The 72,089-nt window shown below is 46.1% G+C and overlaps 1 long non-coding RNA gene across 1 annotated transcript; it reads right to left on the bottom strand.

The window, feature by feature from the left end:
* Positions 1-16,128: 16,128 nt before the first annotated feature.
* Positions 16,129-42,575, bottom strand: LOC142713742 (uncharacterized). Its single transcript, XR_012870153.1, has 3 exons — positions 42,468-42,575; positions 16,458-16,559; positions 16,129-16,308 (listed from the first exon to the last, which is right to left on the bottom strand). It is a non-coding gene; the product is annotated as an uncharacterized LOC142713742 (long non-coding RNA).
* Between the last annotated feature and the right edge of the window lie 29,514 nt (positions 42,576-72,089).

Here is a 72,089-nt window from a genome sequence, read left to right as displayed (position 1 = left end):
GTGCTATCAGTGTATAGATATATGCCTGTGTACTATCAGTATATAGATATAGGCCTGTGTACTATCAGTATATAGATATATGCCTGTGTGCTATCAGTATATAGATATATGACTGTGTGCTATCAGTATATAGATATATGCCTGTGTGCTATCAGTATATAGATATATGCCTGTGTACTATCAGTATATAGATATATGCCTGTGTACTATCAGTATATAGATATATGCCTCTGTACTATCAGTGTATAGATATATGCCTGTGTACTATCTGTATATAGATATATGCCTGTGTACTATCAGTATATAGATATACGCCTGTGTACTATCAGTATATAGATATACGCCTGTGTACTATCAGTATATAGATATACGCCTGTGTACTATCAGTATATAGATATACGCCTGTGTACTATCAGTATATAGATATACGCCTGTGTACTATCAGTATATAGATATATGCCTGTGTACTATCAGTATATAGATATATGCCTGTGTGCTATCAGTATATAGATATATGGCTGTGTACTAATATATGCCTGTGTTCTATCAGTATATAGATATATGCCTGTGTACTATCAGTATATAGATATATGCCTGTGTACTATCAGTATATAGATATATGCCTGTGTACTATCAGTATATAGATATATACCTGTGTACTATCAGTATATAGATATATGCCTGTGTACTATCAGTGTATAGATATATGCCTGTGTACTATCAGTATATAGATATATGCCTGTGTACTATCAGTATATAGATATATGCCTGTGTACTATCAGTATATAGATATATGCCTGTGTACTATCAGTATATAGATATATGCCTGTGTACTATCAGTATATAGATATACGCCTGTGTACTATCAGTATATAGATATACGCCTGTGTACTATCAGTGTATAGATATATGCCTGTGTACTATCAGTATATAGATATAGGCCTGTGTACTATCAGTATATAGATATATGCCTGTGTGCTATCAGTATATAGATATATGCCTGTGTGCTATCAGTATATAGATATATGCCTGTGTGCTATCAGTGTATAGATATATGCCTGTGTACTATCAGTATATAGATATAGGCCTGTGTACTATCAGTATATAGATATATGCCTGTGTGCTATCAGTATATAGATATATGACTGTGTGCTATCAGTATATAGATATATGCCTGTGTGCTATCAGTATATAGATATATGCCTGTGTACTATCAGTATATAGATATATGCCTGTGTACTATCAGTATATAGATATATGCCTCTGTACTATCAGTGTATAGATATATGCCTGTGTACTATCTGTATATAGATATATGCCTGTGTACTATCAGTATATAGATATACGCCTGTGTACTATCAGTATATAGATATACGCCTGTGTACTATCAGTATATAGATATACGCCTGTGTACTATCAGTATATAGATATACGCCTGTGTACTATCAGTATATAGATATACGCCTGTGTACTATCAGTATATAGATATATGCCTGTGTACTATCAGTATATAGATATATGCCTGTGTGCTATCAGTATATAGATATATGGCTGTGTACTAATATATGCCTGTGTTCTATCAGTGTATAGATATATGCCTGTGTGCTATCAGTATATGGATATATGCCTGTGTGCTATCAGTATATAGATATATACCTGTGTACTATCAGTATATAGATATATGCTTGTGTACTATCAGTATATAGATATATGCCTGTGTACTATCAGTATATAGATATATGCCTGTGTACTATCAGTATATAGATATATGCCTGTGTACTATCAGTATATAGATATATGCCTGTGTATTATCAGTGTATAGATATATGCCTGTGTACTATCAGTATATAGATATATGCCTGTGTACTATCAGTATATAGATATATGCCAGTGTACTATCAGTATATAGATATATGCCTGTGTGCTATCAGTGTATAGATATATGCCTGTGTACTATCAGTATATAGATATATGCCTGTGTACTATCAGTATATAGATATATGCCTGTGTGCTATCAGTATATAGATATAGGCCTGTGTACTATCAGTGTATAGATATATGCCTGTGTGCTATCAGTGTATAGATATATGCCTGTGTGCTATCAGTATATAGATATATGCCTGTGTACTATCAGTATATAGATATATGCCTGTGTATTATCAGTGTATAGATATATGCCTGTGTACTATCAGTATATAGATATATGCCTGTGTACTATCAGTATATAGATATATGCCTGTGTATTATCAGTGTATAGATATATGCCTGTGTACTATCAGTATATAGATATATGCCTGTGTGCTATCAGTATATAGATATATGCCTGTGTGCTATCAGTATATAGATATAGGCCTGTGTACTATCAGTGTATAGATATATGCCTGTGTGCTATCAGTGTATAGATATATGCCTGTGTACTGTCAGTATATAGATATATGCCTTGTACTATCAGTATATAGATATATGCCTGTGTACTATCAGTATATAGATATATGCCTGTGCACTATCAGTATATAGATATATGCCTGTGTACTATCAGTATATAGATATATGCCTGTGTACTATCAGTATATAGATGTATGCCTGTGTGCTATCAGTATATAGATGTATGCCTGTGTACTATCTGTATATAGATATATGGCTGTGTACTATCAGTATATAGATATATGCCTGTGTGCTATCAGTATATAGATATATGCCTGTGTGCTATCAGTATATAGATATATGCCTGTGTGCTATCAGTATATAGATATATGCCTGTGTGCTATCAGTATATAGATATATGCCTGTGTACTATCAGTGTATAGATATATGCCTGTGTACTATCAGTATGTTCATATATGCCTGTGTACTATCAGTATATAGATATATGCCTGTGTACTATCAGTATATAGATATATGCCTGTGTACTATCAGTATATAGATATATGCCTGTGTACTATCAGTATATAGATATATGCCTGTGTACTATCAGTGTATAGATATATGCCTGTGTACTATCAGTATATAGATATATGCCTGTGTACTATCAGTATATAGATATATGCCTGTGTACTATCAGTATATAGATATATGCCTGTGTACTATCAGTATATAGATATATGCCTGTGTGCTATCAGTATATAGATATATGCCTGTGTGCTATCAGTATATAGATATATGCCTGTGTACTATCAGTGTATAGATATATGCCTGTGTGCTATCAGTGTATAGATATATGCCTGTGTACTATCAGTATATAGATATATGCCTGTGTACTATCAGTATATAGATATATGCCTGTGTACTATCAGTATATAGATATATGCCTGTGTACTATCAGTATATAGATATATGCCTGTGTACTATCAGTATATAGATATATGCCTGTGTACTATCAGTATATAGATATATGCCTGTGTGCTATCAGTATATAGATATATGCCTGTGTGCTATCAGTATATAGATATATGCCTGTGTACTATCAGTATATAGATATATGCCTGTGTACTATCTAGTATATAGATATATGCCTGTGTGCTATCAGTATATAGATATATGCCTGTGTACTATCAGTATATAGATATATGCCTGTGTACTATCAGTATATAGATATATGCCTGTGTACTATCAGTATATAGATATATGCCTGTGTTACTATCAGTATATAGATATATGCCTGTGTGCTATCAGTATATAGATATATGCCTGTGTACTATCAGTATATAGATATATGGCTGTGTACTATCAGTATATAGATATATGCCTGTGTACTATCAGTATATAGATATATGCCTGTGTACTATCAGTATATACATGTATGCCTGTGTACTATCAGTATATAGATATATGCCTGTGTGCTATCAGTGTATAGATATATGCCTGTGTGCTATCAGTATATAGATATATGCCTGTGTACTATCAGTATATAGATATATGCCTGTGTGCTATCAGTATATAGATATATGCCTGTGTACTATCAGTGTATAGATATACGCCTGTGTACTATCAGTATATAGATATATGCCTGTGTACTATCAGTATATAGATATATGCCTGTGTGCTATCAGTATATAGATATATGCCTGTGTGCTATCAGTATATAGATATATGCCTGTGTGCTATCAGTATATAGATATATGCCTGTGTGCTATCAGTATATAGATATATGCCTGTGTACTATCAGTATATAGATGTATGCCTGTGTACTATCAGTATATAGATATATGCCTGTGTGCTATCAGTATATAGATATATGCCTGTGTGCTATCAGTATATAGATATATGCCTGTGTGCTATCAGTATATAGATATATGCCTGTGTACTATTAGTATATAGATATATGCCTGTGTGCTATCAGTATATAGATATATGCCTATGTGCTATCAGTATATAGATATATGCCTGTGTGCTATCAGTATATAGATATATGCCTGTGTACTATCAGTATATAGATATATGCCTGTGTGCTATCAGTATATAGATATATGCCTGTGTACTATCAGTATATAGATATATGCCTGTGTACTATCAGTATATAGATATATGCCTGTGTACTATCAGTATATAGATATATGCCTGTGTACTATCAGTGTATAGATATATGCCTGTGTACTATCAGTATATAGATATATGCCTGTGTACTATCAGTATATAGATATATGCCTGTGTACTATCAGTATATAGATATATGCCTGTGTACTATCAGTATATAGATATATGCCTGTGTACTATCAGTATATAGATATAAGCCTGTGTACTATCAGTATATAGATATATGCCAGTGTGCTATCAGTATATAGATGTATGCCTGTGTACTATCAGTATATAGATATATGCCTGTGTGCTATCAGTATATAGATATATGCCTGTGTGCTATCAGTATATAGATATAGGCCTGTGTACTATCAGTGTATAGATATATGCCTGTGTGCTATCAGTGTATAGATATATGCCTGTGTACTATCAGTATATAGATATAGGCCTGTGTACTATCAGTATATAGATATATGCCTGTGTGCTATCAGTATATAGATATATGCCTGTGTGCTATCAGTATATAGATATATGCCTGTGTGCTATCAGTGTATAGATATATGCCTGTGTACTATCAGTATATAGATATAGGCCTGTGTACTATCAGTATATAGATATATGCCTGTGTGCTATCAGTATATAGATATATGACTGTGTGCTATCAGTATATAGATATATGCCTGTGTGCTATCAGTATATAGATATATGCCTGTGTACTATCAGTATATAGATATATGCCTGTGTACTATCAGTATATAGATATATGCCTCTGTACTATCAGTGTATAGATATATGCCTGTGTACTATCTGTATATAGATATATGCCTGTGTACTATCAGTATATAGATATACGCCTGTGTACTATCAGTATATAGATATACGCCTGTGTACTATCAGTATATAGATATACGCCTGTGTACTATCAGTATATAGATATACGCCTGTGTACTATCAGTATATAGATATACGCCTGTGTACTATCAGTATATAGATATATGCCTGTGTACTATCAGTATATAGATATATGCCTGTGTGCTATCAGTATATAGATATATGGCTGTGTACTAATATATGCCTGTGTTCTATCAGTATATAGATATATGCCTGTGTACTATCAGTATATAGATATATGCCTGTGTACTATCAGTATATAGATATATGCCTGTGTACTATCAGTATATAGATATATACCTGTGTACTATCAGTATATAGATATATGCCTGTGTACTATCAGTGTATAGATATATGCCTGTGTACTATCAGTATATAGATATATGCCTGTGTACTATCAGTATATAGATATATGCCTGTGTACTATCAGTATATAGATATATGCCTGTGTACTATCAGTATATAGATATATGCCTGTGTACTATCAGTATATAGATATACGCCTGTGTACTATCAGTATATAGATATACGCCTGTGTACTATCAGTGTATAGATATATGCCTGTGTACTATCAGTATATAGATATAGGCCTGTGTACTATCAGTATATAGATATATGCCTGTGTGCTATCAGTATATAGATATATGCCTGTGTGCTATCAGTATATAGATATATGCCTGTGTGCTATCAGTGTATAGATATATGCCTGTGTACTATCAGTATATAGATATAGGCCTGTGTACTATCAGTATATAGATATATGCCTGTGTGCTATCAGTATATAGATATATGACTGTGTGCTATCAGTATATAGATATATGCCTGTGTGCTATCAGTATATAGATATATGCCTGTGTACTATCAGTATATAGATATATGCCTGTGTACTATCAGTATATAGATATATGCCTCTGTACTATCAGTGTATAGATATATGCCTGTGTACTATCTGTATATAGATATATGCCTGTGTACTATCAGTATATAGATATACGCCTGTGTACTATCAGTATATAGATATACGCCTGTGTACTATCAGTATATAGATATACGCCTGTGTACTATCAGTATATAGATATACGCCTGTGTACTATCAGTATATAGATATACGCCTGTGTACTATCAGTATATAGATATATGCCTGTGTACTATCAGTATATAGATATATGCCTGTGTGCTATCAGTATATAGATATATGGCTGTGTACTAATATATGCCTGTGTTCTATCAGTGTATAGATATATGCCTGTGTGCTATCAGTATATGGATATATGCCTGTGTGCTATCAGTATATAGATATATACCTGTGTACTATCAGTATATAGATATATGCTTGTGTACTATCAGTATATAGATATATGCCTGTGTACTATCAGTATATAGATATATGCCTGTGTACTATCAGTATATAGATATATGCCTGTGTACTATCAGTATATAGATATATGCCTGTGTATTATCAGTGTATAGATATATGCCTGTGTACTATCAGTATATAGATATATGCCTGTGTACTATCAGTATATAGATATATGCCAGTGTACTATCAGTATATAGATATATGCCTGTGTGCTATCAGTGTATAGATATATGCCTGTGTACTATCAGTATATAGATATATGCCTGTGTACTATCAGTATATAGATATATGCCTGTGTGCTATCAGTATATAGATATAGGCCTGTGTACTATCAGTGTATAGATATATGCCTGTGTGCTATCAGTGTATAGATATATGCCTGTGTGCTATCAGTATATAGATATATGCCTGTGTACTATCAGTATATAGATATATGCCTGTGTATTATCAGTGTATAGATATATGCCTGTGTACTATCAGTATATAGATATATGCCTGTGTACTATCAGTATATAGATATATGCCTGTGTATTATCAGTGTATAGATATATGCCTGTGTACTATCAGTATATAGATATATGCCTGTGTGCTATCAGTATATAGATATATGCCTGTGTGCTATCAGTATATAGATATAGGCCTGTGTACTATCAGTGTATAGATATATGCCTGTGTGCTATCAGTGTATAGATATATGCCTGTGTACTGTCAGTATATAGATATATGCCTTGTACTATCAGTATATAGATATATGCCTGTGTACTATCAGTATATAGATATATGCCTGTGCACTATCAGTATATAGATATATGCCTGTGTACTATCAGTATATAGATATATGCCTGTGTACTATCAGTATATAGATGTATGCCTGTGTGCTATCAGTATATAGATGTATGCCTGTGTACTATCTGTATATAGATATATGGCTGTGTACTATCAGTATATAGATATATGCCTGTGTGCTATCAGTATATAGATATATGCCTGTGTGCTATCAGTATATAGATATATGCCTGTGTGCTATCAGTATATAGATATATGCCTGTGTGCTATCAGTATATAGATATATGCCTGTGTGCTATCAGTATATAGATATATGCCTGTGTACTATCAGTATATAGATATATGCCTGTGTACTATCAGTATATAGATATATGCCTGTGTACTATCAGTATATAGATATATGCCTCTGTACTATCAGTATATAGATATATGCCTGTGTACTATCAGTATATAGATATATGCCTGTGTACTATCAGTGTATAGATATATGCCTGTGTACTATCAGTATATAGATATATGCCTGTGTACTATCAGTATATAGATATATGGCTGTGTACTATCAGTATATAGATATATGCCTGTGTACTATCAGTATATAGATATATGCCTGTGTACTATCAGTATATACATGTATGCCTGTGTACTATCAGTATATAGATATATGCCTGTGTGCTATCAGTGTATAGATATATGCCTGTGTGCTATCAGTATATAGATATATGCCTGTGTACTATCAGTATATAGATATATGCCTGTGTGCTATCAGTATATAGATATATGCCTGTGTACTATCAGTGTATAGATATACGCCTGTGTGCTATCAGTATATAGATATATGCCTGTGTACTATCAGTATATAGATATATGCCTGTGTGCTATCAGTATATAGATATATGCCTGTGTGCTATCAGTATATAGATATATGCCTGTGTACTATCAGTATATAGATATATGCCTGTGTACTATCAGTATATAGATATATGCCTGTGTACTATCAGTATATAGATATATGCCTGTGTGCTATCAGTATATAGATATATGCCTGTGTGCTATCAGTATATAGATATATGCCTGTGTACTATCAGTATATAGATATATGCCTGTGTACTATCAGTATATAGATATATGCCTGTGTGCTATCAGTATATAGATATATGCCTGTGTACTATCAGTATATAGATATATGCCTGTGTACTATCAGTATATAGATATATGCCTGTGTACTATCAGTATATAGATATATGCCTGTGTACTATCAGTGTATAGATATATGCCTGTGTGCTATCAGTATATAGATATATGCCTGTGTGCTATCAGTATATAGATATATGCCTGTGTGCTATCAGTATATAGATATATGCCTGTGTACTATCAGTATATAGATATATGCCTGTGTACTATCAGTATATAGATATATGCCTGTGTGCTATCAGTATATAGATATATGCCTGTGTGCTATCAGTATATAGATATATGCCTGTGTACTATCAGTATATAGATATATGCCTGTGTACTATCAGTGTATAGATATATGCCTGTGTACTATCAGTATATAGATATATGCCTGTGTACTATCAGTATATAGATATATGCCTGTGTGCTATCAGTATATAGATATATGCCTGTGTGCTATCAGTATATAGATATATGCCTGTGTACTATCAGTATATAGATATATGCCTGTGTACTATCAGTGTATAGATATATGCCTGTGTACTATCAGTATATAGATATATGCCTGTGTACTATCAGTATATAGATATATGCCTGTGTACTATCAGTATATAGATATATGCCTGTGTGCTATCAGTATATAGATATATGCCTGTGTACTATCAGTATATAGATATATGCCTGTGTACTATCAGTATATAGATATATGCCTGTGTACTATCAGTATATAGATATATGCCTGTGTACTATCAGTATATAGATATATGCCTGTGTACTATCAGTATATAGATATATGCCTGTGTACTATCAGTGTATAGATATACGCCTGTGTACTATCAGTATATAGATATATGGCTGTGTACTATCAGTATATAGATATATGCCTGTGTGCTATCAGTATATAGATATATGCCTGTGTACTATCAGTATATAGATATATGCCTGTGTGCTATCAGTATATAGATATATGCCTGTGTACTATCAGTATATAGATATATGCCTGTGTACTATCAGTATATAGATATATGCCTGTGTGCTATCAGTATATAGATATATGCCTGTGTGCTATCAGTATATAGATATATGCCTGTGTACTATCAGTATATAGATATATGCCTGTGTACTATCAGTGTATAGATATATGCCTGTGTACTATCAGTATATAGATATATGCCTGTGTACTATCAGTATATAGATATATGCCTGTGTGCTATCAGTATATAGATATATGCCTGTGTGCTATCAGTATATAGATATATGCCTGTGTACTATCAGTATATAGATATATGCCTGTGTACTATCTGTGTATAGATATATGCCTGTGTACTATCAGTATATAGATATATGCCTGTGTACTATCAGTATATAGATATATGCCTGTGTACTATCAGTATATAGATATATGCCTGTGTGCTATCAGTATATAGATATATGCCTGTTTGCTATCAGTATATAGATATATGCCTGTGTACTATCAGTATATAGATATATATGCCTGTGTACTATCAGTATATAGATATATGCCTGTGTACTATCAGTATATAGATATATGCCTGTGTGCTATCAGTATATAGATATATGCCTGTGTACTATCAGTATATAGATATATGCCTGTGTACTATCAGTATATAGATATATGCCTGTGTACTATCAGTATATAGATATATGCCTGTGTACTATCAGTATATAGATATATGCCTGTGTACTATCAGTATATAGATATATGCCTGTGTACTATCAGTATATAGATATATGCCTGTGTACTATCAGTATATAGATATATGCCTGTGTGCTATCAGTATATAGATATATGCCTGTGTACTATCAGTATATAGATATATGCCTGTGTACTATCAGTATATAGATATATGCCTGTGTGCTATCAGTATATAGATATATGCCTGTGTACTATCAGTATATAGATATATGCCTGTGTGCTATCAGTATATAGATATATGCCTGTGTGCTATCAGTATATAGATATATGGCTGTGTACTATCAGTATATAGATATATGCCTGTGTACTATCAGTATATAGATATATGCCTGTGTACTATCAGTATATAGATATATGCCTGTGTACTATCAGTATATAGATATATGGCTGTGTGCTATCAGTATATAGATATATGCCTGTGTGCTATCAGTATATAGATATATGCCTGTGTACTATCAGTATATAGATATATGCCTGTGTACTATCAGTATATAGATATATGCCTGTGTACTATCAGTATATAGATATATGCCTGTGTGCTATCAGTATATAGATATATCCCTGTGTGCTATCAGTATATAAATATATGCCTGTGTACTATCAGTATATAGATATATGCCTGTGTACTATTAGTATATAGATATATGCCTGTGTACTATCAGTATATAGATATATGCCTGTGTGCTATCAGTATATATATGCCTGTGTGCTATCAGTATATAGATATATGCCTGTGTACTATCAGTATATAGATATATGCCTGTGTGCTATCAGTATATATATGCCTGTGTACTATCAGTATATAGATATATGCCTGTGTACTATCAGTATATAGATATATGCCTGTGTATTATCAGTATATAGATATATGCCTGTGTGCTATCAGTATATAGATATATGCCTGTGTACTATCAGTATATAGATATATGCCTGTGTACTATCAGTATATAGATATATGCCTGTGTACTATCAGTATATAGATATATGCCTGTGTACTATCAGTGTATAGATATATGCCTGTGTACTATCAGTATATAGATATATGCCTGTGTGCTATCAGTATATAGATATATGCCTGTGTGCTATCAGTATATAGATATATGCCTGTGTACTATCAGTGTATAGATATATGCCTGTGTATTATCAGTATATAGATATATGCCTGTGTACTATCAGTATATAGATATATGCCTGTGTATTATCAGTATATAGATATATGCCTGTGTACTATCAGTATATAGATATATGGCTGTGTGCTATCAGTATATAGATATATGCCTGTGTACTATCAGTGTATAGATGTATGCCTGTGTACTATCAGTATATAGATGTATGCCTGTGTACTATCAGTATATAGATATATGCCTGTGTACTATCAGTATATAGATATATGCCTGTGTGCTATCAGTATATAGATATATGCCTGTGTGCTATCAGTATATAGATATATGCCTGTGTACTATCAGTGTATAGATATATGCCTGTGTATTATCAGTATATAGATATATGCCTGTGTACTATCAGTATATAGATATATGCCTGTGTACTATCAGTATATAGATATATGCCTGTGTGCTATCAGTGTATAGATATATGCCTGTGTACTATCAGTGTATAGATATATGCCTGTGTACTATCAGTATATAGATATATGCCTGTGTACTATCAGTATATAGATATATGCCTGTGTACTATCAGTGTATAGATATATGCCTGTGTACTATCAGTATATAGATATATGCCTGTGTGCTATCAGTATATAGATATATGCCTGTGTGCTATCAGTATATAGATATATGCCTGTGTACTATCAGTGTATAGATATATGCCTGTGTACTATCAGTATATAGATATATGCCTGTGTACTATCAGTATATAGATATATGCCTGTGTACTATCAGTATATAGATATATGCCTGTGTGCTATCAGTATATAGATATATGCCTGTGTACTATCAGTATATAGATATATGCCTGTGTGCTATCAGTATATAGATATATGCCTGTGTGCTATCAGTATATAGATATATGCCTGTGTACTATCAGTATATAGATGTATGCCTGTGTACTATCAGTATATAGATATATGCCTGTGTACTATCAGTATATAGATATATGCCTGTGTACTATCAGTATATAGATATATGCCTGTGTACTATCAGTATATAGATATATGCCTGTGTACTATCAGTATATAGATATATGCCTGTGTATTATCAGTGTATAGATATATGCCTGTGTACTATCAGTGTATAGATATATGCCTGTGTACTATCAGTATATAGATGTATGCCTGTGTGCTATCAGTATATAGATATATGCCTGTGTGCTATCAGTATATAGATATATGCCTGTGTGCTATCAGTATATAGATATATTGCTGTGTACTATCAGTATATATTTCTGTCACTTATTATTGTGGGGCACGAGGCGTGATGATGAATTTAACCTCCATGTACCTCAGTAATAGTAATTAACCCCATCATGTACCTCACACATTAACCCATTATGACTGAGAAACATGATGGGGTTAATTACTATTAATGAGGTACATGGAGGTTACATTCATCATCACGCCTCGCGTCTCACATCAGAAAACGGAAGAACTTTTTTATTATTTTTTATTACTGCTGGTAAAGTATCGTTTTGATATCGAAATCGCAATACTACACGAAGTATCGGTATCGGAGTCCAAATTCTGGTATCGTGACATCCCTAATGACTGCAGGACCGAAAAGCTCCGCACCCCCCTATATAGATCTGGTATACGGCTCAGCTTCATCTACCTGATGATTCTCTGGGACATTGGGATTTTCCTCTGGACAGTCCTGGGAATACAGAGGACTGGGACATCTCTCTGGTGGATTTCTCCTACTGGATCCATCTGTAGGAAACACACAGGGACTGAATACATGACTACTGTATATCTGTCTATATATCACACACTTCTCTCTACACTTCTATGTGTACTGATCAGAGCCGGAATTACAATGTTGAGGTCCTCACTACCGGTGTCGATGTTCCTGCACCTTGTAAGCCGCCGGCCTAAAGGAGACTGTGCCCTACCAGAGCGAACGGCGGGGCGTAACTGGCTCCCTGCTCCACCATAGTATTTACCTGTATCTGCCCTCTGTGGACGCGGATACACATGAAAGTGGCGGGACACAGGACGCCTCTATTTAGTTACCTGCAACCAAAAATGGTCTGGGTGTCACTTGCTTATTAGCCTCTTAAAGGCTGTGTACACCTCTGTAGGCAATATTTTCTATACATATTAATTAACCCCTTCACGACATGGCTATATACTTTCCAACTCCTGATGCCCTGGGCAGGTGTCACATAAATAAATATTGGCAGAATGGAACAGGGTTGTACTTTCCTGTCCGCCGGCTCTCTCCACAAGTGCCGGCACATCTCCCCCTTAGTTTAATCAAACTTATGCCAAACCCCTGCAGATAGCACCTCATCCCCTGTAGATAGCGCCACTGAAGCTCCCTCTAGGAGCGGAATCATTTGCCAGAGCGTTGCCGTCAACTTGGCTGGAAATTGTGCTTCTAGAGGGAGCCCCTGACGTCTCTGTCCATATATGGACAGTGATGTCAGGGACTCCTCTGGGAGTGGAATCCATGGCCTATTTTTGACCTGTTTAAGAGAACCATTTCTCAAATCTGACGTGTCACTTTAAGGGTATGTGCACACGGGGCTGATAAGATGCAGATTTTCTGCAAAGTATTTAATTGCGAGAAAATCTGCAGCGTATTACAGTAGTAGCAATGAGGATGAGATTTTAACAAATCTCATCTACACGTCGCGCCAAAAATGAGTTTTGGACGTTCCGCCGTGTTTACGCCATGTGGAGACGTATCAGAAGTGGGAATAAGATTTTACTTATCCAAGACATTGTGAGATTGTTTTTTCGGAACACGTTGTACTTTATATTCGTGGTAAATTTAGCTCCATACATTCTGTGTTACAGTTACTAAGGATGAAGAAAGACACAAGTCCATCAAGACCAACCTATAATCCGACCGTGTTGATCCAGAGGAAGATAAACCCCCATGAGGTGGATGACAATTGTCTAATTAGAGGAAAACTCCTCCCCGACTCCAAATCTGGAAATCAGAATAAATCCCTGGATCAGCGTCCCATCTCCAGAATCTAGTGCCCAGAACTTGTAATATTAAAGAGAACCTCCGATTATACTGACATTATATAGGAAACTATTATACTGCCGGAGTGTGCCGATAATCGTCTTTCTACATGACTTGTATTACCAGGTTTACTTCTGACTACAGCACGACTGCCCATAGTCCTCGCTGCCGGCTGCCCATAACTCTGCATTAGGAGACAGCGCGTCCTGCCCGTCTTCATGGCTCCTGTATCCTTAACGGCCGCCAGCGCTGTACAATGTAATGTGACCTGTAATGCAGAGTTATGAGCAGCCGGCAGCACGAAACACAGGGATCTAATGTGATGTAAAAGGAGCCGAAATTGTGGAGCTCCTACATTACATGTCATTGTACACACGTGTATATGTACTGCACATGACGGTATTAAGGCCTCAACAAGCAGAGGAAGAGAACACGGCAGGTATAAATGGACAGGGGGCGGAGCTAACTCCGACTGACCAGGCCGCGATAGGCTCTCCCACTCCTGAGCCTGCCACCCTGGTTGGTGGGAGCCGGTGTCAGTCTAAGAGGTCTGGCCTCAGGTGTCGACTGATTAATCCCGGGAGTATACACAGACGTAGTACCTGGCAGATCCTTTACAGATAGTCATCACCGAGACACCTCCAGTGCGGTTACTGTCGAATTTCCCAGCATTCCCAGCAGTGTCACCTCTCCAGTCAGCAGCTCCGTCATCTTGTAGATCAGTTCTAAGATCTTCTTCTCATGTATCCGGGAGTGAGGGGGAGGCTCTGTGATGGGGCTCCGACTACTGCTCCATCCTCCTGACTCATGGATGATGGGAGTCGTACAGTCACCCGATGTCTTCTTCACTATGGTGTACTCCTGTGTATGGAGAGAGACACTTAGAGAACTGAACACAGTATTCCCCCCTCAGTAGAAAGAGGGAGATTGTGACCCCGCTGTATAGACCTCTAGTGACCCCACATCTGTAATACTGGAGACCTCACCTACAAAAAGACATTGAGAAAATAGAACGAGGCCAAAACTAAAAAGGAAATAATATTGGGGGGACTAGATGGACCATGTGCTCTCCTCCTGCCGTCATCTCCTATGTTTCTATATAGATGTCATCCTGATCCTCCTGGTTCCTGGTCATTCTCATTGCTCTACAACATTACTATTGCTGCATTGGTGACATGACACATAACTGACCATATCGGTGGCTGACCTTCAGCTTCTTGACGTCACTTGGAAGATCTGGACGTTGTTATACAGGACACTGGATTATTCCTATTATGTATTGTCCCTTCCCTATGTGGGACTTGTTCTATAATGTAGAAAAGTTTACCTCTCCGCTCAACAGGTAGATGATCTCCAAGGTGAAGTCTAATATTCTTCTGCTCATCTCATTCCTGTGCTTGTCCATCCTTGGTGGGTCATTCAGGAGAAGGAGCGTTGTGGAGGAGAAGATGAGAAAACTGGAGGAACTGGAGGATCTAGTACTGCAGACGTCTTTATGAAGAAAGGAGAAGATGGAGATCATACAGGGGACATCATCATGTGTGACATACAGAACCTCACTTATTCATCATTGAGAGAAACATCTTCTCAGAGCCGTCACCACATGGAATAAAGGGGTATTCCCAACACGGACAACTCTCCCCAGGATATGCCAGAAATGTCTGATAGATGCGGCTCCACCTCTGGGTGGCCTTGTTAGGCGGTTTCCGTAGCTCCTATAGAAGTGAATGGAGAGACACAATCTGCTCAGTTCCCCCTGCTATATAATCTGCTGCCAACAGATCAGACTGGTGGTCAGTGTGACAGATGCCCTTTATGAATGAATACACCCCTAATATAAGTTTTTACAGATATTAGAAGTTACCTCAGAGATCCTGGATCTTCAGAGACATCTAAAATTCTTAATTATTATAGTATTCCCCTTTTCCTTGTAGATTATTTTACCGGATAGTAACTTTATTCACATCTGAAAGACAGATACTAACCATGGTTAATGGGAACCAGCGGTCACGTGTCAATGTGCAGAAGGTCCCGCCAGTCCTGCGAGCATGTGCGGAAGGTCCCGCCAGTCCTGCGAGCATGTGCGGAAGGTCCCGCCAGACCAGTGGGCAGGAGCGGAAGGTCCCGCCAGACCAGTGGGCAGGCGCGGAAGGTCCCGCCAGACCAGTGGGCAGGCGCGGAAGGTCCCGCCAGACCAGTGCGCAGGCGCGGAAGGTCCCGCCAGACCAGTGCGCAGGCGCGGAAGGTCCCGCCAGACCAGTGTGCATGCGCAGTACGTCCCACCAATACAGTGTGTATGTCCTGGTAGTTTAGTGTGAGGTAGCAGCATGTATTGTGCTGGGTGTGCAGGATCTCTGCATCATCTTATCACTTAGCAGTCACATCTTACACACAGACTTCTGTAAAGCGTGACCTGTCCTCCATCGTCCACATTACTTGGTGCTTTTCCTTTTAAACCTGTTCCCCCACTTCTTCATTATTCTGTGCTCCTTCTAGACCTGTCCTCTGCTTCTACATTACTCTGTGCTCCTCCTTCTAGACCTGTCCTCTGTTTCTACATTACTCTGTGCTCCTCCTTCTAGACCTGTCCTCTGCTTCTACATTACTCTGTGCTCCTCCTTCTAGACCTGTCCTCTGCTTCTACATTACTCTGTGCTCCTCCTTCTAGACCGATCCTCTGCTTCTACATTACTCTGTGCTCCTCCTTCTAGACCTGTCCTCTGCTTCTACATTACTCTGTGCTCCTCCTTCTAGACCTGTCCTCTGCTTCTACATTACTCTGTGCTCCTCCTTCTAGACCTGTCCTCTGCTTCTACATTACTCTGTGCCTCTCCTTCTAGACCTGTCCTCTGCTTCTACATTACTCTGTGCTCCTCCTTCTAGACCTGTCCTCTGCTTCTACATTACTCTGTGCTCCTCCTTCTAGACCTGTCCTCTGCTTCTACATTACTCTGTGCTCCTCCTTCTAGACCTGTCCTCTGCTTCTACATTACTCTGTGCTCCTGCTTCTAGACCTGTCCTCTGTTTCTACATTACTCTGTGCTCCTCCTTCTTCTAGACCTGTCCTCTGCTTCTACATTACTCTGTGCTCCTCCTTCTTCTAGACCTGTCCTCTGCTTCTACATTACTCTGTGCTCCTCCTTCTAGACCTGTCCTCTGCTTCTACATTACTCTGTGCTCCTCCTTCTAGACCTGTCCTCTGCTTCTACATTACTCTCCTTCTAGACCTGTCCTCTGCTTCTACATTACTCTGTGCTCCTCCTTCTTCTAGACCTGTCCTCTGCTTCTACATTGCTCTGTGCTCCTCCTTCTAGACCTGTCCTCTGCTTCTACATTACCCTGTGCTTCTCCTTCTAGACCTGTCCTCTGCTTCTACATTGCTCTGTGCTCCTCCTTCTAGACCTGTCCTCTGCTTCTACATTACTCTGTGCTCCTCCTTCTTCTAGATCTGTCCTCTGCTTCTACATTACTCTGTGCTCCTCCTTCTAGACCTGTCCTCTGCTTCTACATTGCTCTGTGCTCCTCCTTCTAGACCTGTCCTCTGCTTCTACATTACTCTGTGCTCCTCCTTCTAGACCTGTCCTCTGCTTCTACATTACTCTGTGCCTCTCCTTCTAGACCTGTCCTCTGCTTCTACATTACTCTGTGCTCCTCCTTCTTCTAGACCTGTCCTCTGCTTCTACATTACTCTGTGCTCCTCCTTCTAGACCTGTCCTCTGCTTCTACATTACTCTGTGCTCCTCCTTCTAGACCTGTCCACCACCTTCGGCACAGTCGATCACACCCTCCTGATACAAATTCTCTAGTCCCTTGACATCACAGACTTGGCCCTCTCCTGGATCTCCTCATACCTTACCAACTAAAGATTTACTATCGCTCCCTCATGGGTCTCAGTGTTCTGGATCCCTTACTTTTCTCCATCTAAATCTTTGGTCAAATTTACCTCTGGTCAGGGGCGTAGCTAGAGGCTCATGGGCCCCGATGCAAAAATTCTTACTGGGCCCCCCCCCCCCCGCAAACTTCTCATGGCCGACGGTCCGCTTTCAGCTGCATCGCTGGGTCTCCTAAGTGACCCAACAATGCAGCACTAGCAGCCGGGGCGTCACTAAGGCTGGGTTCACACACACTATTTACGGACGTAATTCGGGCGTTTTAGCATTGAATTACGTCCGAAAATGCGTCTCAAAAGCGTCGGCAAACATCTGCCCACTCATTTGAATGGGTCTTACGATGTTCTGTGCCGACGGTCATTTTTTTTTACGCGCCGCTGTCAAAAGGCGGCGCGTAAAAAAGTGCCTGTCACTTCTTCAGACGTAAATGGAGCCGTTTTCCATGGACTCTATGGAAAACCAGCTTCAATTACTTCCGTAACGGACGCAGCAAAAGACGCCTGCACATGCCATTACGGCTGAAATTACGGTGCTGTTTTCTCCTGAAAACAGCACAGTAATTTCAGCCGTAACGGACGCTGCCGTGTGAACATACCCTCAGGGCTTAAAATGTCCGGGAAATAGCCCCAATACATATGTGTCCGCCCCAAAAAAAAGTGTGTATATGAGACAGCATAGCATATCTATAGCACTACGACCCTATAAACTATGGATAGGATTAGATACAGTGGCTGAGCAGACAGTATCACACATGATAGGATTAGATACAGTGGCTCAGAAGGCAGTATCACACATGATAGGATTAGATACACAGCTCAGCAGACAGTATCACACATGATAGGATTAGATACAGTGGCCCAGCAGACAGTATCACACATGATAGGATTAGATACAGTGGGTCAGCAGACAGTACCACACATGATAGGATTAGATACAGTGGCTCAGCAGACAGTATCACACATGATAGGATTAGATACAGTGGCTCAGCAGACAGTACCACACATGATAGGATTAGATACAGTGGCTCAGCAGACAGTATCACACATGATAGGATTAGATACAGTGGCTCAGCAGACAGTATCACACATGATCGGATTAGATATAGGGCCCAGCAGACAGTATCATACATGATTGGATTAGATACACAGCTCAGCAGACTGTATCACACATGATAGGATTAGATACAGGGCCCAGCTCGCTGACATTGCGGCTCCAGCGCTGGACCCAGGATAGGTAAGAATAATAATTTTGTTTCTTTATGTGTTACTGATTATTTTTGTGTGTTTGTGTTTTTTTTTACAGGTTCGGTTGTTGGACTTCGGATACGAGGACTTCAATGACGGCGTTTCTTTTATTCTCAATAAAATGGTTAATGAGGGTTGTTTTTTTATTTCAATAAAATATTTTTTCTATGTGCTTGTATCTTTTTAAACTTTATTATCACCGCCTTAGTAATGGCCGCTGGCTGATTGACAATCTCCATTACTAAGGCGAGGCTTAATGTTAGCCGGTGCAGAGGCTACACTAACCTCCATTATTACCCCGGTACCCACCGCCACCAGGGGTACTGGGAAGAGCCGGGTACAAACCAGTACCCGACCATCTGTAGTGACGGGCAGGCACCGGGGTGGCCGCAGGCTGGTAGTATTAGGCTGGGGAAGGCCAAAAACAGTGGCCCTTCCCACCCTTGTAATGCTGCCTGCTGCTGCTGTGTTGTATCTGGCTGGTTATGAAAATTGGGGGGGACCCGACATCGTTCTTTCCAATAATTTTTTTTAATTTATTTTTTTAAATTACGTGGGGTCCCCCCCATTTTCATAACCAGCCAGATACAATAAAGCAGCAGCAGGCAGCATTACCAGGATGGGAAGGGCCACTGTTTTTGGCCTTTCCCCTCCTGGTAATACCAGCCTGCGGCCACCCCGGTGGCCGACCATCACTACAGATGGTCAGGTACTGGATCGTACCCGGCTCTTCCCAGCACCCCTGGTGGCGGTGGGTACCGGGGTAATAAAGGGGGTTAGTGTTAGCCTCTGCAGCAGCTAACACTAAGTCCCGCCTTAGCAATGGACGCTGTCAATCAGCCGGCGGCCATTACTAAGGCGGTAGTAATATAGTTTAAAAAAAAACCACAAAGACATAGAAAAAATATTTTATTGAAATAAAAAAAAAAACACACACAACCCTCATTAACCATTTTATTAATAAATAAAAAAGATGTCATCGAAGTAGTCCTGGAATCCGCCGTAGTCCAACGACCGAACCGGTAAGAAAACACACAAAAAATGATTAGTAACACATGTGTTAGGGTATGTGCACACACACTAATTACGTCCGTAATTGACGGACGTATTTCGGCCGGAAGTACCGGACCGAACACAGTGCAGGGAGCCGGGCTCCTAGCGTCGTACTTATGTACGACGCTAGGAGTCCCTGCCTCGCTGCCGGACAACTGTCCCGTACTGAAAACATGTTTACAGTATGGGACAGTTGTCCTGCAGCGAGCCAGGGACTCCTAGCGTCGTACATAACTATAATGCTAGGAGCCCGGCTCACTGCACTGTGTTCGGTACTTGCGGCCGAAATACGTCCGTCAATTACGGACGTAATTAGTGTCTGTGCACATACCCTAAGGCTTAGATACAGGGCCCATGTGTGATACTGTCTGTGGGACCCTGTATCTAAGCCTACCACAAGGTAGGCTTAGTTACAGGGTCCAGCAGACAGTAATCTTATACAGTATAAGATTACTGTGTGCTGGGGCCCTGCATCTAAACCTACAGTGTGGTAGGCTTAGATACAGGGCCCAGCAGACAGGATCACGCATGGGCCATGTATCTAAGCCTACCATGTGATTGGCTTAGATACAGGGCCCAGCAGACAGGATCACACAATCTGTGATCCTGTCTCATGGGCCCCCTAAGCCTGCTACATCGTAGGCTTAGGGGTTGTGCAGTCCCTAAACATTGATGGCCTATCCACAGGATAGGCCATCAATAGCTGATGTGTCTCCCGGGTCCCGCCAATCATCTGTTTTGAAGGGGCCGCAGCACTCGTACGAGAGCTGCTTCCCCTTCATTTCACTACTCGCCCACACTGTGAATCGCCGACACCGTTTCACAGTGTGACCGGAATGAAGTGACAGGAATGAAGGGGAGCAGCTCTCGTACGAGTGCTGCGGCCCCTTCAAAACAGCTGATTGGCGGGTCCCGGGAGTCAGACCCCGCCAGTCAGGGCTAACCTTACCTTCCTCTTCGGCCGCGGCGGGAGTTCTGTAGTCTCGATGCTGTGCGCGGCGGCATAGCGCTGTGACGTCATGCGCTGCGCACAGCGCTTGACGTCAGGACCTCCGCTGCGATCCGGAACCAGGAAGGTAAGTAAAGTATGTTACTATAGTAACAGGGGCCCGCGGCCCGAGTTACTATAGTAACTTTTTATTGATGTGGTGCGGGGGCCGTGGGCCCCCCTGGCTTCGGGGCCCGGTCGCAATTGCGACCGCTGCGACCCCTATAGCTACGCCAGTGCCTCTGGTCTTGATGTTACCTCCCTGCTATCTAGAATGTCTAACAGTTATCTCCTCTTTCACCTCCCACTTCCTTAAGATTAACATGGAGAAAACGGAATCATCTTTACCCCATTTCACTCAACCCCCTTACCAGAACTATCAAATCACAGTTAATGGCTCCACACGTTTCCCGGTCTCACAGGTCCGCTGCATTGGGATAACCCTTAATTTCAAATAGCACAGCCAAGCGCTTACCACTTCTTGCTGTCTCCACCTCAAAAACCTCTTGAAGTCAGTCTTTCCTCGAACAGACAAACATGCCAGTATATATGCCCTCATCATCTACTGTCTAGACTACTCCAACACCCTTCTCTGTGGCTTCCCATCTAACACTATTGCACCCCTCCTACCCATTCTCAACTCAGCTGCAAGGATAAATCTACCTTGTCCCCTCATTCCACCTCTGCGGTCACTGGCCACCCATTGCCTACTAAATTAAGTTATACATATTAAAAATGACATGCAAGGATGTCAACAAACCATCCCCTCCATACATCTCTGCCCTAATCTCCTGATACCTCCCCACACATAATCTCCGGTCCTCACAAGACCTTCTTTGTTCTAATTTTATCTGTTCCTCACATCATCATCTAGATTTCTCCCGTGCTTCCCCCACATTCTGACCTCTTTAGCCCAACTCATCAGATCTCTCCCACTATCCAAACCTTCACTAGTAACCTGAACACCCCCTCTTCAGAAAAGCTTACACCCTAAAATAACCGGCTGCCACTACTCCACCGGATGACCAGCTTCTACCCTCACCTACTGTCTCCTCTTGTAGTGTCTATGCGGGCAGGGTCTCTCCTATTGTAGAGTGCAGTCTATGTGGGCAAGGTCTCTCCTTCTCTTGTAGAGTGTAGTCTATGTGGGCAGGTTCTCTCCTTCTCTTGTAGAGTGCAGTCTACGCGGGCAGGGTCTCTCCTCTTGTATAGTGCAGTCTATGTGGGAAGGTTCTCTCCTTCTCTTGTAGAGTGCAGTCTATGTGGGCAGGGTCTCTCCTCTTGTAGAGTGCAGTCTACACGGGCAGGATCTCTCCTTCTCTTGTAGAGTGCAGTCTACACGGGCAGGATCTCTCCTTCTCTTGTAGAGTGCAGTCTATGTGGGCAGGGTCTCTCCTTCTCTTGTAGAGTGTAGTCTATGTGGGCAGGATCTCTCCTTCTCTTGTAGAGTGCAGTCTACACGGGCAGGATCTCTCCTTCTCTTGTAGAGTGCAGTCTATGTGGGCAGGGTCTCTCCTTCTCTTGTAGAGTGTAGTCTATGTGGGCAGGATCTCTCCTTCTCTTGTAGAGTGCAGTCTACACGGGCAGGGTCTCTCCTTCTCTTGTAGAGTGCAGTCTACACGGGCAGGGTCTCTCCTTCTCTTGTAGAGTGTAGTCTATGTGGGCAGGATCTCTCCTTCTCTTGTAGAGTGCAGTCTATGTGGGCAGGGTCTCTCCTTCTCTTGTAGAGTGCAGTCTACGCGGGCAGGGTCTCTCCTCTTGTAAAGTGCAGTCTATGTGGGCAGGGTCTCTCCTTCTCTTGTAGAGTGCAGTCTACGCGGGCAAGGTCTCTCTCCTATTGTAAAGTACAGTCTACGCGGGTAGGGTCTCTCCTTCTCTTGTAGAGTGCAGTCTACGCGGGCAAGGTCTCTCTCCTATTGTAAAGTACAGTCTACGCGGGTAGGGTCTCTCCTTCTCTTGTAGTGTGCAGTCTATGTGGCCAGGGTCTCTCCTTCTCTTGTAGAGTGCAGTCTACGCGGGCAGGGTCTCTCCTTCTCTTGTAGAGTGCAGTCTACGCGGGCAGGGTCTCTCCTTCTCTTGTAGAGTGCAGTATACGCGGGTAGGGTCTCTCCTTCTCTTGTAGAGTGCAGTCTATGTGGGCAGGGTCTCTCCTTCTCTTGTAGAGTGCAGGCTACGCGGGCAGGGTCTCTCCTTCTCTTGTAGAGTGCAGTCTACACGGGCAGGGTCTCTCCTTCTCTTGTAGAGTGCAGTCTATGTGGGCAGGGTCTCTCCTTCTCTTGTAGAGTGCAGGCTACGCGGGCAGGGTCTCTCCTCTTGTAGAGTGCAGTCTACACGGGCAGGGTCTCTCCTTCTCTTGTAGAGTGCAGTCTATGAGGGCAGGGTCTCTCTCCCTCTGGACCAGTCTGTCATTCATTAATGTTTGTCTCTTCTTATGTACTTAACCCCTTGGACACGCAGCCAATTCAAATTTTTCCTCCCTCCTTCCAAAAGCCAGAACTTTTTTGTTTTTCCGTTGGCATAGCCGTATGAGAACATGTCTTGTGCTGGACGTGAAGTAATTTTAAAAGGGGTTTTCCACGATCAGACAACGGATGACCTCCACTGGATAGGTCATCAGTATATGATGGTGGGGGTCCGACACCCGGACCCCGAACAGATCAGCTGCTCCGGCTGCCGGATGTTTTGAACGGTATGCAGTAGTTGGAGCCGGAAGCAAATGGCTCCGACCACTGCACAGCGGCCGTTCTGCAGAACTAAATGCTCTGCTCCTATTCACTTTAACACAGCAGCACGACCGCTCTATTCCGTGACCGGAGCATCTGCTTTCAGCATGGACTTCTGGTGCCCGGAGGCAGCTGGAGCAGATGATCGGTGCGGAGTCCGGGTGTCGGACCCCCACAGATCATATACTGATGACCTATCTGGTGAAGGTCATCAGTTGTCCGATCGTGGAAAACCCCTTTATTGTCCCCTATAATGTGCTGGGAAAGAGGAAACAATTGTGGGCTGGAATAGAGGAAAACGCAGTGAATCCTATTGATTTTTAGGTTTAGTTTTTGCGGCGTTCACCATGCGATGAAAATGACTTGTTACCTTTATTCTCCGGGTCAATACGATTACGACGACACCAAATTTTGAGATTTATCTTCGACAAGGAAAGAAAAATTTGTTCAAAAAAGAAAACCGTTTTGCGTCGCTATTTTGTGAGACAGAACGTTTTATATTTCCGGTGATTGCGCGGTGAGAGGAGTTTTATATTTCTGATGATTGCGCGGTGTGAGGAGTTTTATATTTCCGGTGATTGCGCGGTGTGAGGGGTTTTATATTTCCGGTGATTGCGCGGTGTTAGGGGTTTTATATTTCCGGTGATTGCGCGGTGTGAGGGGTTTTATATTTCCGGTGATTGTGCAGTGTGAGGAGGTTTATATTTCCTGTGATTGCGGGGTGTGAGGGGTTTATATTTCCGGTGATTGCGCGGTGTGACGGGTTTATATTTCCGGTGATTGCGCGGTGTGAGGGGTTTTATATTTCCGGTGATTGCGCGGTGAGGGGTTTATATTTCCGGTGATTGCACGTTGTGAGGAGTTTTATATTTCCGGTGATTGCGCGGTGTGAGGGGTTTATATTTCCGGTGATTGCGCGGTGTGAGGGGTTTTATATTTCCGGTGATTGCGCGGTGTAAGGGGTTTATATTTCCGGTGATTGCTCGGTGTGAGGGGTTTATATTTCCGGTGATTGCGCGGTGTGGGGGGGTTATATATTTCCGGTGATTGCGCGGTGTGGGGGGTTTTATATTTCCGGTGATTGCGCGGTGTCGGGGGTTTTATATTTCCGGTGATTGCGCGGTGTGAGGGGTGTCATATTTCCGGTGATTGCGCGGTGTGAGGGGTCATATTTCCGGTGATTGCGCTGTGTGAGGGGTTTTATATTTCCGGTGATTGCGCGGTGTGAGGGGTTTATATTTCCGGTGATTGCGCGGTGTGAGTGGTTTATAATTCCGGTGATTGCGCGGTGTGAGGGAGTTTTATATTTCCGGTGATTACGCGGTGTTGGGGAGGTTTATATTTCCGGTGATTGAGCGGTGTGAGGGGTTTATATTTCCGGTGATTGCGCGGTGTGAGGGGTTTATATTTCCGGTGATTGCGCGGTGTGAGGTGTTTTATATTTCCGGTGATTGCGCGGTGTGGGTGGTTTATATTTCCGGTGATTGCGCGGTGTGAGGAGTTTTATATTTCCGGTGATTGCGCGGTGTGGGGGGGTTTATATTTCCGGTGATTGCACGGTGTGGAGGGTTTTATATTTCCGGTGATTGCGCGGTGTGGGGGGTTTTATATTTCCGGTGATTGCGCGGTGTGAGGGGTTTATATTTCCGGTGATTGCACGGTGTGGGGGGGGTTTTATATTTCCGGTAATTGCACGGTGTGAGGGGTTTTATATTTCCGGTGATTGCGCGGTGTGAGGGGTTTATATTTCCGGTGATTGCGCGGTGTGAGTGGTTTTATATTTCCGGTGATTGCGCGGTGTGAGGAGTTTTATATTTCCAGTAATTGCGCGTTGTGAGGAGTTTTATATTTCCGGTGATTGCGCGGTGTGAGGGGTTTTATATTTCCAGTAATTGCGCGTTGTGAGGAGTTTTATATTCCCGGTGATTGCGCGGTGTGAGGTTTATATTTCCGGTGATTGCGCGGTGTGAGGGGTTTTATATTTCCGGTGATTGCGCGGTGTGAGGGGGTTTTATATTTCCGGTGATTGCGCGCTGTGAGGAGTTTTATATTTCCGGTGATTGCGCGGTGTGGGGGGTTTATATTTCCGGTGATTGCGCGGTGTGAGGGGTTTTATATTTCCAGTGATTGCGCGGTGTGAGCGGTTTTATATTTCCGGTGATTGCGCGGTGTGAGGGGTTTTATATTTCCGGTGATTGCGCGGTGTGGGGGGGTTTATATTCCCGGTGATTGCGCGGTGTGAGGGGTCATATTTCCGGTGATTGCGTGGTGTGAGGGGGTTTATATTTCCGGTGATTGTGCGGTGTGGGGGGGTTTATATTTCCGGTGATTGTGCGGTGTGGGGGGGGTTTATATTTCCGGTGATTGCGCGGTGTGAGGGGTTTTATATTTCCGGTGATTGCGCGGTGTGAGGGGTTTATATTTCCGGTGATTGCGCAGTGTGAGTGGTTTATAATTCCGGTGATTGCGCGGTGTGAGGGAGTTTTATATTTCCGGTGATTACGCGGTGTGGGGGAGGTTTATATTTCCGGTGATTGCGCGGTGTGAGGGGTTTTATATTTCCGGTGATTGAGCGGTGTGAGGGGTTTATATTTCCGGTGATTGCGCGGTGTGAGGGGTTTATATTTCCGGTGATTGCGCGGTGTGAGGTGTTTTATATTTCCGGTGATTGCGCGGTGTGGGTGGTTTATATTTCCGGTGATTGCGCGGTGTGAGGAGTTTTATATTTCCGGTGATTGAGCGGTGTGGGGGGTTTTATATTTCCGGTGATTGCACGGTGTGGAGGGTTTTATATTTCCGGTGATTGCGCGGTGTGGGGGGTTTTATATTTCCGGTGATTGCGCGGTGTGAGGGGTTTATATTTCTGGTGATTGCACGGTGTGGGGGGGTTTTATATTTCCGGTAATTGCACGGTGTGAGGGGTTTTATATTTCCGGTGATTGCGCGGTGTGAGGGGTTTATATTTCCGGTGATTGCGCGGTGTGAGGGGTTTTATATTTCCGGTGATAGCGCGTTGTGAGGAGTTTTATATTTCCAGTAATTGCGCGTTGTGAGGAGTTTTATATTTCCGGTGATTGCGCGGTGTGAGGGGTTTTATATTTCCGGTGATTGCGCGCTGTGAGGAGTTTTATATTTCCGGTGATTGCGCGGTGTAGGGGGTTTATATTTCCGGTGATTGCGCGGTGTGAGGGGTTTTATATTTCCAGTGATTGCGCGGTGTGAGCGGTTTTATATTTCCGGTGATTGCGCGGTGTGAGCGGTTTATATTTCCGGTGATTGTGCGGTGTGGGGGGGTTTATATTTCCGGTGATTGTGCGGTGTGGGGGGGGTTTATGTTTCCGGTGATTGCGCGGTGTGAGGGGTTTTATATTTCCGGTGATTGCGTGGTGTGAGGGGTTTATATTTCCGGTGATTGCGCAGTGTGAGTGGTTTATAATTCCGGTGATTGCGCGGTGTGAGGGAGTTTTATATTTCCGGTGATTACGCGGTGTGGGGGAGGTTTATATTTCCGGTGATTGCGCGGTGTGAGGGGTTTTATATTTCCGGTGATTGAGCGGTGTGAGGGGTTTATATTTCCGGTGATTGCGCGGTGTGAGGGGTTTATATTTCCGGTGATTGCGCGGTGTGAGGTGTTTTATATTTCCGGTGATTGCGCGGTGTGGGTGGTTTATATTTCCGGTGATTGCGCGGTGTGAGGAGTTTTATATTTCCGGTGATTGCGCGGTGTGGGGGGTTTTATATTTCCGGTGATTGCACGGTGTGGAGGGTTTTATATTTCCGGTGATTGCGCGGTGTGGGGGGTTTTATATTTCCGGTGATTGCGCGGTGTGAGGGGTTTATATTTCCGGTGATTGCACGGTGTGGGGGGGTTTTATATTTCCGGTAATTGCACGGTGTGAGGGGTTTTATATTTCCGGTGATTGCGCGGTGTGAGGGGTTTATATTTCCGGTGATTGCGCGGTGTGAGGGGTTTTATATTTCCGGTGATAGCGCGTTGTGAGGAGTTTTATATTTCCGGTCATTGCGCGTTGTGAGGAGTTTTATATTTCCGGTGATTGCGCGGTGTGAGGGGTTTATATTTCCGGTGATTGCGCGGTGTGAGGGGTTTTATATTTCCGGTGATTGCGCGGTGTGGGGGGTTTATATTTCCGGTGATTGCGCGGTGTGAGGGGTTTTAGATTTCCGGTGATTGCGCGGTGTGAGGGGTTTTATATTTCCGGTGATTGCGCGGTGTGAGCGGTTTTATATTTCCGGTGATTGCGCGGTGTGAGGGGTTTTATATTTCCGGTGATTGCGCGGTGTGGGGGGTTTATATTTCCAGTGATTGCGCGGTGCGAGGGGTTTTATATTTCCGGTGATTGCGCGGTGTGAGGGGTTTATATTCCCGGTGATTGTGCGGTGTGAGAGGTTTATATTTCCGGTGATTGTGCGGTGTGAGGGGTTTATATTTCCGGTGATTGCGCGGTGTGGGGGGTTTATATTTCCGGTGATTGCGGGGTGTGAGGGGTTTTATATTTCCGGTGATTGCGCGGTGTGAGGGGGTTTATATTTCAGGTGATTGTGCGGTGTGGGGGGGATTATATTTCCGGTGATTGCGCGGTGTGAGGGGTTTTATATTTCCGGTGATTGCGCGGTGTGAGGGGTTTTATATTTCCGGTGATTACGCGGTGTGAGGGGGTTATATTTCCGGTGATTGCGCGGTGTGAGGGGTGTTATATTTCTGGTGATTGCGCGGTGTGGGGGGTTTATATTTCCGGTGATTGCGCGGTGTGAGGGGTTTTATATTTCCGGTGATTGCGCGGTGTGGGGGGGTTTATATTTCCGGTGATTGCACTGTGTGAGGGGTTTATATTTCCGGTGATTGCGCGGTGTAAGGGGTTTATATTTCCAGTGATTGCGCGGTGTGAGAGGTTTTATATTTCCAGTGATTGCGCGGTGTGAGGGGTTTATATTTCCGGTGATTGCGCGGTGTGGGGGGTTTTATATTTCCGGTGATTGCGCGGTGTGAGGGGTTTATATTTCCGGTGATTGCGCGGTGTGAGGGGTTTTATATTTCCGGTGATTGCGCGGTGTGAGTGGTTTTATATTTCCGGTGATTGCGCGGTGTGAGGGGTTTTATATTTCCGGTGATTGCGCGGTGTGAGGGGTTTATATTTCCGGTGATTGCGCGGTGTGAGGGGTTTTATATTTCCGGTGATTGCGCGGTGTGAGGGGTTTATATTTCCGGTGATTGCGCGGTGTGAGGGGTTTTATATTTCCGGTGATTGCGCGGTGTGAGGGGTTTTATATTTCCGGTGATTCGCGGTGTGAGGGGCTTTATATTTCCGGTGATTACGCGGTGTGGGGGGGGGGTTATATTTCCGGTGATTGTGCGGTGTGGGGGGGTTTTATATTTCCGGTGATTGCGCGGTGTGGGGGGTTTTATATTTCCGGTGATTGCGCGGTGTGAGGGGTTTATATTTCCGGTGATTGCGCGGTGTGGGGGGGTTTATATTTCCGGTGATTGCGCGGTGTGAGGGGTTTTATATTTCCGGTGATTGCGCGGTGTGGGGGGTTTTATATTTCCGGTGATTGCGCGGTGTGAGGGGTTTTATATTTCCGGTGATTGCGCGGTGTGAGGGGTTTTATATTTCCGGTGTGAGGGGGTTTATATTTCCGGTGATTGCACGGTGTGAGGGGTTTTATATTTCTGATGATTGCGCGGTGTGAGGGGTTTTATATTTCCGGTGTGAGGGGGTTTATATTTCCGGTGATTGCGCGGTGTGAGGGGTTTATATTTCCGGTGATTGCGCGGTGTGGGGGGGTTTATATTTCCGGTGTGAGGGGGTTTATATTTCCGGTGATTGCGTGGTGTGAGGGGTTTTATATTTCCGGTGATTGCGCGGTGTGGGGGCTTTTATATTTCCAGTGATTGCGCGGTGTGAGGGGTTTTATATTTCTGATGATTGCGCGGTGTGAGGGGTTTATATTTCCGGTGATTGCACGGTGTGGGGGGTTTTATATTTCCGGTGATTGCGCGGTGTGGGGGGTTTATATTTCCAGTGATTGCGCGGTGTGAGGGGTTTATATTTCCGGTGATTGCGCGGTGTGAGGGGTTTATATTTCCAGTGATTGCGGGGTGTGAAGGGTTTTATAATTCCGGTGATTACGCGGTGTGAGGGGTTTTATATTTCCGGTGATTGCGCGGTGTGGGGGGTTTTATATTTCCGGTGATTGCGCGGTGTGAGGGGTTTATATTTCCGGTGATTGCGCGGTGTGAGGGGTTTATATTTCCGGTGATTGCGCGGTGTGGGGGGGTTTTATATTTCCGGTGATTGCGCGGTGTGAGGGGTTTATATTTCCGGTGATTGCGCGGTGTGGGGGGTTTATATTTCCGGTGATTGCGCGGTGTGGGGGGGGGGTTATATTTCCGGTGATTACGCGGTGTGAGGGGTTTATATTTCCGGTGATTGCGCGGTGTGAGGGGTTTATATTTCCGGTGATTGCGCGTTGTGAGGAGTTTTATATTTCCGGTGATTGCGCGGTGTGAGGTGTTTATATTTCCGGTGATTGCGCGGTGTAAGGGGTTTATATTTCCGGTGATTGCGCGGTGTAAGGGGTTTATATTTCCGGTGATTGCGCGGTGTGAGGGGTTTATATTTCCGGTGATTGCGCGGTGTAAGGGGTTTATATTTCCGGTGATTGCGCGTTGTGAGGAGTTTTATATTTCCGGTGATTGCGCGGTGTGAGGGGTTTATATTTCCGGTGATTGCGCGGTGTAAGGGGTTTATATTTCCGGTGATTGCGCGGTGTGAGGGGTTTATATTTCCGGTGATTGCACGGTGTGAGGGGTTTATATTTCCGGTGATTGCGCGGTGTGGGGGGGGTTTATATTTCCGGTGATTGCGCGGTGTGAGGGGATTTATATTTCCGGTGATTGCGCGGTGTGAGGGGTTTATATTTCCGGTGATTGCGCGGTGTGAGGGGATTTATATTTCCGGTGATTGCGCGGTGTGGGGGGTTTATATTTCCGGTGATTGCGCGGTGTGGGGGGGTTTATATTTCCGGTGATTGCGCGGTGTGAGGGGATTTATATTTCCGGTGATTGCGCGGTGTGAGGGGTTTATATTTCCGGTGATTGCGCTTTGTGAGGGTTTTATATTTCCGGTGATTGCGTGGTGTGGGGGGGGGTTATATTTCCGGTGATTGCGCGGTGTGAGGGGTTTATATTTCCGGTGATTGCGCGGTGTGAGGGGTTTTATATTTCCGGTGATTGCGCGGTGTGAAGGTTTTATATTTCCGGTGATTGCGCGGTGTGAGGGGTTTATATTTCCGGTGATTGCGCGGTGTGAGGGGTTTATATTTCCGGTGATTGCGCGGTGTGAGGGGTTTATATTTCCGGTGATTGCACGGTGTGGGGGGGTTTTATATTTCCGGTAATTGCACGGTGTGAGGGGTTTTATATTTCCGGTGATTGCGCGGTGTGAGGGGTTTATATTTCCGGTGATTGCGCGGTGTGAGGGGTTTTATATTTCCGGTGATAGCGCGTTGTGAGGAGTTTTATATTTCCGGTCATTGCGCGTTGTGAGGAGTTTTATATTTCCGGTGATTGCGCGGTGTGAGGGGTTTATATTTCCGGTGATTGCGCGGTGTGAGGGGTTTTATATTTCCGGTGATTGCGCGGTGTGGGGGGTTTATATTTCCGGTGATTGCGCGGTGTGAGGGGTTTTAGATTTCCGGTGATTGCGCGGTGTGAGGGGTTTTATATTTCCGGTGATTGCGCGGTGTGAGCGGTTTTATATTTCCGGTGATTGCGCGGTGTGAGGGGTTTTATATTTCCGGTGATTGCGCGGTGTGGGGGGTTTATATTTCCAGTGATTGCGCGGTGCGAGGGGTTTTATATTTCCGGTGATTGCGCGGTGTGAGGGGTTTATATTCCCGGTGATTGTGCGGTGTGAGAGGTTTATATTTCCGGTGATTGTGCGGTGTGAGGGGTTTATATTTCCGGTGATTGCGCGGTGTGGGGGGTTTATATTTCCGGTGATTGCGGGGTGTGAGGGGTTTTATATTTCCGGTGATTGCGCGGTGTGAGGGGGTTTATATTTCAGGTGATTGTGCGGTGTGGGGGGGATTATATTTCCGGTGATTGCGCGGTGTGAGGGGTTTTATATTTCCGGTGATTGCGCGGTGTGAGGGGTTTTATATTTCCGGTGATTACGCGGTGTGAGGGGGTTATATTTCCGGTGATTGCGCGGTGTGAGGGGTGTTATATTTCTGGTGATTGCGCGGTGTGGGGGGTTTATATTTCCGGTGATTGCGCGGTGTGAGGGGTTTTATATTTCCGGTGATTGCGCGGTGTGGGGGGGTTTATATTTCCGGTGATTGCACTGTGTGAGGGGTTTATATTTCCGGTGATTGCGCGGTGTAAGGGGTTTATATTTCCAGTGATTGCGCGGTGTGAGAGGTTTTATATTTCCAGTGATTGCGCGGTGTGAGGGGTTTATATTTCCGGTGATTGCGCGGTGTGGGGGGTTTTATATTTCCGGTGATTGCGCGGTGTGAGGGGTTTATATTTCCGGTGATTGCGCGGTGTGAGGGGTTTTATATTTCCGGTGATTGCGCGGTGTGAGTGGTTTTATATTTCCGGTGATTGCGCGGTGTGAGGGGTTTTATATTTCCGGTGATTGCGCGGTGTGAGGGGTTTATATTTCCGGTGATTGCGCGGTGTGAGGGGTTTTATATTTCCGGTGATTGCGCGGTGTGAGGGGTTTATATTTCCGGTGATTGCGCGGTGTGAGGGGTTTTATATTTCCGGTGATTGCGCGGTGTGAGGGGTTTTATATTTCCGGTGATTCGCGGTGTGAGGGGCTTTATATTTCCGGTGATTACGCGGTGTGGGGGGGGGGTTATATTTCCGGTGATTGTGCGGTGTGGGGGGGTTTTATATTTCCGGTGATTGCGCGGTGTGGGGGGTTTTATATTTCTGGTGATTGCGCGGTGTGAGGGGTTTATATTTCCGGTGATTGCGCGGTGTGGGGGGGTTTATATTTCCGGTGATTGCGCGGTGTGAGGGGTTTTATATTTCCGGTGATTGCGCGGTGTGGGGGGTTTTATATTTCCGGTGATTGCGCGGTGTGAGGGGTTTTATATTTCCGGTGATTGCGCGGTGTGAGGGGTTTTATATTTCCGGTGTGAGGGGGTTTATATTTCCGGTGATTGCACGGTGTGAGGGGTTTTATATTTCTGATGATTGCGCGGTGTGAGGGGTTTTATATTTCCGGTGTGAGGGGGTTTATATTTCCGGTGATTGCGCGGTGTGAGGGGTTTATATTTCCGGTGATTGCGCGGTGTGGGGGGGTTTATATTTCCGGTGTGAGGGGGTTTATATTTCCGGTGATTGCGTGGTGTGAGGGGTTTTATATTTCCGGTGATTGCGCGGTGTGGGGGCTTTTATATTTCCAGTGATTGCGCGGTGTGAGGGGTTTTATATTTCTGATGATTGCGCGGTGTGAGGGGTTTATATTTCCGGTGATTGCACGGTGTGGGGGGTTTTATATTTCCGGTGATTGCGCGGTGTGGGGGGTTTATATTTCCAGTGATTGCGCGGTGTGAGGGGTTTATATTTCCGGTGATTGCGCGGTGTGAGGGGTTTATATTTCCAGTGATTGCGGGGTGTGAAGGGTTTTATAATTCCGGTGATTACGCGGTGTGAGGGGTTTTATATTTCCGGTGATTGCGCGGTGTGGGGGGTTTTATATTTCCGGTGATTGCGCGGTGTGAGGGGTTTATATTTCCGGTGATTGCGCGGTGTGAGGGGTTTATATTTCCGGTGATTGCGCGGTGTGGGGGGGTTTTATATTTCCGGTGATTGCGCGGTGTGAGGGGTTTATATTTCCGGTGATTGCGCGGTGTGGGGGGTTTATATTTCCGGTGATTGCGCGGTGTGGGGGGGGGGTTATATTTCCGGTGATTACGCGGTGTGAGGGGTTTATATTTCCGGTGATTGCGCGGTGTGAGGGGTTTATATTTCCGGTGATTGCGCGTTGTGAGGAGTTTTATATTTCCGGTGATTGCGCGGTGTGAGGTGTTTATATTTCCGGTGATTGCGCGGTGTAAGGGGTTTATATTTCCGGTGATTGCGCGGTGTAAGGGGTTTATATTTCCGGTGATTGCGCGGTGTGAGGGGTTTATATTTCCGGTGATTGCGCGGTGTAAGGGGTTTATATTTCCGGTGATTGCGCGTTGTGAGGAGTTTTATATTTCCGGTGATTGCGCGGTGTGAGGGGTTTATATTTCCGGTGATTGCGCGGTGTAAGGGGTTTATATTTCCGGTGATTGCGCGGTGTGAGGGGTTTATATTTCCGGTGATTGCACGGTGTGAGGGGTTTATATTTCCGGTGATTGCGCGGTGTGGGGGGGGTTTATATTTCCGGTGATTGCGCGGTGTGAGGGGATTTATATTTCCGGTGATTGCGCGGTGTGAGGGGTTTATATTTCCGGTGATTGCGCGGTGTGAGGGGATTTATATTTCCGGTGATTGCGCGGTGTGGGGGGTTTATATTTCCGGTGATTGCGCGGTGTGGGGGGGTTTATATTTCCGGTGATTGCGCGGTGTGAGGGGATTTATATTTCCGGTGATTGCGCGGTGTGAGGGGTTTATATTTCCGGTGATTGCGCTTTGTGAGGGTTTTATATTTCCGGTGATTGCGTGGTGTGGGGGGGGGTTATATTTCCGGTGATTGCGCGGTGTGAGGGGTTTATATTTCCGGTGATTGCGCGGTGTGAGGGGTTTTATATTTCCGGTGATTGCGCGGTGTGAAGGTTTTATATTTCCGGTGATTGCGCGGTGTGAGGGGTTTATATTTCCGGTGATTGCGCGGTGTGAGGGGTTTATATTTCCGGTGATTGCGCGGTGTGAGGGGTTTATATTTCCGGTGATTGCACGGTGTGAGGGGTTTATAGTTCCGGTGATTGCGCGGTGTAAGGGGTTTATATTTCCGGTGATTGCGCGGTGTGAGGGGTTTATATTTCCGGTGATTGCACGGTGTGAGGGGTTTATATTTCCGGTGATTGCGCGGTGTGGGGGGGGTTTATATTTCCGGTGATTGCGCGGTGTGAGGGGATTTATATTTCCGGTGATTGCGCGGTGTGAGGGGTTTATATTTCCGGTGATTGCGCGGTGTGAGGGGATTTATATTTCCGGTGATTGCGCGGTGTGGGGGGTTTATATTTCCGGTGATTGCGCGGTGTGGGGGGGGGGTTTATATTTCCGGTGATTGCGCGGTGTGAGGGGATTTATATTTCCGGTGATTGCGCGGTGTGAGGGGTTTATATTTCCGGTGATTGCGCTGTGTGAGGGTTTTATATTTCCGGTGATTGCGTGGTGTGGGGGGGGTTATATTTCCGGTGATTGCATGGTGTGAGGGGTTTATATTTCCGGTGATTGCGCGGTGTGAGGGGTTTTATATTTCCGGTGATTGCGCGGTGTGAAGGTTTTATATTTCCGGTGATTGCGCGGTGTGAGGGGTTTATATTTCCGGTGATTGCGCGGTGTGAGGGGTTTATATTTCCGGTGATTGCGCGGTGTGAGGGGTTTATATTTCCGGTGATTGCACGGTGTGAGGGGTTTATATTTCCGGTGATTGCGCGGTGTGAGGGATTTTATATTTCCGGTGATTGCGCGGTGTGAGGGGTTTTATATTTCCGGTAATTGCGCGGTGTGAGGGGTTTTATATTTCCGGTGATTGCGCTGTGTGAGGGGGTTTTATATTTCCGGTGATTGCGCGGTGTGAGGGGTTTTATATTTCCGGTGATTGCGCGGTGTGAGGGGTTTTATATTTCCTGTGATTGCGTGGTGTGGGGGGTTTATATTTCCGGTGATTGCGCGGTGTGAGGGGTTTATATTTCCGGTGATTGCGCGGTGTGAGGGGGTTTTATATTTCCGGTGATTGCGCGGTGTGAGGGGTTTATATTTCCGGTGATTGCGCGGTGTGAGGGGTTTTATATTTCCGGTGATTGCGCGGTGTGGGGGTTTTATATTTCCGGTGATTACGCGGTGTGGGGGGATTTATATTTCCGGTGATTGCGCGGTGTGAGGGGTTTTATATTTCCGGTGATTGCGTGGTGTGAGGGGTTTATATTTCCGGTGATTGCGCGGTGTGAGGGGTTTATATTCCCGGTGATTGCGCGGTGTGGGGGGTTTATATTTCCGGTGATTGCGCGGTGTGAGGGGGTTTATATTTCCAGTGATTGCGCGGTGTGAGGGGTTTATATTTCCGGTGATTGCGCGGTGTGAGGGGTTTTATATTTCTGATGATTGCGCGGTGTGGAGGGTTTTATATTTCCGGTGATTGCGCTGTGTGGGGGGTTTTATATTTCCGGTGATTGCGCGGTGTGCGGGGTTTATATTTCCGGTGATTGCGTGGTGTGGGGGGTTTATATTTCCGGTGATTGCGCGGTGTGAGGGGTTTATATTTCCGGTGATTGCGCGGTGTGAGGGGGTTTATATTTCCGGTGATTGCGCGGTGTGAGGGGTTTTATATTTCCGGTGATTGCGCGGTGTGGGGGGTTTATATTTCCGGTGATTGCGCGGTGTGAGGGGTTTTATATTTCCGGTGATTGCGCGGTGTGGGGGGTTTATATTTCCGGTGATTGCGTGGTGTGAGGGGTTTATATTTCCGATGATTGCGCGGTGTGAGGGGTTTATATTTCCGGTGATTGCGCGGTGTGAGGGGGTTTATATTTCCGGTGATTGCGCGGTGTGAGGAGTTTTATATTTCCGGTGATTGCGCGGTGTGAGGGGTTTTATATTTCCGGTGATTGCGCGGTGTGGGGGGTTTTATATTTCCGGTGATTGCGCGGTGTGAGGGAGTTTATATTTCCGGTGATTGCGCGGTGTGAGGGTTTTATATTTCCGGTGATTGCGCGGTGTGAGGGGTTTATATTTCCGGTGATTGCGCGGTGTGAGGGGTTTATATTTCCGGTGATTGCGCGGTGTGAGGGGTTTATATTTCCGGTGATTGCGCGGTGTGAGGGGTTTTATATTTCCGGTGATTGCGCGGTGTGGGGGGTTTATATTTCCGGTGATTGCGCGGTGTGAGGGTTTTATATTTCCGGTGTTTGCGCGGTGTGAGGGGTTTATATTTCCGGGGATTGTGCGGTGTGAGGGGTTTATATTTCCGGTGATTGCGCGGTGTGGGGGGGGGTTTTATATTTCCCGTGATTGCGCGGTGTGAGGGGTTTATATTTCCGGTGATTGCGCGGTGTGAGGGGTTTATATTTCCGGTGATTGCGCGGTGTGAGGGGTTTTATATTTCCGGTGATTGCGCGGTGTGGGGGGTTTATATTTCCGGTGATGGCGCGGTGTGAGGGGTTTATATTTCCGGTGATTGCGCGGTGTGAGGGGGTTTATATTTCCAGTGATTGCGCGGTGTGAGGGGTTTATATTTCCAGTGATTGCGCGGTGTGGGGGGTTTATATTTCCAGTGATTGCGCGGTGTGAGGGGTTTATATTTCCAGTGATTGCGCGGTGTGAGGGGTTTATATTTCCAGTGATTGCGCGGTGTGAGGGGTTTATATTTCCGGTGATTGCGCGGTGTGAGGGGTTTTATATTTCCGGTGATTGCGCGGTGTGGGGGGTTTATATTTCCGGTGATGGCGCGGTGTGAGGGGTTTATATTTCCGGTGATTGCGCGGTGTGAGGGGTTTATATTTCCGGTGATTGCGCGGTGTGAGGGGTTTATATTTCCAGTGATTGCGCGGTGTGGGGGGTTTATATTTCCGGTGATGGCGCGGTGTGAGGGGTTTATATTTCCGGTGATTGCGCGGTGTGAGGGGTTTTATATTTCCGGTGATTGCGCGGTGTGGGGGGTTTATATTTCCGGTGATTGCGCGCTGTGAGGGGTTTATATTTCCGGTGATTGCGCGGTGTGAGGGGTTTATATTTCCGGTGATTGCGCGGTGTGAGGGGTTTTATATTTCCGGTGATTGTGCGGTGTGAAGGGTTTATATTTCCGGTGATTGCGCGGTGTGAGGGGTTTATATTTCCGGTGATTGCGCGGTGTGAGGGGTTTATATTTCCGGTGATTGCGCGGTGTGAGGGGTTTATATTTCCGGTGATTGCGTGGTGTGAGGGGTTTATATTTCCGGTGATTGCGCGGTGTGAGGGGGGTTTATATTTCCGGTGATTGCGCGGTGTGAGGGGTTTATATTTCTGGTGATTGCGCGGTGTGGGGGGTTTTATATTTCCGGTGATGGTGTGGGGCGTTTATATTTCCGGTGATTGCGCGGTGTGGGGGGTTTTATATTTCCGGTGATTGCGCGGTGTGAGGGTTTTATATTTCCGGTGATTGCGCGGTGTGGGGGGGGGGGTTTATAGTTCCGGTGATTGCGCGGTGTGAGGGGTTTATATTTCTGGTGATTGCGCGGTGTGAGGGGTTTATATTTCCGATGATTGCGCGGTGTGAGGGGTTTATATTTCCGGTGATTGCGCGGTGTGAGGGGGTTTATATTTCCGGTGATTGCGCGGTGTGAGGGGGTTTATATTTCCGGTGATTGCGCAGTGTGAGGGGTTTATATTTCCGGTGATTGCGCGGTGTGAGAGGTTTTATATTTCTGGTGATTGCGCGGTGTGAGGGGTTTATATTTCCGGTGATTGCGCGGTGTGAGGGGGTTTATATTTCCGGTGATTGCGCGGTGTGAGGGGTTTTATATTTCCGGTGATTGCGCGGTGTGAGGGGTTTTATATTTCCGGTGATTACGCGGTGTGGGGGGGGGGTTATATTTCCGGTGATTGCGCGGTGTGAGTGGTTTTATATTTCCGGTGATTGCGCGGTGTGAGGGGTTTTATATTTCCGGTGATTGCGCGGTGTGAGGGGTTTTATATTTCCGGTGATTACGCGGTGTGGGGGGGGGGTTATATTTCCGGTGATTGCGCGGTGTGAGTGGTTTTATATTTCCGGTGATTGCACGGTGTGAGGGGTTTATATTTCCGGTGATTGCGCGTTGTGAGGAGTTTTATATTTCCGGTGATTGCGCGGTGTGAGGGGGTTTATATTTCCGGTGATTACGCGGTGTGAGGGGTTTTATATTTCCGGTGATTGCGCGGTGTGAAGGGTTTTATATTTCCGGTGATTGCGCGGTGTGGGGGGGGGTTTATATTTCCGGTGATTGCGCGGTGGGAGGGGTTTATATTTCCGGTGATTGCGCGGTGTGAGGGGTTTTATATTTCCGGTGATTGCGCGGTGTGAGGGGTTTATATTTCCGGTGATTGCGCGGTATGATGGGTTTATATTTCCGGTGATTGCGCGGTGTGAGGGGTTTTATATTTCCGGTGATTGCGCGGTGTGTGGGTTTTATATTTCCGGTGATTGCGCGGTGTGGGGGGTTTATATTTCCGGTGATTGCGCGGTGTGGGGGGGTTTATATTTCTGGTGATTGCGCGGTATGATGGGTTTATATTTCCGGTGATTGCGCGGTGTGGGGGGTTTTATATTTCCGGTGATTGCGCGGTGTGGGGGGTGTATATTTCCGGTGACTGCGCGGTGTGAGGGGTTTTATATTTCCGGTGATTGCGCGGTGTGGGGGGGTTTATATTTCCGGTGATTGCGCGGTGTGAGGGGTTTATATTTCCGGTGATTGTGCGGTGTGAGGGGTTTTATATTTCCGGTGATTGCGCGGTGTGGGGGGTTTATATTTCCGGTGATTGCGCGGTGTGAGGGGTTTATATTTCCGGTGATTGCGCGGTGTGAGGGGTTTATATATCCGGTGATTGCGTGGTGTGGGGGGTTTATATATCCGGTGATTGCGCGGTGTGAGGGGTTTATATTTCCGGTGATTGCGCGGTGTGGGGGGGTTTATATTTCCGGTTATTGCGCGGTGTGAAGGTTTTATATTTCCGGTGATTGCGCGGTGTGAAGGTTTTATATTTCCGGTGATTGCGCGGTGGGAGGGGTTTTATATTTCAGGTGATTGCGCGGTGTGAGGGGGTTTATATTTCCGGTAATTGCGCGGTGTGAGGGGGGTTTATATTTCCGGTAATTGCGCGGTGTGAGGGGGGTTTTATATTTCCGGTGATTGCTCGGTGTGAGGGGTTTTATATTTCCGGTGATTGCGCGGTGTGAGGGGGGTTTATATTTCCAGTGATTGCGCGGTGTGGGGGGTTTATATTTCCGGTGATTGCGCGGTGTGGGGGGTTTATATTTCCAGTGATTGCGCGGTGTGGGGGGTTTATATTTCCGGTGATTGCGCGGTGTGGGGGGTTTATATTTCCAGTGATTGCGCGGTGTGAGGGGTTTATATTTCCGGAGATTGCGCGGTGTGAGGGGTTTATATTTCCGGTGATTGCGCGGTGTGAGGGGTTTTATATTTCCGGTGATTGCGCGGTGTGAGGGGGTTTATATTTCCGGTAATTGCACGGTGTGTTGTGTTTTATATTTCCGGTGACTGCGCGGTGTGAGGGGGTTTATATTTCCGGTGATTGCGCGGTGTGAGGGGGTTTATATTTCCGGTGATTGCGCGGTGTGAGGGGTTTATATTTCCGGTGATTGCGCGGTGTGAGGGTTTTATATTTCCGGTGATTGCGCGGTGTGAGGGGTTTATATTTCCGGTGATTGCGCGGTGTGAGGGGTTTTATATTTCCGGTGATTGCGCGGTGTGAGGGGTTTTATATTTCCGGTGATTGCGCGGTGTGAGGGGTTTTATATTTCCGGTGATTGCGCGGTGTGAGGGGTTTATATTTCCGGTGATTGCGTGGTGTGAGGGGTTTATATTTCCGGTGATTGCGCGGTGTGAGGGATTTATATTTCCGGTGATTGCGCGGTGTGAGGGGGTTTATATTTCCGGTGATTGCGCGGTGTGAGGGGGTTTATATTTCCGGTGATTGTGCGGTGTGAGGGGTTTTATATTTCCGGTGATTGCGCGGTGTGCGGGGTTTATATTTCCGGTGATTGCGCGGTGTGAGGGGTTTTATATTTCCGGTGATTGCGCGGTGTGAGGGGGTTTATATTTCCGGTGATTGCGCGGTGTGAGGGGTTTATATTTCCGGTGATTGCGCGGTGTGAGGGGTTTTATATTTCCGGTGATTTCGCGGTGTGAGGGGTTTTATATTTCCGGTGATTGCGCGGTGTGAGGGGGTTTTATATTTCCGGTAATTGCGCGGTGTGAGGGGTTTATATTTCCGGTGATTGCGAGGTGTGAGGGGATTTATATTTCCGGTGATTGCGCGGTGTGAGGGGTTTATATTTCCGGTGATTGCGCGGTGTGAGGGGTTTATATTTCCGGTGATTGCGCGGTGTGAGGGGTTTATATTTCTGGTGATTGCGCGGTGTGAGGGGTTTTATATTTCCGGTGATTGCGCGGTGTGAGGGGTTTATATTTCCGGTGATTGTGCGGTGTGAGGTTTATATTTCCGGTGATTGCACGGTGTCGGGGGGGGGTTTATATTTCCGGTGATTGCGCGGTGTGAGGGGGTTATATTTCCGGTGATTGCGCGGTGTGAGGGAGTTTATATTTCCGGTGATTGCGCGGTGTGGGGGGTTTATATTTCCGGTGATTGCGCGGTGTGAGGGGTTTATATTTCCGGTGATTGCGCGGTGTGAGGGGGTTATATTTCCGGTGATTGCGCGGTGTGAGGGGTTTTATATTTCCGGTGATTGCGCGGTGGGAGGGGTTTATATTTCCGGTTATTGCGCGGTGTGAGGGGGGTTTATATAACCGGTCGGCATCGCGCAGTTTCTTCGGAGGACAGAGGAAGCCGCGATCTATAACTGATGAGATGCCGCCATCGCTATTAATCACGAGGGGTTAAGCGGCCGGGATTGCGCGGTCTCTGATCTTGGCGGTTGCCCGCGGCTGTCAGTAGCCGTGTACGGTGCAGGCTCCGCTCCTTCTAGTGTGACGGCGCACGTACAGCATAATACTATAGATCTGATGTCACCAAGGGGTTAATCCCTCCTGTATTTTATATTTACACCACTTAAAATAAATAATAATAATTACCAACACTGTGCCAGACAAAAACGCACCAAAACCGGACAGAAATGACCTCATGTAACCTTACTACTGCATCATGGGAAATCTCCTGACTGATAACAGAGAGAACACTAAACAACAGCGGTGACCGGAAATCACGTACACCCGACCAGCGCTGCTCTCTACATCATACACGGCAAGAGCTGAAGGACCAGTAATGACGTCACCACCATGTGACCGGGAGAAGAGAGGCGGAGCTTATAACCGGAGAGGAGACATAGCCCCACCCCTCATGTGACGTAATCATGAACGCTTCTCAACATAGCACAGGAGACCGGACCACTCACAGAGCTCCGCCCCCCACATGTCACGGGATCAGCTTCATAGGTCTTTCCTCCACCACTTTTCTCAAATGATAAGCTCCACCCGTCCCAGTCACGTGGTGGTGATGTCATCACAGGTCCTTTTACCACAACACATTATATTTTGCAGTGTTATGACCGATCACTCCTTCATCGATCATATGATGCTCAGGACCCCTCATGTCACTTGATCATCACACAGGTCCTTCATACATCGCTCAAACGTCTAAGCTCCCCGCCCCTGATGCCGCGGTCACGTGACCTTGATATCCCAGGTCCTTCCACCTCCGCCTCTCTCCACTAATAAGCTCCGCCTTTTCCTGTCACTTGGTGGTGACGTCATCACAGGTCCTTCCGCTGTTACGTGATGAGGTAAAGAGCAGCGCTGGTCGGGTGTTCTCTCTGTTGTCAATCATTGAGTGACCCCGCCCACTGGACTCCTAGCCGGGATTTAACCCCTCCAGTGCCGGCCTCTTTGGGGTAAGTTGTTATTTCTGGTCTTTGTAGTGCTCGGATGGTTTGTGGGACAAGTCGTGTTTTGTAATGACATAATATTCGGGACATACAACTTATTCACTGACTTTTATACGTTTCTTGTTAATGTCGTTCACCGTGCGGTTTAAGGGAATGTTCACACGTAGCGAATACGACCCACAACACGCAAGGAAATCACCCGAATATTCACCCCAAATGGTGGACGTATAATCCCCCCGAATATCTACTACAGAAATACAACAAGGCCGATCCCCACCTCTCCCAGCGTTACCATAGCAACACGTCCCTGCTCTTCCGGCCGTGTCCAGGTGACCCCTATAATGACATGTGACCTCTCCGGCCTGTGATTGGCTGCAGGGGTCACATGACGCCTTCTTTTTTATATATGTGTAACCTGCAGCGTTGCTGTGAACACGCGGTGGAGCCGCAGAGGATTCTGGGAACAATGGCGGTTGTTGCAGAACTTGACTTTCCATTTCACTTAATGGGGAAATTCTGCAACAAATGCGCAGCGAATCCGCGGTATAAATGCGATATCCTGCGTGTCTATAATCCGCACCGCAGGTTAACCCCTTAACCACCAGGACGGGTTTAGTTGTTCCCTCAGATCTATTTCTTGTTTCTTTTTCTGCCGGTCCCGCGGTGCGAGGATTACATTCTGCGGGACGATACCAAATTTCTATGGTTTTTTTCATGATGTGCGATATTTACATAGAAATAACTTTTTGTTAGAAAACAATGTTATTTAGTGTCGCCATATTCTCATAGTGGCCAACAGTCCTGAATTTGCCGGGACTGTCCCAAATTTACAGAGACAGTCCCGGCAAATAACTGTCCCGGCCATTTTCAATTGTATTTGCATCCTCAGGACGCAGGTACTACTGAATACTGTGGCGGAGCAGGAAACTCTCCGCTCCCTGCTCTGCCAGTCACTCCTCCGGGAGCGGAATACCCGGCCAGAGCGTCGGCAACCCTCTGACTGGGGATTCTACACTTAGCCTGGGCTCAGTCACTTACACATTAACGTTACTGAAGTGTTTAGACAGTGAATAGACATTCCTTCCAGCCAGGACGCCATGTCTATTCACAATCCCGACACTTCGGTAACGTTTCTGTGGTACTTACAGCAGAGCAAAGTGTAATCTCGCGAGATCTCGCTGTAAATGACCGGTTACAGGGAGATTACGCTTTGCTCTGCTGTAAACGTTACCGAAGTGTCGGGATTGTGAATAGACATCGCGTCCTGGCTGGAAGGAATGTCTATTCACTGTCTAAACACTTCAGTAACGTTAATGTGTCAGTATAAGACAGCAGATCGTGAACAACGCAGTGTCACTATGCACTGACTAAATGAATGGAGAGGAGTGCATGATGCTGATTGGTCACTGATTGGTCAGCGTCATACACTCCTCTGTACAACGCCCACTTGCTCTAAAGTAAAAACACGCCCACTTGGGCATTAAGAAACTCATTAGCATAAATGTAAAATCGCTCCTAACGTGGTAAATATAGAACGTTTTTCTAAATATAAAGCATTACTGTCACCGACATTACAGCGCCGATCCCCTTATGTAGGAAATGGGGCACTTCTGCCAATTAACCCTAAGCCCAGAAAATGGCAAAAAGGCATCTAACAAGCGGACAGCGTGACCAAAAGACTCATGAGGGCTGCGCAGGAAAAGGACCTTCTCGTCAGCGTACAGGCCCACCACAGCAGACCCTCCCTCCCACTGCACACCAGTTACCATAGGGGTGGATCTCAATCTAATAGCTATAGCTTCAATGGCAATAGCAAATAAAACCGGTGAGAGGGGACATCCCTGCCGCGTACCCCGTGCCAGAGGAGAAGAATCAGAGGGGATGCCATTGACCACCACAATAGCCATAAGGGATTTATAGAGAAGTTGGATCCATGAGATAAATGTAGGAGCAAAGCTGTGAAGGCCGGCCAGAAGGAAGGAGCACTCAACAGAGTCGAACGCCTTCATAGTATCTAATGAAGCGACAGCCCAAGGCAAATGCCGCATTCTACCCATCTGCATAAGTGTCTGTACACGTGTAATGTTTATAGATGTAGATTTACCGCGCATGAATTCAGTTTGGTCAGGGTGAATAATTGTGAGAACAACTTGATTCAGTCGCTTTGCCAGGATCTTAGGTAGGATTTTATAGTCCACGTTAACTAGGGAAATTGGTCTATAAGAACCACAATCAACAGGGTCTTTATCCGGCTTCAGTAGCACAATGATAGAAGCATCATCAAATGTAGAGGGAAGTGAGTGGGTGAGTAAAGCCTGGTTAAGAGTATCTAACAACATGGGGCCCATATGTTCCCGATACCTCCTATAACCTTCAATAGGGAGCCCATCAGGACCTGGGGATTTATAGAGAGACATTTCCTGAATAGCCTCTTGAAGTTCCGCCATCATCATAGGGGAGTCAAGCAATGTAACCTGCGATGAAGAGAGAGTAGGAAAAGTCAGATCCCTCAGATAAACTACAACGTCTGCGATGGTATGATTAGAGGTGGAACTATATAAAATGGTATAGTCCTTTCTAAATCTGGTAGCAATGGCATCCCCCTCTGTTAATAGACCACCCTCATTATCCTGAATTGGAGGAGTTATTGTGTCTAATTAAGTGGGCCAATAACTGACTGGATTGATTCTCCATCTCAAAATAATATTGACGTGTAATAAAACAATTTGCGCTTAGTCTTAGGGGGGATTCACACGAGCGTGTATTCGGTCCGTGCGGGCCGCGTGGTTTTCACGCGGCACGCATGGACCAATACAAGTCTATGGGGCAGTACAGACAGTCCGTGCTTTTTGCGCAGCGTTTGTCTGCTGCGCAAAAAGCGCGACAGGTTCAATAACTCTGCGTATTTCGCGCATCACGCACCCATTGAAGTCAATGGGTGCGTGAAAATCACGCGCACCACACGGAAGCACTTCCGTGGGACGAGCGTGATTCGCGCAACAGCAGTGAAAAGGATGAATGAAAACCGAAAAGCACCACGTGCTTTTCTGTTTCCGAACATCCAAACGGAGTGTCTTTGCGATGAGCGAAGCCGGACAAGCGTACCGACCTTCACCGGGTTCGGCCAAACTCGTTTTGGCCGATCCCGGCAAAAAAATTATCGGTACGCGACGTCAGGAGATAGTCACTGTCCATGGTGCTGAAAGAGTTAAACTGTTTCAGCACCATGGACAGTGACTTGCGATCCCAAAATACATTAACCTGTAAAAAAAAAACGAAGTTCTAACTTACCGATTACTCCTGTCTCCTTCCTGCAGTCCGACCTCCCGGGATGACACTTCAGTTCAAGTGACAGCTCCAGCCAATCACAGGCCAAGCACAGGCTGCAGCCAATCACAGGCTGCAGCGGTCACTTGGACTGCTGCGTCATCCAGGGAGGTGGGGCCCGATGTCAAGAGAGGCGCGTCACCAAGGACGCGTCACCAAGGACGCGTCACCAAGGCAACGGCCGGGAAGTTCTCGGTAAGTAGGAACTTTATCTTTTTTTTTTTACAGGTTTTTCGCTGTTGTGTTCGGCATTCACTGTCGAGGGTGCTGAAAGATTTAGCTCTTTCAGCACCTTGGACAGTGACGGGCGTTGACAAGCCTCATCTCTATGATGCCGGCTGCGCGAAAATCACGCAGCCGCGCATCAGACACGCATGACACACGCAGCTGTCAAATGGTTTTTGCGCTCGCAAAACGCTGCGTTGTTTGCGCGCGCAAAAACGCAACGTTCGTGTGAATCTCCCCTTAAGGTGAAGCACATGTTTATATAAACGAGTGAAATGTAACCAACCTGACCAGTATCGCACTGTGGTCCGAAATCCCCCTGGAAGAGAGTGATATGGAGGACACATAAAGCAGGAGAACCAAAAACATAATCAATCCTGGAGAGAGCCTGTCTCCCAGGAGAATGACAAGTGTATTCCAGAACCTGTGGGTGACAATGTCTTCATAGATCAATCCTGGAGAGAGCCTGTCTCCCAGGAGAATGACAAGTGTATTCCAGAACCTGTGGGTGACAATGTCTTCATAGATCAATCCTGGAGAGAGCCTGTCTCCCGGGAGAATGACAAGTGTATTCCAGAACCTGTGGGTGACAATGTCTTCATAGATCAATCCTGGAGAGAGCCTGTCTCCCAGGAGAATGACAAGTGTATTCCAGAACCTGTGGGTGACAATGTCTTCATAGATCAATCCTGGAGAGAGCCTGTCTCCCAGGAGAATGACAAGTGTATTCCAGAACCTGTGGGTGACAATGTCTTCATAGATCAATCCTGGAGAGAGTCTGTCTCCCAGGAGAATGACAAGTGTATTCCAGAACCTGTGGGTGACAATGTCTTCATAGATCAATCCTGGAGAGAGCCTGTCTCCCAGGAGAATGACAAGTGTATTCCAGAACCTGTGGGTGACAATGTCTTCATAGATCAATCCTGGAGAGAGCCTGTCTCCCAGGAGATTGACAAGTGTATTCCAGAACCTGTGGGTGACAATGTCTTCATAGATCAATCCTGGAGAGAGTCTGTCTCCCAGGAGAATGACAAGTGTATTCCAGAACCTGTGGGTGACAATGTCTTCATAGATCAATCCTGGAGAGAGCCTGTCTCCCAGGAGAATGACAAGTGTATTCCAGAACCTGTGGGTGACAATGTCTTCATAGATCAATCCTGGAGAGAGCCTGTCTCCCAGGAGAATGACAAGTGTATTCCAGAACCTGTGGGTGACAATGTCTTCATAGATCAATCCTGGAGAGAGCCTGTCTCCCAGGAGAATGACAAGTGTATTCCAAAACCTGTGGGTGACAATGTCTTCATAGATCAATCCTGGAGAGAGCCTGTCTCCCAGGAGAATGACAAGTGTATTCCAGAACCTGTGGGTGACAATGTCTTCATAGATCAATCCTGGAGAGAGCCTGTCTCCCAGGAGAATGACAAGTGTATTCCAGAACCTGTGGGTGACAATGTCTTCATAGATCAATCCTGGAGAGAGCCTGTCTCCCAGGAGAATGACAAGTGTATTCCAGAACCTGTGGGTGACAATGTCTTCATAGATCAATCCTGGAGAGAGCCTGTCTCCCAGGAGAATGACAAGTGTATTCCAGAACCTGTGGGTGACAATGTCTACATAGATCAATCCTGGAGAGAGCCTGTCTCCCGGGAGAATGACAAGTGTATTCCAGAACCTGTGGGTGACAATGTCTTCATAGATCAATCCTGGAGAGAGTCTGTCTCCCAGGAGAATGACAAGTGTATTCCAGAACCTGTGGGTGACAATGTCTTCATAGATCAATCCTGGAGAGAGTCTGTCTCCCAGGAGAATGACAAGTGTATTCCAGAACCTGTGGGTGACAATGTCTTCATAGATCAATCCTGGAGAGAGCCTGTCTCCCAGGAGAATGACAAGTGTATTCCAGAACCTGTGGGTGACAATGTCTTCATAGATCAATCCTGGAGAGAGCCTGTCTTCATAGATCAATCCTGGAGAGAGCCTGTCTCCCAGGAGAATGACAAGTGTATTCCAGAACCTGTGGGTGACAATGTCTTCATAGATCAATCCTGGAGAGAACCTGTCTCCCAGGAGAATGACAAGTGTATTCCAGAACCTGTGGGTGACAATGTCTTCATAGATCAATCCTGGAGAGAGCCTGTCTCCCAGGAGAATGACAAGTGTATTCCAGAACCTGTGGGTGACAATGTCTTCATAGATCAATCCTGGAGAGGGCCTGTCTCCCAGGAGAATGACAAGTGTATTCCAGAACCTGTGGGTGACAATGTCTTCATAGATCAATCCTGGAGAGAGCCTGTCTCCCAGGAGAATGACAAGTGTATTCCAGAACCTGTGGGTGACAATGTCTTCATAGATCAATCCTGGAGAGAGTCTGTCTCCCAGGAGAATGACAAGTGTATTCCAGAACCTGTGGGTGACAATGTCTTCATAGATCAATCCTGGAGAGAGCCTGTCTCCCAGGAGAATGACAAGTGTATTCCAGAACCTGTGGGTGACAATGTCTTCATAGATCAATCCTGGAGAGGGCCTGTCTCCCAGGAGAATGACAAGTGTATTCCAGAACCTGTGGGTGACAATGTCTTCATAGATCAATCCTGGAGAGAGCCTGTCTCCCAGGAGAATGACAAGTGTATTCCAGAACCTGTGGGTGACAATGTCTTCATAGATCAATCCTGGAGAGAGCCTGTCTCCCAGGAGAATGACAAGTGTATTCCAGAACCTGTGGGTGACAATGTCTTCATAGATCAATCCTGGAGAGAGCCTGTCTCCCAGGAGAATGACAAGTGTATTCCAGAACCTGTGGGTGACAATGTCTTCATAGATCAATCCTGGAGAGAGCCTGTCTCCCAGGAGAATGACAAGTGTATTCCAGAACCTGTGGGTGACAATGTCTTCATAGATCAATCCAGGCCAAACCTTCTATCAGCTGACACAAAGGAGTAGTGGGTGTTAAATTATGGGCGGGATCTTGTGAGAAACGGTCTATAGCCGGAGACATTACCTAATTTGATGTACAAAAGCAATAGCTGCCTGAAGGACGGAGGTGTTAGCCTGTGGTGGATTATATATACACAGAATAACATATGGCTTCGTGTCTATTTCAGCATAAACGAAACCTCCAGCTGGGTCTCTTCGCGTCTGTATTGGATTCCATCGTACAGTGCGATGTATCAGCAGGGAAACCCCTCTAGAATAAAAAGTGTGAAAGGAGTGGCACGCCCATTGTATCCAAGGTTTCCTAAGGTAACTAGATCTTTCACTAATGAGGTGAGTCTCCTGTAAACAGATTAGGTGGGGACGGGATCGCCTAATATGAGGGAACACCGAGGCCCGTCATCAAGGATCAATTGCCAGTCCTGGGCAGTACAGCAGCATACAATGGATGAGCAGAAAAAGGTATGGACAGAGTTATCAGAGTCGGTGGCATAGACATACACATGAACAACAATCAAACATAACAAAGTAACCGAGGAAAAGAACCCAGAAATGTCCCCACCAAGAACCATAGGTAGGGCAGACATTTGGGGTAGAAAAATTAGAATGGGGAATACTCGACTACGTCTTGGTCAGGCATACATCCTGGCATCAGTAAGCATATAAGAAAAATGTTCTGGGTCTTTTTGTTTGTTTTTTACCAGTGAATCAGATGAGAACAATATATAGAAAGGAGAGAGATCCCCCTCTGGATCAACTGACCTGAATAGCCAATGGTAGATATAGCGACATAAGGTACGGTATAACATCATAAAATATACAACATATCACCCAGTAACGTTCATCATGTGAAGAATGTCAGGCTGATCAACGGAGCATTCTCGAAGGGCCCACAGGTGAATGCTGAAGAGTCACTCAAGCCACCGGAGGATGCATCTGGAGCCACTCTCTCGCCGGGCTATGCAAGAAGACCACTTTGTCATCATAGGCAATTCGGAGACGAGCAGGGTATGCCATTGAGTATGGAATGTTTCACTCCTTAAACTTTCTTTTGAGCTCCATAAAGGTGGCGCGCTGCTTCTGGAGGTCTGCACAAAAGTCAGGAAATATGGAAATAGTGGAATTGTTGAATTTGAATGGAGCTTTCAACCTGGACTGACGCAAAGACGTGTCTCGATCTCTGTAATTTAGAATCCCAACCAGGAATAGCCGAGGGGCTGCACCTTGAGGCGGCGGCTTAGCCGGAACACGATGTGCCCTCTCAACCACAAAGCAAGTGGAAAAGGCTGGCGCCTCTAAGTTACTCTTGAGCCATTGTTCAATAAACGGTTCAGGAGTTTTGCCCTCAGATTTTTCCGGTAAGCCAATTATACGTAAATTATTACGACGCAGTCTATTTTCAATGTCATCAGTTTTGGATTGACAAGCATCCGCCTTCCGTGTAGTAGCAGCCAGGGTAGTAGCAAGAGGACCAATCCTGTCCTCTACTTGAGAAAGTCGCCCCTCCATCTCTCCCATACAGCCTTTCAGGTTCTGCATGTTGTGACGGAGCAAACTGACATCAAGGTTTATCTCATCAATCTGGCCTGTTAAAGAAGTTTTGCAAGCATCAATGGCCGATAGAAGTTGCAATGAAACCTGACGTAACGTAGGTTTAGTCTCCGTGTCGGAATCCATGCCGCCACTCGGTCGGGCATCGTCCTCTTTATTTTTGAGGTGAGTAGATCTCGTTTTACGTGGAGAGGAATTATCTTCGTCCTGATCAGTACGAGCAAAATCTTTTAGCTTATCCACTGCAGACTGAGGTTTAGATTTACGCATGGTGCACAGTATAGCTGAAATAGGTAGGTCTCACCCCACCAATAGTGTAGCAGGAAAAGTAAGGCAGCAGATACAGTCTCCTTTTAACAGAGTATGGCACACTGGTATGAAGTTATATATGGTAAGTAAGCTCTATAGACAAAGGACCGGGTAGGCAGGCAGTCCCAGGATGTATAGTGAGCAGGTGAGCCAAATCAGTGACATAGATGTATAACAGGCATATATGCAAAATGGCTCCGTTAGGCCGCAACTCACCACCCAGATACTGGTAACAATGGAATCTCAGGGTCTCCCCTGAGAGAAATAAAAACTGTCGTCCCCAACTGAGCCTGAGGTCTGTACCTTCACCGGCTGTCAGGGGAGACAGATAAAGAATGTTTCACCATGCGTGCCTTGCAGACACAGACAGGCCGCCATTAACCACCAGCCGCCACGAGGAACAGAAGCCCATGCAACCAGGACCACGGAGTCTGACAGAGAGGACCAAAAGACACCTGGGAGAAGCAAGAGATGTCGGGCATAAACAGTGTACCTCCGATGCAAGTGAATGCAAGTCCTTCGTTGTCTCCTAGGCTGGGTTAATATCAAGTGGAAGTGCGTCGAGTGCAGGCTGCAGCAGAACACCAGGCCGTCGTGCACTGTTTCCGTCCGCAGGGCCGACGAAGTCACCGAAGAATGTCCCTGGGTAGCCTGCGAGGGGGAGAGGTATGCCCAGAGTTTGTCTGGTCCCAGTAAAAAGATTTACCAGCCAGGATGACAGGATAATCAGCAGGAGAAGTTACGGTCCCCGGGAGCTCAGCTCAGATACGACTATCCATGCTGCTTGCTGGCCACGCCCCAAAAATAATAATAATATTTAATAATATAATATATTATTACCCCTTTAAGGACACAGTATTTTGTCCTCTAATTGTGCCCACACAGTGTTTTGCCCCCTAAGTGCCATACACAGTAGATTTCCCCCTGTAGTGCCCTTACACAGAATAATGTCTGCTTAGTGGCCTTCACACAGTATAATGCCCCCCTCCCCTCGCTGGCACACACACAGCCCCCCTTGTAGATAGTGCCCCCTGTAGATTGTGCCATACAGCCTCCCTGTAGACTGTGCCATAATCCGCCACCCCTCCTTGTTGACAGTGTCATACAGCCCACCACCTCCCCCTTGTAGACAGTGCTGTTCATTCCCCCACCTCCCCCTTGTAGATCGTGACATACAACCCCCCACCTCCCCCATGTAGACAGTGCTATAGAGAGCCGCAACTCCCCCTTGTAGATCATGCCATATAGCCCCCCACCTCCCCCATGTAGACAGTGCCATACAGCCCCTCACCTCCCCCTTGTAGACAGTGCCATACAGCCCCCCACCTCCCGATGTAGACAGTGCCATACTCCCCCCAACCCCCCACCTGCTCCTTGTAGACAGTTCCCCAAACACAAAAAAATTGTACTCCTCTAGGCCCCGTTCCCAAGAGGAACTGAGCTGCTCCGCGACGGGATCCTTGCGTAGGCCGGCGTGATCCTGTAGCCTAGTGCAGAGTTTCCCAACCTTTTCGGACTCGAGGCACCACTGGAGAAATAAAATTTCCTCAGGGCACCCCTACCAAAAATTGTTTCGAGAAAGACAGAAAACAGCTAAAAACAAGCACTACACTGAGAATATGTTCACACAGCGTTTTTTGTAAGGCAGAAAATATCTTCCTCAAAATTCCTTCAGGAATTTTATAATGCCCCCCTCCCCTCGCTGGCACACACACAGCCCCCCTTGTAGATAGTGCCCCCTGTAGATTGTGCCATACAGCCCCTCACCTCCCCCTTGTAGACAGTGCCATACAGCCCCCCACCTCCCAATGTAGACAGTGCCATACTCCCCCCAAAATTCCTTCAGGAATTTTAAGGCAGATTTTAAATTGACAGCGTTGTTTGACTTTTTTTTTTTAAGCCGTTGAAGCTAACGGAAAAGACGTAGGCAAAGAAAGCTCCAAACGAACGCCACAGGTATTTTCTGCCTCCTATTAACTTTAATTGGAGGTCAGAGGTGAAAACCACTTGAAGACCATCAGCCCGCCACTCACAGATTCCCCTGTAGATAGTGCCACACAGCCCCATTGTAGATGATAGAATCCCCCCCCCCCCTTCCTGTACATAGCGCTACTGTAGCTCCCTGAAAGAGCGGAATCCCCCTGTGGCTGGAGATTCCGCTCCTGGACGGAGCGCTTGATGACTCTGTCTATTTATGGACAGTGACGTCAAGGGCCTCTACTGAAGTGGAATCCCCGGTCACTGCATCGGCAACGCTGTGGACCGGGATTACGCTTCAGGAGTTGCCCCTGATGTCACTGTCCATATATGGACAGAGACATCAAGCGCTTCATCCAGGAGCAGAATCCCCAGCCACACAGTGGCGCTAGCAGATTCCAGAGCTGGGAGATACCTTCCTGCTTTGCTATAGTATTTAATAGTACCTGTGTACTGATCACGCAGACACTATTGAATGTGGCGTTGCTACAGCTGTAGCAGCTGCTAGCGGTGCCGCCGGCCATGGGGGGCCGATCCCGACTGGCAGCATGGGTGTCCTCATTCCCGGTGTCGCCGCTATGGCTGCTATGGGCGGAAAGGCGGATGCTGAGTCACCGGGCCCGGGCGCTTCTGAAACAAGCAGGGGAAAGGTAGCCAGTGCAGCGCCCCCTTCCACCTGCTAGAGTGATGCACCCAGTGCAATGGCACACCGTTCTGGCCGGCCCTTTGTGGCACTATGTACAAGGGGGGTGTGGCGCTTTCTACAAGGGGATGTTTGTGGCGCTATCTACAAGGGGAGTATGTGGCGTTATCTACAAGGGGATGTGTGTGGCATTATCCACAAGGTGATGTGTGTGGCTCTCCCTACAAGGGGGCTTTGTGTGGCGCAATCTACAGGAGGGCTGTGTGTGGAGCAATCTACAAGGGGGTGTGGTGCTTTCTACAAGGGGGGGGTGTGGTGCTATCTACAGGGGGGCTGTTTGTGGCGCTATCCACAGTAGGACTGTTTGTGGCGCCATCTACAGGGGGCTGTGTGTGGCGCCATCTACAGGGGGCTGTGTGTGGTGCCATCTGCAGGGGGCAGTGTGGAGCGCCATCTACAAGGGGCACTGAGTGTGGCGCTATCTACAGGGGGGCTGTGTGTGGCACTATCTACAGGGGGGCTGTGTGTGGCGCTATCTACAGGTGGGCTGTGTGTGGCGCTATCTACAAGTAGGCTGTGTGTGTCCCTATCTACAGGGGGGCTGTATGTGGCCTTATCTACAGGGGGGCTGTATGTGGCCTTATCTACAGGGGGGCTGTATGGGGCCCTATCTACAGGGGGCTGTGTGTGGCGCTATCTACAGTAGGGTTGTTTTTGGCGCTATCTACAGGGGGGCTGTGTGTGGCGCTATCTACAGGGGGGCTGTGTGTGGCGCTATCTACAGGGGGCTGTGTGTGGCGCTATCTACAGGGGCAGTGTTGAGCGCCATCTACAAGGGGCACTGAGTGTGGCGCTATCTACAGGGGGCTGTGTGTGGCGCTATCTACAGGGGGGCTGTGTGTGGCGCTATGTACAGGTGGGCTGTGTGTGGCCCTATCTACAAGTGGGCTGTGTGTGGCCCTATCTACAGGGGGGCTGTGTGTGGCCCTATCTACAGGGAGCACTGTGTGGCACTATCTACAAGGGGCAATGTGTGGCATTCCCTACAGGGAGCAATGTGTGGCATTCCCTACAGGGAGCAGTGTGTGGCATTCCCTACAGGGAGCAGTGTGTGGCATTAGCGCCGAAACGCGCGTTGGGGTGGACCTTGGCTGCATTCATTCTGTTCATTCATTATGGGTATGTGAGACCTCATCTATTTTGTGTACTTTACTTACCTTATTACGGAATCTCTGCATGTTTGATCCCATTGCATTTATAAATGACATGTGTGTTGTTACGTTTATTGTACCATAGTACTGCTAACTTATTTTTTGACTATAGGGTGTGATTCTATTTAGTCTACAGTACTTTGCATTCACATATGCACATAGCTGACCTATTTACTTTAATAGACTATACTCTCAAAGACGCTCACACACTCATGTCATATTATTTTCCATCAAGGGATACACATGTGTCTCACTAACCGTTCATATATAGATACATGGTTTGGTTAATGCTCCAGTCAAGGATCCGTGTTTTTACTGTGGGTTTATGGATTCTTTTTACATGTCTTATTATATGTTAATAAAATATTTTTGTATTTTCATTACTTCTTTGTTTCTCAGCATTTATTTTCTCTTTTGGTCTCGCTATCTACAGGGGGCTGTGTGTGGCGCTATCTACAGGGGGCTGTGTGTGGCGCTATGTACAGGGGGGCTGTGTGTGGCCCTATCTACAGGGGGGCTGTGTGTGGCGCTATCTACAGGGGGGCTGTGTGTGGCGCTATCTACAGGGGCTGTGTGTGGCGCTATCTACAGGGGGGCTGTGTGTGGCGCTATCTACAGGGGGGCTGTGTGTGGCGCTATCTACAGGGGGGCTGTGTGTGGCGCTATCTACAGGGGGGCTGTGTGTGGCGCTATCTACAGGGGGGCTGTGTGTGGCGCTATCTACAGGGGGGCTGTGTGTGGCGCTATCTACAGGGGGGCTGTGTGTGGCGCTATCTACAGGAGGGCTGTGTGTGGAGCAATCTACAAGAGGGTGTGGTGCTTTCTACAAGGGGGGGGGTGTGGTGCTATCTACAGGGGGGCTGTTTGTGGCGCTATCCACAGCAGGACTGTTTGTGGCGCTATCTACAGGGGGCTGTGTGTGGCGCCATCTGCAGGGGGCAGTGTGGAGCGCCATCTACAAGGGGCACTGAGTGTGGCGCTATCTACAGGGGGCTGTGTGTGGCGCTATCTACAGGTGGGCTGTGTGTGGCGCTATCTACAAGTAGGCTGTTTGTGTCCCTATCTACAGGTGCGATGTGTGTGGCCATATCTACAGGGGGGCTGTATGGGGCCCTATCTACAGGGGGGCTGTATGGGGCCCTATCTACAGGGGGCTGTATGGGGCCCTATCTACAGGGGGGCTGTATGGGGCCCTATCTACAGGGGGGCTGTGTGTGGCGCTATCTACAGGGGGGCTGTGTGTGGCGCTATGTACAGGTGGGCTGTGTGTGGCCCTATCTACAGGGGGGCTGTGTGTGGCCCTATCTACAGGGAGCACTGTGTGGCACTATCTACAAGGGGCAGTGTGTGGCATTCCCTACAGGGAGCAATGTGTGGCATTCCCTACAGGGAGCATTGTGTGGCATTCCCTACAGGGAGCAGTGTGTGGCATTCCCTACAGGGAGCAGTGTGTGGCATTAGCGCCGAAACGCGCGTTGGGGTGGGCCTTGGCTGCATTCATTCTGTTCATTCATTATGGGTATGTGAGACCTCATCTATTTTGTGTACTTTACTTACCTTATTACGGAATCTCTGCATGTTTGATCCCATTGCATTTATAAATGACGTGTGTTGTTACGTTTATTGTACCATAGTACTGCTAACTTATTTTTTGACTATAGGGTGTGATTCTATTTAGTCTACAGTACTTTGCATTCACATATGCACATAGCTGACCTATTTACTTTAATAGACTATACTCTCAAAGACGCTCACACACTCATGTCATATTATTTTCCATCAAGGGATACACATGTGTCTCACTAACCGTTCATATATAGATACATGGTTTGGTTAATGCTCCAGTCAAGGATCCCTGTTTTTACTGTGGGTTTATGGATTCTTTTTACATGTCTTATTATATGTTAATAAAATATTTTTGTATTTTCATTACTTCTTTGTTTCTCAGCATTTATTTTCTCTTTTGGTCTCGCTATCTACAGGGGGCTGTGTGTGGCGCTATGTACAGGGGGGCTGTGTGTGGCGCTATGTACAGGGGGGCTGTGTGTGGCGCTATGTACAGGGGGGCTGTGTGTGGCGCTATCTACAGGGGGGCTGTGTGTGGCGCTATCTACAGGGGGGCTGTGTGTGGCGCTATCTACAGGGGGGCTGTGTGTGGCGCTATCTACAGGGGGGCTGTGTGTGGCGCTATCTACAGGGGGGCTGTGTGTGGCGCTATCTACAGGGGGGCTGTGTGTGGCGCTATCTACAGGGGGGCTGTGTGTGGCGCTATCTACAGGGGGGCTGTGTGTGGCGCTATCTACAGGGGGGCTGTGTGTGGCGCTATCTACAGGGGGGCTGTGTGTGGCGCTATCTACAGGGGGGCTGTGTGTGGCGCTATCTACAGGGGGGCTGTGTGTGGCGCTATCTACAGGGGGGCTGTGTGTGGCGCTATCTACAGGGGGGCTGTGTGTGGCGCTATCTACAGGGGGGCTGTGTGTGGCGCTATCTACAGGGGGGCTGTGTGTGGCGCTATCTACAGGGGGGCTGTGTGTGGCGCTATCTACAGGGGGGCTGTGTGTGGCGCTATCTACAGGGGGGCTGTGTGTGGCGCTATCTACAGGGGGGCTGTGTGTGGCGCTATCTACAGGGGGGCTGTGTGTGGCGCTATCTACAGGGGGGCTGTGTGTGGCGCTATCTACAGGGGGGCTGTGTGTGGCGCTATCTACAGGGGGGCTGTGTGTGGCGCTATCTACAGGGAGCAGTGTGTGTGGCGATATCTACAGGGAGCAGTGTGTGTGGTGATATCTACAGGGAGCAGTGTGTGTGGCGATATCTACAGGGAGCAGTGTGTGTGGCGATATCTACAGGGAGCAGTGTGTGTGGCGATATCTACAGGGAGCAGTGTGTGTGGTAATATCTACAGGGGGCAGTGTGTGTGGTAATATCTACAGGGAGCAGTGTGTGTGGTAATATCTACAGGGAGCAGTGTGGTAATATATACAGGGAGCAGTGTGTGGTAATATGTACAGGGAGCAGTGTGTGGTAATATGTACAGGGAGCAGTGTGTGTGGTAATATCTACAGGGGGCAGTGTGTGTGGTAATATCTACAGGGAGCAGTGTCTGTGGTAATATCTACAGGGAGCAGTGTGTATGGTAATATCTACAGGGAGCAGTGTGTGTGGTAATATCTACAGGGAGCAGTGTGGTAATATATACAGGGAGCAGTGTGTGGTAATATGTACAGGGAGCAGTGTGTGTGGTAATATCTACAGGGGGCAGTGTGTGTGGTAATATCTACAGGGAGCAGTGTGTGTGGTAATATCTACAGGGAGCAGTGTGTGGTAATATCTACAGGGAGCAGTGTGTGTGGTAATATCTACAGGGAGCAGTGTGTGTGGTAATATCTACAGGGAGCAGTGTGTGGTAATATATACAGGGAGCAGTGTGTGTGTGGTAATATATACAGGGAGCAGCGTGTGTGTGGTAATATCTACAGGGAGCAGTGTGTGTGGTAATATCTACAGGGAGCAGTGTGTGTGGTAATATATACAGGGAGCAGTGTGTGGTAATATCTACAGGGAGCAGTGTGTGTGGTAATATCTACAGGGAGCAGTGTGTGGTAATATCTACAGGGAGCAGTGTGTGTGGTAATATCTACAGGGAGCAGTGTGGTAATATATACAGGGAGCAGTGTGTGGTAATATCTACAGGGAGCAGTGTGTGTGGTAATATCTACAGGGAGCAGTGTGGTAATATATACAGGGAGCAGTGTGTGGTAATATCTACAGGGAGCAGTGTGTGTGGTAATATCTACAGGGAGCAGTGTGTGTGGTAATATCTACAGGGAGCAGTGTGTGTGGTAATATCTACAGGGAGCAGTGTGTGTGGTAATATCTACAGGGAGCAGTGTGTGTGGTAATATATACAGGGAGCAGTGTGTGTGTGGTAATATCTACAGGGAGCAGTGTGTGTGGTAATATCTACAGGGAGCAGTGTGTGGTAATATCTACAGGGAGCAGTGTGTGGTAATATCTACAGGGAGCAGTGTGTGGTAATATCTACAGGGAGCAGTGTGTGTGGTAATATCTACAGGGGGCTGTGTGTGTGGTAATATCTACAGGGGGGCTGTGTGTGTGGTAATATCTACAGGGGGGCTGTGTGTGTGGTAATATCTACAGGGAGCAGTGTGTGGTAATATCTACAGGGAGCAGTGTGTGTGGTAATATCTACAGGGGGCAGTGTGTGTGGTAATATCTACAGGGAGCAGTGTGTGTGGTAATATCTACAGGGAGCAGTGTGTGTGGTAATATATACAGGGAGCAGTGTGTGTGTGGTAATATATACAGGGAGCAGTGTGTGTGGTAATATCTACAGGGAGCAGTGTGTGGTAATATCTACAGGGAGCAGTGTGTGGTAATATCTACAGGGAGCAGTGTGTGTGGTATTATCTACAGGGAGCAGTGTGTGTGGTAATATGTACAGGGAGCAGTGTGTGTGGTAATATATACAGGCAGCAGTGTGTGTGGTAATATATACAGGGAGCAGTGTGTGTGTGGTAATATCTACAGGGAGCAGCGTGTGTGTGGTAATATCTACAGGGAGCAGCGTGTGTGTGGTAATATCTACAGGGAGCAGTGTGTGGTAATATCTACAGGGAGCAGTGTGTGGTAATATCTACAGGGAGCAGTGTGTGTGGTAATATCTACAGGGAGCAGTGTGTGTGGTAATATCTACAGGGAGCAGTGTGTGTGGTAATATCTACATGGAGCAGTGTGTGTGGTAATATCTACAGGGAGCAGTGTGTGTGGTAATATCTACAGGGAGCAGTGTGTGGTAATATCTACAGGGAGCAGTGTGTGGTAATATCTACAGGGAGCAGTGTGTGGTAATATCTACAGGGAGCAGTGTGTGTGGTATTATCTACAGGGAGCAGTGTGTGGTAATATCTACAGGGAGCAGTGTGTGTGGTAATATCTACAGGGAGCAGTGTGTGTGTGGTAATATCTACAGGGAGCAGTGTGTGTGGTAATATCTACAGGGAGCAGTGTGTGTGGTAAAATCTACAGGGGGGCTGTGTGTGGTAATATCTACAGGGAGCAGTGTGTGGTAATATGTACAGGGAGCAGTGTGTGTGGTAATATATACAGGGAGCAGTGTGTGTGGTAATATCTACAGGGAGCAGTGTGTGTGGTAATATCTACAGGGAGCAGTGTGTGGTAATATCTACAGGGAGCAGTGTGTGTGGTAATATCTACAGGGAGCAGTGTGTGGTAATATCTACAGGGAGCAGTGTGTGTGGTAATATCTACAGGGAGCAGAGTGTGTGGTAATATCTACAGGGAGCAGTGTGTGTGGTAATATCTACAGGGAGCAGTGTGTGTGTGGTAATATCTACAGGGAGCAGTGTGTGGTAATATCTACAGGGGGCAGTGTGTGGTAATATGTACAGGGAGCAGTGTGTGTGGTAATATCTACAGGGAGCAGTGTGTGGTAATATTTACAGGGAGCAGTGTGTGTGGTAATATCTACAGGGAGCAGTGTGTGTGGTAATATCTACAGGGAGCAGTGTGTGGTAATATCTACAGGGAGCAGTGTGTGTGTGGTAATATCTACAGGGAGCAGTGTGTGTGGTAATATCTACAGGGAGCAGTGTGTGGTAATATCTACAGGGAGCAGTGTGTGTGGTAATATCTACAGGGAGCAGTGTGTGGTAATATCTACAGGGAGCAGTGTGTGTGGTAATATCTACAGGGAGCAGAGTGTGTGGTAATATCTACAGGGAGCAGTGTGTGTGGTAATATCTACAGGGAGCAGTGTGTGTGTGGTAATATCTACAGGGAGCAGTGTGTGGTAATATCTACAGGGGGCAGTGTGTGGTAATATGTACAGGGAGCAGTGTGTGTGGTAATATCTACAGGGAGCAGTGTGTGGTAATATTTACAGGGAGCAGTGTGTGTGGTAATATCTACAGGGAGCAGTGTGTGTGGTAATATCTACAGGGAGCAGTGTGTGGTAATATCTACAGGGAGCAGTGTGTGTGTGGTAATATCTACAGGGAGCAGTGTGTGTGGTAATATCTACAGGGAGCAGTGTGTGGTAATATCTACAGGGAGCAGTGTGTGGTAATATCTACAAGGGGCAGTGTGTGTGGTAATATCTACAGGGAGCAGTGTGTGGCATTCCCTACAGGGAGCAGTGTGTGTGGTAATATCTACAGGGAGCAGTGTGTGTGGTAATATCTACAGGGAGCAGTGTGTGGTAATATCTACAGGGAGCAGTGTGTGTGGTAATATCTACAGGGAGCAGTGTGTGGTAATATATACAGGGAGCAGTGTGTGTGGTAATATCTACAGGGAGCAGTGTGTGTGGTAATATCTACAGGGAGCAGTGTGTGTGGTAATATATACAGGGAGCAGTGTGTGTGGTAATATCTACAGGGAGCAGTGTGTGGTAATATCTACAAGGGGCAGTGTGTGGCATTCCCTACAGGGAGCAATGTGTGGCATTCCCTACAGGGAGCAGTGTGTGGCATTCCCTACAGGGAGCAGTGTGTGTGGTAATATCTACAGGGAGCAGTGTGTGGTAATATCTACAGGGAGCAGTGTGTGTGGTAATATCTACAGGGAGCAGTGTGTGTGGTAATATATACAGGGAGCAGTGTGTGGTAATATCTACAGGGAGCAGTGTGTGTGGTAATATCTACAGGGAGCAGTGTGTGTGGTAATATCTACAGGGAGCAGTGTGTGTGGTAATATCTACAGGGAGCAGTGTGTGGTAATATCTACAGGGAGCAGTGTGTGTGGTAATATCTACAGGGAGCAGTGTGTGGTAATATCTACAGGGAGCAGTGTGTGGTAATATCTACAGGGAGCAGTGTGTGGTAATATCTACAGGGAGCAGTGTGTGTGGTAATATCTACAGGGGGGCTGTGTGTGTGGTAATATCTACAGGGGGCTGTGTGTGTGGTAATATCTACAGGGGGGCTGTGTGTGTGGTAATATCTACAGGGAGCAGTGTGTGTGGTAATATCTACAGGGAGCAGTGTGTGTGGTAATATCTACAGGGAGCAGTGTGTGGTAATATCTACAGGGGGGGCTGTGTGTGTGGTAATATCTACAGGGGGGCTGTGTGTGTGGTAATATCTACAGGGGGGCTGTGTGTGTGGTAATATCTACAGGGAGCAGTGTGTGTGGTAATATCTACAGGGGGCAGTGTGTGTGGTAATATCTACAGGGAGCAGTGTGTGTGGTAATATCTACAGGGAGCAGTGTGTGTGGTAAAATCTACAGGGGGGCTGTGTGTGTGGTAATATCTACAGGTAGCAGTGTGTGGTAATATGTACAGGGAGCAGTGTGTGTGGTAATATCTACAGGGAGCAGCGTGTGTGGTAATATCTACAGGGAGCAGTGTGTGTGGTAATATATACAGGGAGCAGTGTGTGTGGTAATATATACAGGGAGCAGTGTGTGTGGTAATATCTACAGGGAGCAGTGTGTGGTAATATCTACAGGGAGCAGTGTGTGTGGTAATATCTTCAGGGAGCAGTGTGTGGTAATATCTACAGGGAGCAGTGTGTGTGTGGTAATATCTACAGGGAGCAGTGTGTGTGGTAATATCTACAGGGAGCAGTGTGTGGGGTAATATATACAGGGAGCAGTGTGTGTGGTAATATCTACAGGGAGCAGTGTGTGGTAATATCTACAGGGAGCAGTGTGTGTGTGGTAATATCTACAGGGAGCAGTGTGTGTGTGTGGTAATACCTACAGGGAGCAGTGTGTGTGGTAATATCTACAGGGAGCAGTGTGTGTGGTAATATCTAGCAGTGTGTGGTAATATCTACATCTACAGGGAGCAGTGTGTGTGGTAATATGTACAGGGAGCAGTGTGTGTGGTAATATGTACAGGGAGCAGTGTGTGTGGTAATATCTACAGGGAGCAGTGTGTGTGGTAATATCTACAGGGAGCAGTGTGTGTGGTAATATATACAGGGAGCAGTGTGTGTGTGGTAATATCTACAGGGAGCAGTGTGTGGTAATATCTACAGGGAGCAGTGTGTGTGATAATATCTACAGGGAGCAGTGTGTGGTAATATATACAGGGAGCAGTGTGTGGTAATATATACAGGGAGCAGTGTGTGTGGTAATATAGCAGTGTGTGTGGTAATATATACAGGGAGCAGTGTGTGGTAATATGTACAGGGAGCAGTGTGTGTGGTAATATCTACAGGGAGCAGTGTGTGTGGTAATATCTACAGGGAGCAGTGTGTGTGGTAATCTCTACAGGGAGCAGTGTGTGGTAATATATACAGGGAGCAGTGTGTGTGGTAATATGTACAGGGAGCAGTGTGTGGTAATATCTACAGGGAGCAGTGTGTGGTAATATCTACAGGGAGCAGTGTGTGTGGTAATATCTACAGGGAGCAGTGTGTGTGGTAATATCTATAGGGGGGCTGTGTGTGTGGTAATATCTACAGGGGGCAGTGTGTGTGGTAATATCTACAGGGAGCAGTGTGTGTGGTAATATCTACAGGGAGCAGTGTGTGGTAATATCTACAGGGAGCAGTGTGGTATTATCTACAGGGAGCAGTGTGTGGCATTCCCTACAGGGAGCAGTGTGTGTGGTAATATCTACAGGGAGCAGTGTGTGTGGTAATATCTACAGGGAGCAGTGTGTGTGGTAATATCTACAGGGAGCAGTGTGTGTGGTAATATCTACAGGGAGCAGTGTGTGGTAATATCTACAGGGAGCAGTGTGTGTGGTAATATCTACAGGGAGCAGTGTGTGGTAATATCTACAGGGAGCAGTGTGTGTGGTAATATGTACAGGGAGTAGTGTGTGGTAATATCTACAGAGAGCAGTGTGTGGTAATATCTACAGGGAGCAGTGTGTGGTAATATCTACAAGGGGCAGTGTGTGGCATTCCCTACAGGGAGCAATGTGTGGCATTCCCTACAGGGAGCAGTGTGTGGCATTCCCTACAGGGAGCAGTGTGTGTGGTAATATCTACAGGGAGCAGTGTGTGTGGTAATATCTACAGGGAGCAGTGTGTGGTAATATCTACAGGGAGCAGTGTGTGGTAATATATACAGGGAGCAGTGTGTGGTAATATGTACAGGGAGCAGTGTGTGGTAATATGTACAGGGAGCAGTGTGTGTGGTAATATCTAAAGGGGGCAGTGTGTGTGGTAATATCTACAGGGAGCAGTGTGTGGTAATATCTACAGGGAGCAGTGTGTGTGGTAATATCTACAGGGGGGCTGTGTGTGTGGTAATATCTACAGGGAGCAGTGTGTGGTAATATCTACAGGGAGCAGTGTGTGGTAATATCTACAGGGAGCAGTGTGTGGTAATATCTACAGGGAGCAGTGTGTGTGTGTGGTAATATCTACAGGGAGCAGTGTGTGGTAATATCTACAGGGGGGCTTTGTGTGTGGTATTATCTACAGGGAGCAGTGTGTGTGTGGTAATATCTACAGGGAGCAGTGTGTGGTAATATCTACAGGGAGCAGTGTGTGTGGTAATATCTACAGGGGGCTGTGTGTGTGGTAATATCTACAGAGAGCAGTGTGTGGTAATATCTACAGGGAGCAGTGTGTGTGTGTGTGTGTGTGTGTGTGTGGTAATATCTACAGGGGGCAGTGTGGTAATATCTACAGGGAGCAGTGTGTAGTAATATCTACAGGGAGCAGTGTGTGTGGTAATATCTACAGGGAGCAGTGTGTGGTAATATATACAGGGAGCAGTGTGTGGTAATATCTACAGGGAGCAGTGTGTGGTAATATATACAGGGAGCAGTGTGTGTGGTAATATCTACAGGGAGCAGTGTGTGTGGTAATATCTACAGGGAGCAGTGTGTGTGGTAATATCTACAGGGAGCAGTGTGTGTGGTAATATCTACAGGGAGCAGTGTGTGTGTGTGGTAATATCTACAGGGAGCAGTGTGTGTGTGGTAATATCTACAGGGAGCAGTGTGTGTGGTAATATCTACAGGGGGGCTGTGTGTGTGGTAATATCTACAGGGAGCAGTGTGGTAATATCTACAGGGAGCAGTGTGTGTGGTAATATATACAGGGAGCAGTGTGTGTGTGGTAATATCTACAGGGAGCAGTGTGTGTGGTAATATCTACAGGGAGCAGTGTGTGTGGTAATATCTACAGGGAGCAGTGTGTGTGTGGTAATATGTACAGGGAGCAGTGTGTGTGTGGTAATATCTACAGGGAGCAGTGTGTGGTAATATCTACAAGGGGCAGTGTGTGGCATTCCCTACAGGGAGCAGTGTGTGGCATTCCCTACAGGGAGCAGTGTGTGTGGTAATATCTACAGGGAGCAGTGTGTGTGTTAATATCTACAGGGAGCAGTGTGTGTGGTAATATCTACAGGGAGCAGTGTCTGTGGTAATATCTACAGGGAGCAGTGTGTGGTAATATCTACAGGGAGCAGTGTGTGTGGTAATATCTACAGGGAGCAGTGTGTGGTAATATGTACAGGGAGCAGTGTGTGGTAATATGTACAGGGAGCAGTGTGTGTGGTAATATCTACAGGGAGCAGTGTGTGTGGTAATATCTACAGGGAGCAGTGTGTGTGGTAATATCTACAGGGAGCAGTGTGTGTGGTAATACCTACAGGGAGCGGTGTCTGTGGTAATTTCTACAGGGAGCAGTGTGTGGTAATATCTACAGGGAGCAGTGTGTGTGGTATTATCTACAGGGAGCAGTGTGTGGTAATATATACAGGGAGCAGTGTGTGGTAATATGTACAGGGAGCAGTGTGTGTGGTAATATGTACAGGGGGCAGTGTGTGTGGTAATATCTACAGGGAGCAGTGTGTGTGGTAATATATACAGGGAGCAGTGTGTGTGTGGTAATATATACAGGGAGCAGTGTGTGTGGTAATATCTACAGGGAGCAGTGTGTGTGGTAATATCTACAGGGAGCAGTGTGTGTGGTAATATCTACAGGGAGCAGTGTGTGTGGTAATATATACAGGGAGCAGTGTGTGTGTGGTAATATATACAGGGAGCAGTGTGTGTGGTAATATCTACAGGGAGCAGTGTGTGTGGTAATATCTACAGGGAGCAGTGTGTGGTAATATCTACAGGGAGCAGTGTGTGTGGTAATATGTACAGGGAGCAGTGTGGTGTGGTAATATCTACAGGGAGCAGTGTGTGTGGTAATATCTACAGGGAGCAGTGTGTGTGGTAATATCTACAGGGAGCAGTGTGTGTGTGGTAATATCTACAGGGAGCAGTGTGTGTGGTAATATCTACAGGGAGCAGTGTGTGTGGTAATATCTACAGGGAGCAGTGTGTGTGTGGTAATATCTACAGGGAGCAGTGTGTGTGGTAATATCTACAGGGAGCAGTGTGTGTGGTAATATCTACAGGGAGCAGTGTGTGTGGTAATATATACAGGTAGCAGTGTGTGTGGTAATATCTACAGGGAGTAGTGTGTGGTAATATCTACAGAGAGCAGTGTGTGGTAATATCTACAGGGAGCAGTGTGTGGTAATATCTACAAGGGGCAGTGTGTGGCATTCCCTACAGGGAGCAATGTGTGGCATTCCCTACAGGGAGCAGTGTGTGGCATTCCCTACAGGGAGCAGTGTGTGTGGTAATATCTACAGGGAGCAGTGTGTGTGGTAATATCTACAGGGAGCAGTGTGTGGTAATATCTACAGGGAGCAGTGTGTGGTAATATATACAGGGAGCAGTGTGTGGTAATATGTACAGGGAGCAGTGTGTGGTAATATGTACAGGGAGCAGTGTGTGTGGTAATATCTACAGGGGGCAGTGTGTGTGGTAATATCTACAGGGAGCAGTGTGTGTGGTAATATTTACAGGGAGCAGTGTGTGTGTGGTAATATATACAGGGAGCAGTGTGTGTGGTAATATCTACAGGGAGCAGTGTGTGGTAATATCTACAGGGAGCATTGTGTGGTAATATCTACAGGGAGCAGTGTCTGTGGTAATATCTACAGGGAGCATTGTGTGGTAATATCTACAGGGAGCATTGTGTGGTAATATCTACAGGGAGCAGTGTGTGTGTGGTAATATCTACAGGGAGCAGTGTGTGTGGTAATATCTACAGGGAGCAGTGTGTGTGGTAATATCTACAGGGAGCAGTGTGTGGTAATATCTACAGGGAGCAGTGTCTGTGGTAATATCTACAGGGAGCAGTGTGTGTGGTAATATCTACAGGGAGCAGTGTGTGTGGTAATATCTACAGGGGGCAGTGTGTGTGGTAATATCTACAGGGAGCAGTGTGTGTGGTAATATCTACAGGGAGCAGTGTGTGTGGTAAAATCTACAGGGGGGCTGTGTGTGGTAATATCTACAAGGGGCAGTGTGTGGTAATATCTACAGGGAGCAGTGTGTGGTAATATGTACAGGGAGCAGTGTGTGGTAATATGTACAGGGAGCAGTGTGTGTGGTAATATCTACAGGGGGCAGTGTGTGTGGTAATATCTACAGGGAGCAGTGTGTGTGGTAATATCTACAGGGAGCAGTGTGTGTGTGGTAATATATACAGGGAGCAGTGTGTGTGGTAATATCTACAGGGGGCAGTGTGTGGTAATATCTACAGGGAGCATTGTGTGGTAATATCTACAGGGAGCAGTGTCTGTGGTAATATCTACAGGGAGCATTGTGTGGTAATATCTACAGGGAGCATTGTGTGGTAATATCTACAGGGAGCAGTGTGTGTGTGGTAATATCTACAGGGAGCAGTGTGTGTGGTAATATCTACAGGGAGCAGTGTGTGTGGTAATATCTACAGGGAGCAGTGTGTGGTAATATCTACAGGGAGCAGTGTCTGTGGTAATATCTACAGGGAGCAGTGTGTGTGGTAATATCTACAGGGAGCAGCGTGTGTGGTAATATCTACAGGGAGCAGTGTGTGTGGTAATATATACAGGGAGCAGTGTGTGTGGTAATATATACAGGGAGCAGTGTGTGTGGTAATATATACAGGGAGCAGTGTGTGTGGTAATATCTACAGGGAGCAGTGTGTGGTAATATCTACAGGGAGCAGTGCGTGTGGTAATATCTTCAGGGAGCAGTGTGTGGTAATATCTACAGGGAGCAGTGTGTGTGGTAATATCTACAGGGAGCAGTGTGTGTGGTAATATCTACAGGGAGCAGTGTGTGGTAATATCTACAGGGAGCAGTGTGTGTGTGGTAATATCTACAGGGAGCAGTGTGTGTGGTAATATCTACAGGGAGCAGTGTGTGGGGTAATATCTACAGGGAGCAGTGTGTGGTAATATCTACAGGGAGCAGTGTGTGGTAATATCTACAAGGGGCAGTGTGTGGCATTCCCTACTGGGAGCAATGTGTGGCATTCCCTACAGGGAGCAGTGTGTGGCATTCCCTACAGGGAGCAGTGTGTGTGGTAATATCTACAGGGAGCAGTGTGTGGTAATATCTACAGGGAGCAGTGTGTGTGTGGTAATAACTACAGGGAGCAGTGTGTGTGTGGTAATACCTACAGGGAGCAGTGTGTGTGGTAATATCTACAGGGAGCAGTGTGTGTGGTAATATCTACAGGGAGCAGTGTGGTAATATCTACAGGGAGCAGTGTGTGGTAATATCTACATCTACAGGGAGCAGTGCGTGTGGTAATATCTACAGGGAGCAGTGTGTGTGGTAATATCTACAGGGATCAGTGTGTGTGGTAATATCTACAGGGAGCAGTGTGTGTGGTAATATCTACAGGGAGCAGTGTGTGTGGTAATATCTACAGGGAGCAGTGTGTGGTAATATCTACAGGGAGCAGTGTGTGTGGTAATATCTACAGGGAGCAGTGTGTGGTAATATCTACAGGGAGCAGTGTGTGGTAATATCTACAGGGAGCAGTGTGTGTGGTAATATCTACAGGGAGCAGTGTGTGTGGTAATATCTACAGGGAGCAGTGTGTGTGGTAATATCTACAGGGAGCAGTGTGTGGTAATATCTACAGGGAGCAGTGTGGTATTATCTACAGGGAGCAGTGTGTGTGGTATTATCTACAGGGAGCAGTGTGTGTGGTAATATCTACAGGGAGCAGTGTGTGGTAATATCTACAGGGAGCAGTGTGTGTGGTAATATCTACAGGGGGGCTGTGTGTGTGGTAATATCTACAGGGAGCAGTGTGTGGTAATATCTACAGGGAGCAGTGTGTGGTAATATCTACAGGGAGCAGTGTGTGGTAATATCTACAGGGAGCAGTGTGTGTGTGTGGTAATATCTACAGGGAGCAGTGTGTGGTAATATCTACAGGGGGGCTTTGTGTGTGGTATTATCTACAGGGAGCAGTGTGTGTGTGGTAATATCTACAGGGAGCAGTGTGTGGTAATATCTACAGGGAGCAGTGTGTGTGGTAATATCTACAGGGGGCTGTGTGTGTGGTAATATCTACAGGGAGCAGTGTGTGGTAATATCTACAGGGAGCAGTGTGTGTGTGTGTGTGTGTGTGTGTGTGTGTGTGTGTGTGGTAATATCTACAGGGGGCAGTGTGGTAATATCTACAGGGAGCAGTGTGTAGTAATATCTACAGGGAGCAGTGTGTGTGGTAATATCTACAGGGAGCAGTGTGTGGTAATATATACAGGGAGCAGTGTGTGGTAATATCTACAGGGAGCAGTGTGTGGTAATATATACAGGGAGCAGTGTGTGTGGTAATATCTACAGGGAGCAGTGTGTGTGGTAATATCTACAGGGAGCAGTGTGTGTGGTAATATCTACAGGGAGCAGTGTGTGTGGTAATATCTACAGGGAGCAGTGTGTGTGTGTGGTAATATCTACAGGGAGCAGTGTGTGTGTGGTAATATCTACAGGGAGCAGTGTGTGTGGTAATATCTACAGGGGGGCTGTGTGTGTGGTAATATCTACAGGGAGCAGTGTGGTAATATCTACAGGGAGCAGTGTGTGTGGTAATATATACAGGGAGCAGTGTGTGTGTGGTAATATCTACAGGGAGCAGTGTGTGTGGTAATATCTACAGGGAGCAGTGTGTGTGGTAATATCTACAGGGAGCAGTGTGTGTGGTAATATGTACAGGGAGCAGTGTGTGTGTGGTAATATCTACAGGGAGCAGTGTGTGTGGTAATATCTACAGGGGGGCTGTGTGTGTGGTAATATCTACAGGGAGCAGTGTGTGGTAATATCTACAAGGGGCAGTGTGTGGCATTCCCTACAGGGAGCAGTGTGTGGCATTCCCTACAGGGAGCAGTGTGTGTGGTAATATCTACAGGGAGCAGTGTGTGTGTGTTAATATCTACAGGGAGCAGTGTGTGTGGTAATATCTACAGGGAGCAGTGTCTGTGGTAATATCTACAGGGAGCAGTGTGTGGTAATATCTACAGGGAGCAGTGTGTGTGGTAATATCTACAGGGAGCAGTGTGTGGTAATATGTACAGGGAGCAGTGTGTGGTAATATGTACAGGGAGCAGTGTGTGTGGTAATATCTACAGGGAGCAGTGTGTGTGGTAATATCTACAGGGAGCAGTGTGTGTGGTAATATCTACAGGGAGCAGTGTGTGTGGTAATACCTACAGGGAGCGGTGTCTGTGGTAATTTCTACAGGGAGCAGTGTGTGGTAATATCTACAGGGAGCAGTGTGTGTGGTATTATCTACAGGGAGCAGTGTGTGGTAATATATACAGGGAGCAGTGTGTGGTAATATGTACAGGGAGCAGTGTGTGTGGTAATATGTACAGGGGGCAGTGTGTGTGGTAATATCTACAGGGAGCAGTGTGTGTGGTAATATATACAGGGAGCAGTGTGTGTGTGGTAATATATACAGGGAGCAGTGTTTGTGGTAATATCTACAGGGAGCAGTGTGTGTGGTAATCTCTACAGGGAGCAGTGTGTGTGGTAATATCTACAGGGAGCAGTGTGTGTGGTAATATATACAGGGAGCAGTGTGTGTGTGGTAATATATACAGGGAGCAGTGTGTGTGGTAATATCTACAGGGAGCAGTGTGTGTGGTAATATCTACAGGGAGCAGTGTGTGGTAATATTTACAGGGAGCAGTGTGTGTGGTAATATGTACAGGGAGCAGTGTGTGTGGTAATATCTACAGGGAGCAGTGTGTGTGGTAATATCTACAGGGAGCAGTGTGTGTGGTAATATTTACAGGGAGCAGTGTGTGGTAATATCTACAGGGAGCAGTGTGTGTGGTAATATCTACAGGGAGCAGTGTGTGTGGTAATATCTACAGGGAGCAGTGTGTGGTAATATCTACAGGGAGCAGTGTGTGTGGTAATATCTACAGGGAGCAGTGTGTGGTAATATCTACAGGGGGGCTGTGTGTGTGGTAATATCTACAGGGAGCAGTGTGTGTGTGGTAATATCTACAGGGAGCAGTGTGTGTGGTAATATCTACAGGGAGCAGTGTGTGGTAATATCTACAGGGAGCAGTGTGTGGTAATATCTACAGGGAGCAGTGTGTGGTAATATGTACAGGGAGCAGTGTGTGTGGTAATATATACAGGGAGCAGTGTGTGTGGTAATATCTACAGGGAGCAGTGTGTGGTAATATCTACAGGGAGCAGTGTGTGTGGTAATATCTACAGGGAGCAGTGTGTGTGGTAATATCTACAGGGAGCAGTGTGTGTGGTAATATATACAGGGAGCAGTGTGTGTGGTAATATCTACAGGGAGCAGTGTGTGTGGTAATA

Source organism: Rhinoderma darwinii, unplaced genomic scaffold, assembly GCF_050947455.1.
Source record: "Rhinoderma darwinii isolate aRhiDar2 unplaced genomic scaffold, aRhiDar2.hap1 Scaffold_4349, whole genome shotgun sequence".
Classification (NCBI taxonomy): Eukaryota; Metazoa; Chordata; class Amphibia; order Anura; family Rhinodermatidae; genus Rhinoderma; species Rhinoderma darwinii.
The sequence above is the reverse complement of the archived record's forward strand: the minus strand, read 5'-3'. Positions and strand labels throughout refer to the sequence as shown.